Consider the following 72,089-nt stretch of genomic DNA (forward strand, 5'->3'; position numbering starts at 1 on the left):
GAATCCTACCAATGCCTCCTTACCACATGATGATGAAGATGGTGCATTTGTATACTCCAAATTTCCATATCTCTACTTGGGAATCATAATTTCTTATTTTATTCCTCCACGATTTCCAATTGGCTAGCCAACATGTGTCGCTCCGAATATCTCTTCCCTCTTTTGTCAAATGTTTCTCTTTGTTGTACTAGATCGAATTCTTAGAATTATGGAGGTCCTGGACAATAGCTTACATGCCCCCTATAACTTTCGATAGTGGATTTGTAGAAGAGAAGAGGGACTTGCAATAGAGATAAACCTGCTTCCACTCAAAAAATCCCATGCTACTATTTAGCTCCATAGTTCAAAAAATCACATTAGGCTTCAATTCCTCATAGAGGCACTTGATACATTGGAATTTCAATCCTCGAGAGGGCATTCCAACCCTTCTATAGGGATTGTAGAACCTGGACTTGTTAATTACTAAAAAAAATACACCCATAAAGAATTTGTTCATCCTCCCTCTATTATCGGGAACACACACAATTTTTAGAACTAGACATCCAATTTTCCATTCACATTCAATAGATACATGATCAACTATAGGGTTTATTCTCAACACTTAATCCTAGGATTTGATTCAACATTGGATCCAAACTATTTACACAACAATTTTGAGCTAGTGCAAGAAAAGGGACATAATCCTCGTTAGATATTATATATAGACAAAGATTAATCATAAGCACATGAACATGTAGATCATATTTCAAAAGTAAAATTTAAATACACAAGTTTTACTAGCTTGATGATACATATGGGTGTTCTCTTCCCTAACCCTCTGTTTTTCTCTACCTCTCACTCTCTACTATTTCATCTTTCTAAAAAAATCCTTATGTTAATTTTCTATTGTTCGATGCTCTTACAATCACTTTAGCCCAATTCTTATCTTCAATTAACAATCTTTAAACACAATTCGATATTTCAGTTATCAAAAGAAATTGTAGATAGAACAATAAATGCAATGAGCAATGAGAGACAAATAAGAGACACTGTTGGCTTCATGGGCCCTGACCCAGGTTCAATGTTAGTCAGCCAAACAAATACATACACTACTGGCCCTTTTGGCATCAACCCGTGGAGCATGGACCTAAGTCTCACACAAAGCAGTATGGGAGGATGCTGTAACCAGGTTTCCGCACCCTGAGATAGTAGTGATGTCAGTTTATACCTCCTACTCTTTCCTTTGTGTAGGTGGCTAAGCCTTAGGGCTTATCATTCTACCTTTTATCCCATCCTTCAGTATCTCCACGAAGGTGTACGATTGACCTTCACGCAACCCTAACCAGTGGTTCAGGTACTTTTGTGATACTATGGCAATGTATTGTATAGGTTCCCAAGTTATTTCAAGTGTTTTACTTATCTTACCAATCAACTACAATTAGCATCGCGTAAACTGATATTATTTCTTGCGTTCAATTAACATATATAATCACATACATTCATGCATCAAATAAACACTGTAAAATAAACCCATATTGCAATATAATCAGATGCATTAACAAAGACTAAATAAACAATAATTGTAGAATACTTCTCTTTATTGATATCTTCCAGTTTAATATAGACTCTATTCGCCCTGCGCACATAGTTGCAGGGGTCCGCACACTTAGCTGTGGACTTTCACCCTAGGTCTCTGCGCACTTAGCTACAGATCCTCTACCTACATTAAGACCCGAAAACACTTATACTTTTTTTACCAAAATCTTTCCCATCTTAATTGATTCTAACTGCCTAGAACTTACTTACTTAGCTCCTTTTTATACAATCCCATGGTCTGCAGACCATGGGTAGATCTTTACAGCCAACTTGAAACTTTACAAAATAAGGGTGGACAACCCTTTATGCCTCTTGACACCTTTGTGCTCCGCGACCACAAAATGTGGAGACTTTACAACTTTATTACAAAATTGTCCCAAAACATGTGCTTTTACCCCTAAAACTGCTCTTGGGGGAACCCGTTCCCAACAGGCCCCCAACACAAACATGGTGGCTCGCCCTTGAGTCACTCTGTGGGCATGAAGATCTTGGTGTGAAGAACTCCCAACTTGACCTGTATGATGGCAACCTCGGCGGTGAAATGCACGGCCACCTGCTTCACTTCTTCAACCAACTACTCTGTCGCTGGTCCTGAACTGTCAACCTGAAGCTTCTGCTGCGTCACCTATAGACTAGCAAGCTTACCTTCAATGGAGTCCGTGACCGAATAAGCTTCATCCAACCACCTCTTCAAGCGAGCCTTCAACACTGCCTCTTTGTGTTGCGCTACATCTACCTATTCCTTTAGTGTTTTGGCCTCCTGCAGCTTCACAAGTCTCTATGTGAGGGCGACGATGCATGTTGTTCCTTTTACCTCATCATAGCGTTGCTACAGTTCTCGCACCTCTATTTCCAGCCTCTGTACATTAGGATCTTCTTGTAGATTGGTCAAGACCTCAAACGACTGTTCAAACAACTATGTGGAGTCTGTTACTACATTGTCTATTGTCGCTATTGCCTCTGTGATAGTGGTTGTATGTTTCTCCTTTACTTCTGGTGGAGTTGAACGCTGCGCCTTCAAATGCAAATCTGCAATCTGTAGGTTTAGCTCTAGCTGAACCTTAGCCAACTCTGTGTGAGCATCATGTACCCCTGTAGCTAGTTTATAGACCTATTCATCTGCCTCCGCATCCTCAGGAATGGCGAATTCAGGGACCATTTAGTAGGCTTCCTTCATGACCTTAATCATGCGCTGATTTGTGTTAGTAAGTTACACCATGGAAGTGAGGGAAGTGTCTCGCTGTAGGGCCATCTACACATTATTGATCTTCTACTCATTGATCACCTGCAAAGCACGCTATTTGTGGATCCTCAGCTCCACGATTACCCCATTCTGTAGTAGGTGGAGCACCTCGCTAGGAAGCACTACCAAGTTCAGCACCACTCCCTTGAGGGCACTGAAAGTGGGCTTGTCAGCTTTATTTTCTATGGTCAGTGCTCCCTCCGGTAGCACTATCGCTTGGGAGTCATTAGCATGCAGCATCGCGACGATTCTAAAGTACCGATGGAGAGGCTGGTGGACACCGCACCAGTCTATGATGCGTAGATCTGCAACTCATCCAAACCCATCTAGATGGCTCCCAATAGTTATTGTTGCTATTACTCAAACTACTATAGTACCTTCGCAGTGACATCCTGCACCGTATCTCCAATGTAATTCAAATATCCCTCTGTTAGGGTGATTGGGTCTAGCGACGTCTTACTGGCCTTGGATTTCTTCCGCAACACCACTTTTTCCTGTTGTCTTGGACGTTTGATGCGGTGTGACACTGTTTGCAGGTTCTCTCCATGTTGGTATGTTTGCTCGTCAGTTTCTTCCTCTGTTTCAGGCAAGGGCGACCTCGCGCCTTTGTTAGAGCCACGCTCTACTCCACCTGTCTGTTCTTCCACCTGTTGTGTAGTGTTGTGCTCTACCTGGGCCTTGGACTCGACCTCCTTCCTCCACTTCTTAGATAGCTGTGCCATCTTGAGCTTGGCCTCCTTTTTGCGCTGCGCAATGTAATTTCTTGATCCCACCACCGAGTCTAAGGCAGTGCACCACTCTACCGGCTAGCAATAAAGAACTGCATCAATCACGTCGTTAGTTTCCAAGTAAGGCAAGCCATGCCACTTCCGCTCAGGGTCCTTCTGTGCCCTGATCAATACGTGTTTAAAGTCTGCCTTGAACTCCACGTACGCTAGTAGTTTGGAAAACATAGTAGGTGATAATTGTGGCTTGTGATTGATAGCCGTGCGTATATTCATTTCCATCAAGATCCAGAAGATATTGCTATCCTTGATGCACTGAGCATCCTTGGTCGCCCCCAGCGAAGCATACTTCGCTGTTTCTGGCAGGTCTGGCACAATCGTGGGGGATTGACTGTCTTCAAGCAGCTCCCAGGCTACCAGCACAATAAATAGCAAGAGCCACGCATAGTGGAAGGTCTTGCTGAGCTCCTATGCCTTGCGGCAGTTCGGAAGGAACTCACTGCAGAGATAACACGCCAAATTAATATGAACTCCTTCGGTGCATTGGGCCGCTAGAGCGATGACAGGTGCTGGGACTTCATCGGCATGAAAATTTCGCATAAATTTTCCTACCAAAATCTGTGTGGCCACCTTGACCGCAGGATTGTAGATACTCGAAATGGCATAGCCTCACGATTTCTTCACGAGCTTGAATTTCTCCTTCATAGCCTCTGCGAGGGCCTGCTCACCAGCTTTTCCGCCAAACATCATGGCTAGATTTTCCCTTATATAGGGTAGCCGTGTGATCCTATGGATCAACCTATTAGTAATGGGTATCAGCTCCTCTAGCCACAGACACCCATCGTGCACCAAGAATGGTAGCTGTTTGATGACCAATACTATAATGGGTGTGCAATTGTAGTGCGACACCCATAACAGGTTGAGCAGACCTACCTTATCTACACCTATGAGCCACTTCCGTAGTTCCAATGCAGTCATCCCGGTAGGTTGTATGAACAACGTGGTGCATTAGCTGTTCTTTCGCCAAGTGAGGGAACTTCTCAGTGTCAGCTAAGTCCCAATCTTCCAATTTCAACAGAAGAACCTACCCCAAGCACAATCCTTCAAAGATAATATCATTCGACAGCAGAGGTATGTGCAAGGCAACCTTGCTTTCATCAATGTCCTTCAGCACCTTCGTCTTGCCCTTGTGCGGAGGGACGTATTCTGGAAACTTAGTGATAGTGTCAGAACCCTCGACTTCAATATCCTCCAGTTCCACCCCCAAATCCTCATCATCCATCTGGATGTCCTCAATCTCTTTCTCCTCCGACTGCAAGTTAATAGTTTTTCCCTTCTCCTGTGCGGTGGGCTTGTCCTTCTGTGAGTTTCTCCTAGGTGACACACACATTGATATCGCATCCTACTTGCCCTTCTTATCCTTTTCACTCTACTTGGTTAGGGTAGGCTTAGGTCTAGGTGTCTGTGGTGACTTGGGGACTTCGACTAGTACCTTTGCAACCTCCAGAGCAACTCCCTCTGCCACCATAACAACCTCTGGCATAGCCCCCTCCGTTGTCACTGCTTCGACGGCCATAGCTTCTGATCTTGGGATAATGTCACGGATGAAATTGCGGTTGGACTTTGGAAATTGATCAAACACTGGGAAGTCAACCAATTATTCGAAAAATGCGTGGTTCATGCACGTCTGAGAGCTCACCAACTCAATGCTTAAAATGGCAAGTGTTTTTTGTTGGGTAGCCACATGTAATTTATAGGCCATTTTGAATTAAAATCCAACCATTCCCCCCAAAGTTGGTTCATTAATGCCGGATTGGCAGTAGATTCTCAAGGATCTTACCCATAAATTTTGTCTTAAATGCTGGGCGCCCGCTCCATTTGGCCGCATTCTCATCGTCAAATCATGAACAATGCTTTTAACGTCACTTTCTAGCTGACCTGCACAACTTCTCCTCAGGTAGTGCAAATCTCTCCACATTGTCACGAACCCTGTGACATGTCCTCGTTCCACACAATCCTCCAATCGCGCAGTTCCCCAACCCGGTTAGTGTAGTTTATAATCTCGCACCTCCTTTTAGCTACCTGGAGCACTAAGACTATGCTACCTTCATATAGTCACTTGGCCAGATCACAGGTGTATGGCTTCAATCAACTTCCATTCACCTTTCTTGGGAAGGGATCTCCATTAAATTTAACTAACTTAACTGCTCCACCGTCAGTAATCTCCTTAATGACATAGGGCCCTAGCCAGTGCACCCTGAATTTCCCTAGAAATTTATCAAACTTGCTGTCATATAAAAAACCAGATCATTTACCTTAAAGATGCGTAGTTTAATGTGCCAATCATGGCATGCTTTTTTGTGTTTCTTTTGGACTTGTTGTTGAAATCCAACCAGAAACCTTTCTTCCTCAAGCTCAGCAAGCTACGTGAGCCTCTCTTCTAGGTCTCCGCGATCCGTCATACCCGTGAGTGCCGCTATGCACAAACTAGGAACAATATATTCCATGGGCATCATTGCTTCAACACCATATACAAGCCTAAAGGGTGTTTGTCCAGTCAACTTTTTGCACGTCGTTCAATAGGCCCATAGTACTGTGGATATGTGTGGGTCCCAATAACTTTGCTGAGGGTTGCAAACCTTGTTCAGCGCATTCTCTAGTACCTTATTGAATGCTTCCACCATCCCATTAGCCAGTGGGTGTTAAGGCTTGCTTTTCTGGTGATATGCCTGAAATTCCTCTGTCAACACGTTGATTGTTTCATTCAGAAAGTGCGTACTGTGATCACTCATCAAAATCTTTGGACACCCAAATCACTACATACTCAAAGAGGAACTTCATAGCGGTCTCACCTGTGCAGTCCTTCACAAGTTGTGCCTCCGCCCATCGAGTCAAGTACTCAATCGTGTTGATAATGTACCGCGCACCCATCTTCTTTCCTTGAGGCTGAATGGGTCCCACAAAATCTATTACCCATTTCTCGAAAGGTTTTAACATCATCTGTGGGTTCAGAGGTAGCTTATCTCTCCACGATGGCCTGCCAATCCTTTAACACATGTCACACACCCTGAAGTAGACTTTTGAATCATGATGGAGGGTTGGCCACCACAACCCTGCACGTAGAATCTTTTATTCGGTTGCCCTTCTTGCGTAATGCCCTCCTGTTGCACCCCCATGAGCATCCACGAGGATACTACTCCTTTAAAACTTCGGTACATATCTTCGTAATACTTCATCAGACCCCATTTTGTACAGATATCCGACAATGATAGAAAAGTCTACCACACGCAGCACTAACTCCTTTTTCTGCTGGATGGTGTAGCCTTTCGGGGTAGTTCCTGTTGTTAGGAAGTGTATGATGTATTCAAAGTAACCATCGCGACATGCATTACAAATAGCTATGCGTTAGGTAATCCCTCTTCCAAATTAGTGGGCTCTTCCCCTGTTTCGATGCGTGACAGATGATCTGGTCCTGCATTTAGTCGTCCAGGCTTCACAATAACTTCAAAATCATACTCCTAGAACAATAACACACCTGCAGTTTCTCCCCCCCAACGCAGGCTTATTGACCAGGTATTTCAACACAAAATGATCCGTATACATCTTAAAATGTCCACCCAACAAATAGTGTCTAAACTTCTGGAGTGCGTATACCATGGCTAATCCTTGGTGCTCAGTGGTGGAATAGTTATTCTTAGCCTTGGATAACCTTCTACTTGTGAATGCTATCGGATGGACCAATTCTCCTGCGCCAGCTTGTGTCAGTACTACTCCTAGTGCTATACATGACACATCTACATGTACATGAAACTCCTTCTTCCAATTTGGGAAGACTAAAATCGACGCGGTGACCATTTTTCCCTTCAGCACATCCAAGCTTTTTTGACAATACTCGTTCCAATAGAATGTGACATCCTTTTTTAGCAACTTCTCCATAGGCACGATGATCTTGGCATAGCCCTTAATAAACTTTCTGTAGTACCCAGTATGTCCCAAGGTTGTGCACAATTGTTTCACACTCCTCATTGCCTTTAGGTTAATTATCACTACGATCTTTGCAAGATCTACCATCAATCCCTGTCTGCATACCACATGACCCAGGAAAGTCCCAAAAGGGATACAAAATAGACATTTCTTCAGATTGAGCGTAATCTGATACCTTCGGCAAGTATCTAGCATTAAGCACAAACTAGCCACATGGCGTTTTACCAACCCAAACACAACTCAATCATCAAAGTACACCTCCAAAGACTTATGAATGAAGTCTTTGAATGTAGCAATGACTACGCACAAAAAAATTTCATGCACATTCTTTAATCCGAAAGGCATCACGGTGTACTGAAAATATCCCCATTCAGTCGCGAAGGTCATCTTGATTCTATCTTCAGGCACGATTTTGATCTGATGGTACCCATAGAACCCATCAGTGAAGGAGTACGCTTCCTGGCCACCTACATTATCCAATACCTCATCAGTGAACGGAGTCAGGAAAAAATCATGCACGCAAGCATCATTCAACTTCTTAAGATTTGCGCATATCCTTATTTCATCCTTCTGCTTCTTTTCCTATACCACCATTGGGCTCACCCAATCAGATTCTTCTATGGGCTCAATGATGCCTATCATGAGCATCTTATCTAACTCTAAGCGAACCTTCTCCTTATACTTCGGATTGAGGTGGTAAGGTCTTTGCTTAACCGGCTTCGCATCAGGTTTTAATGTGATATTCATAATGCCTAGGTCTCATATTATCCCTTTTAACTCTGTAAACTTGGTAGGGAAAAAATCCATCACGTCATCCCAGTAATCTCCAATATTCACGAATTTAGGCTGTGTCTCCGTGCCAATATTTACCTGTTTAGTTTTCAGCGACGCAGTTATATCAAGATTCTTAATCTGTGGTCCCTTGACCTCACAGTGACCCTCGATTTTAGGGATAATAATATTTCGTGGGTCCTCATCTTCTTCTACATTAGTGACATTATATCATTTCAGTGCATGGTTCAGCTAAGTAGTCCAATTGGGTTGAGCCAGATCCAAAGGATCCTGCGGTATCCTACAGATTGCTGCTTTAACTTCTTGTAGCACTTCGTTAATACAGTCAAACCCATCTTCGAAGTTGAACGTCATTATGAATCCTTCGTGTAGAGTATCCCATTCTCCTGTGCCATGGTGGAGCTCTATCTTCAAGTACCAGTTCATCTGGATGACGTCCAGGGTGTGACACAACAAGTGCACCCATTTAGGTTGGGGCTTTGCTCCATAGGCCTTAGCCCATTTGGCCAAGTGAGCACACAGATCATCCTTCCCATCATACTTGTCTATCACTCATACCTTCAGCTTCCTAAAGCGTGTTCTCATCATCCTCCTACACTCGCACCAATCATCAAAACTACCCTTGTGCGTACCCCACCATCTCGCAGGCGTAGCGCACAGGGCCCAGTGAAAATCCTGGAAGTGCCGCTTCTCTGGTACTTCCCTCTCAAACGCATCCAAAAACACATCCACATCATTCAAGCCATCATAAGTGGGTATATTTCTTACCTTTGGCGACACACATCGCAACGACCGGGTCATCATGTTACAACTCAATGTGGTTACTTCATGTAGCCAATTCTGCTAGCGCTCTAATTCTTCGTCCGAGTCTGAGTTGCAGGAACTCTCGTGATCCCATATAATTTATCCATTCATTATAAAATTCGCCCAATCTTGGTCTCCCGCTGCTATCTTACATATGCAGTCCAAATCGTCATCGCTTTCTTAATCGCGGATTGCTTTAGTATAGCGCAATCCTTCTGCAGGATCTAGGGGTACTATTATGCGAAGAAATTTCTTTTCAAATATCATTTTTCTCTTCTTTAGGTTGATTTCCCCGATTTTTAGTAGTTCAATCAATGCCAAGGAGCACAGGGTAGGGGTTGTTGTCATTCAAAATTAGCCAATGCGCTCACGCCTTCAATATCTACAATTACGCCTTGCAGCCGTCCCATGGGGAAGATCTTCTGCTAATGTTCCATCCCTAAATGAATCGGAGACCACTGCAGTGAGGGTCTCCCCATCCACTCCCAAGTCTGCTTTGGAAAAATGTTCGTGTCTGACCCCAGATCCAGAATAACTTGATCCATTTCGTATTCTCCTATCTGCGCGATGTGTCTCATCTCACACCCTATCCTTGCCTTATGCTTACCAATCTTCCGTACCACACACGGTTCACTTGGAGTATTTCTGACGCATCTATTTATAAGTTCTTGTAACCCCTTCAATGCCTTGCTATCACGAAAAAACTTCATGTAGGTCTCTAGAAAGGTCGTAAGCATAGAAGGGTCCATTTCCTGAACAGGTTTATCTCGGCTCCCTAAGGTAGAGGCCTTAGTGAAGCTCTTCTTTGCTTCCATGAATGTTTTGCATACGCACTCCAAATAAAATTCAACCTCCTTCTCTGGAGATTTGCGAACCCATGCATTATCTTTAGGCTGTTTCCCCTTATCGATGCCTATTGCAATTCCACTTTGAGCAAGACATTCACATTCAGATCCTCTTCATGGGGCTCAAACCTCATCATCTACAAGTTCTGAGTCACCTGTGGTGGTAGCACCCCTTTTTTCACGTATAATTTCTATCAGTGTAGGAGAGTCCTCAGTCTCATGATCAAACTGAGTAAAATGTTTGGATGACAGATGCGTTGGGTTAGTGCTTTCGTGGGCATAGTGTCCTAGTCTTCCATAATTGTAATAGATCAGTTGTCCTTGACCTCTTCCAGGTCCTCCTTAGCCTCGGCCTCGTCCGCACCCCTCAAAGCCTATGCACGCCATCCCAACGCCTTGGTCAGGAGACCGTGTTTCTCCCTGAACTCTATAGGCAGGTGTTCTATCTATCATCAATTCATAACTTCAGCAATTTCACTCATCATGTCCTACCGACCTACAAAAGTTGTAGAACAATTGTTGCAATGTTTGTACAAACTTCTACAACAAATGAAAATTATCAGTCGTATGTCTCCTTGCTACTTGACATATAGCGCACCACAACACAGGCATTGCGCTCGACCCTAATTGGGCTTATAGCCTCAGAGGCATCAGTCCTCCCCCTGTAATATAGTTTGCAAAGACTGGGCAATGGTCTTTGTCATGCCCTGACCTTTACATTTCAGGCACCATATCTCTTCGCATGCCTCTAGCCGAACTATTCTGTCCTGCTTCAGATTTTTCATTTTGAGGCAAAGCTTTTGCAACTGCGCATGGATCTGTTGAACCCCCAGATTCAGATATTGCATTGATGTTTCATGCAGTCTTATTGAAATCTCCAGGGCTTCTTCCTGAGTTGTAATCTTCTGTTGTGACAATGCAACCCTTAGGTGAGGCAGGAGTGAAGTCACGAACCACTCATGGTCCTACCCATCTGTTAAATTCATATTAGCTTCACGGATTTTACACTTCAATCTCTGATCCAACTCCCAAGGTGTCTCACCTGGTTTCATCGTGATTTCCTTGAACCCCACAATCGACTGCGCCTCAGATTTAGGCCTACTGAACTCTTTATTCAGCGTAGTCTGGATCTCTGCCAACCCAGCATTTGGGTTATCATTAGAGTACTTGATGTACCAAGTTAGTGCGTGATCCTGCAAAGCACTAACCAACGTCGCCTTCTTCATGTGATCGTCTGTGACACCTTGAGATTCCCATACAACTTTTATGACGAACAAAACTGGTCTGGGTCCTCATTTCCCAAGCACTTAAACAAAGGAAAATTCACTAAATTCACCATGTTGAACTGTGGTGGAGGTGGTGGTGGTGTGGAAAAAGTTGCAGGTGACGGTGGTGAAGGTGGAGGTGGTGTAGGTGGAGGTGGTAGTTGCGAGAACCCTTGTTTTATCAACTGAACTGCACTTCGCAGAGAATCCTGCGCTACTCCTTCTTCATCACTCAATGAAGGTGAAATCAATGGGCTATATTAAGGACCCTTTCTTCCTTCATTCCTATAAGTATTTCCACTTCGCGTAGCTTTGAACATCAAGGTAGCTGCATAACCCACTTTTCACACAATAACATCTTAATTCAAGTATTTAAAGACTTCAAGTACTTACCTCGCGGACCTTTGAAAAAGCACCGCTCCACCTCACCGTAACTGACTGAGGTATCGACCATGAATTCTGTCACAAACCTTCCCATGATAAGATCAAGCCAATGATTGACAGCGTGGGCGATATTATCCTCAGAGGCTTCTAGTCTCTGCACTAACTCTGGGGTGCAGATAATAGGATCGTCAAGTCCCCACCTTCCTTGGCTATCTGCTAGCTTTGCGATCCACTCGTATAACTCAACCAGAAAGGAATAGAAAAATATCTTGTGGATTTCTGTATACATGTACCTATCTAGCCATTATTCCTTTGTCAGCCACAGATTTCTGTTCTCCTGTGCCATGAATTCGTGGATCTTCCTTTCCAACCAGTCTTCGATCTCTTTCTTAGTTGGATTCTAGGGATACGACATCACACATCTCTCATGCAGATTCTAGTCCCGACAATGGAACCATTTTTTGGCTTCGTGGGCCTTTATCCACGTTTAGCGTTAGTCAACCAAACAAATCCCTACACTACTGGCCCTTTCGGTATCAGCCCACGGAACATGGACCGAAGTCTCACCCGAAGCACTATGGGGGGATGCTAGAACCAAGTTTCTGCACCCTGAGATAGTCGTGATGTTGGTTTATACCTCCTACTCTTTCCTTCACACATGTGGCTAATCCTTAGGGCTTATCGTTCTACATTTTATGCCATCCTTTAGTACCTTCGCGAAGGTGTATGATTGACCTTTGTGCAACCCTAACTAGCGATTCAGGTACTTTCGTTTTGATATGGCAATGTATTGTATAGGTTCCCAAGTTATTTCAAGAGTTTTACTTATCTTACCAATCAATTACAGTTAGCGTTGTGTAAACTGATATCATTTCTTGCGTTCAATTAACAAATATAACCACATACATTCACACATCAAATAAACATTGTAAAATAAACCCAGATCACAATATAATCAGATGCATTAGCAGAGACTAAATACACAGTAATTGCAGAATACTTCTCTTTATTGATATCCAATTCAATACAAACTTTATCCTTCTTGCGCACATAACTGCAGGGGTCTGCGCACTCAGCTGCGGACTTCCACCCTAGGCCTCTCCGCACTCAGCTGTAGAGCCTCTATGTACACTAAGACCTGAAAACACTTAGACTTTTTTTTACCAAAAACTTTCCTAAGTTAGTTAATTCTAACTACCTAGAGCTTACTTACTTAGCTCCTTTTTATACAATCCCATGGTCCATGGAGCATGGGTAGATCTTTACAACCAACTTGACACTTTACAAAATAAGGGCGGACAACCCTTTATGCCTCTTGACACCTTCATGCTCCGCGACCACAAAATGTGGAGACTCTACAACTTTATTACAAAATTGTCCCAAAACATGGGCTTTTAGCCCCAAAACTACTCTTGGGGGAACCCGTTCCCAAGAGACACCATATTTGGTTAAAGACTAGGGAAAAACCCTACAAGGGGGAAAACACTTTCAAGTAATTCTTCTTATTATATTGTCATAAAATTTTCAACAAAGAGAGATTACAATGTTCCAATTCATCAATTACAAGACTATCTAGTGAAACCAACTAAAAAATATCCAAGGTATGAGCCCAAAAACAACACTGATCAGAATCAATGTTACCAAGCCTGTGGTCAACAGTCAAAGTTTTTAGTCAACTGTCAAAATGTCGTAAGTCCCAACCACACAGAGCTAGTGACCATGTGTGCAATTGAAACACTCCAGCGCAGTGAGCATGCTATATGCATGTGTCTACAATAGAAATTTCCCTGTTCTAACCCTATGACTACAGACCATAGCCCTAATCCACATGTGTGAGCTCAAACCCTGCGATTTTGGACATGTACAAACCAATCTCCACAAATAAACTTCAAACCCATGCGAACCAAATCAAAGAAGAGAGAAGAAGAATATGATTGATGATTATGTCCAAATGAGGTTCACTTGACTTGTATTTATAGGCTTATAAGGGTGTCTAATTTTTATTTTGGACCGACCTGTCCTTTTGTGGACATGTGGGTTTCCATATTAAAAATATATTTTTCCTCAACAAAATTAAATTCTTCCAAGGGCTAGGAGGGTCTGTTCTTGATGAGGAAGGTTTTCTAAAGGAGGGAATTTGTCCTTGAGTTGCCAAATTAACATCCCTTTTCATAAAGGGAGAAATTACATACTGCAACATGTGTCCCATAAAATCAAATGTCATCTCTACTCATATGTTGAATACTCTTGAATCTAAAAGAAGAAGAATTTGACATCACAGGGGAGCTCAAGATACAACCCTCTATCCAATTATCATTTTAGGGGAGTTACAACTCAACCCATCATAGGGGAGCCCATCTCAACCCACTATTCAAGGACGATAGGAAGGTAAGGATCAAATACAACCCAAGGTACATGGGGGAGATACACACTTACCTTGTAAGGTAAGGATCAGACATGCCCAAGTCATCATCTCAACCCATTGGCCATATGGGGAGGAACAATCCCAATAAGCCCAACTTGTGGGTAGAATGCATATTAGGGTATACTCGGTAGGGGGATATACACACTTACCATGAGGTAAGGATCAAACATTCCCTGAGATGACAATATGGGAGATACATAATTACTTTAAGATAAGGATCAAGCACACCTATTGTCCACAAGTTCCTTTAACCCCAAGAGCTCTTTGACTCAATTCTTCACCTTGGGAGCTCAAATAGGGGGGAAGAGCATAACTTAGTGTCTTTTATTAGTGAGAACCCTTACCTGGGAGGGTCACAACCATCAGTCCAAGATTCTCTTTGAAGACTAAGAACTTCCCTTTCGGAAAAGCCTTGGAGAGTATCTCATCAATATAATAATCAATTAAAATATGAAGAAGTCTCACAGCTTCTCTTTGCACCATGTCACGTATGAAAATATATCTGACCTCAATATTCTTGGAATTATCATGAAATACATGATTATTTTCCTATTAGATCCCACTCTTATTGTCACAATATATCATTGTCATATCCGAGACCTACTCAAACAACTCTCCAAAGAGCTTCCTCAACTAGACCACCTCATAACTATCCATGCTAGCAGCAATATATTCCACCTATGTCGTTCTCAATTCCACTAACTTTTGTTTCCTTCTCATCCAAGATATCATGGAATATCACTAGTTAAAACAACACCTAGACGTGTGCTTCTTATCAATAACATTTCCAGCCCAGTCAACATTGGTGTATTCATTTAGGCTCACATCTTCGAAATTGTATCTTAGACCAATATTATTCATCCCGTGGAGATATCTCATAATGTGTTTGGTAGCAACCTAATGTGCATGGAGGGATTGATCATGAATTGACTCAATGTGTTCACTGTAAAGAACATATATGTATTGGTGTTCATAAGGAACATCAATGCCCTAATCAATTGACGATACTTAGAAGGGTTGGCCAGTTTGGGTCCAACAATATCTCTGCATAAATTCTTGAAATTCATCTTCATTTGTGTGGTACATGATTTGCATTCTGTCATTTCAAATATTTTTAATAACTTCAGGACATATTTTCCTTGATAAAGGAAAACATCTCTAGGTCTTTGCCAAATTTATAATGCCAATAAGTAATGCATCATGCCAAGATCCTTCATCTCAAACTTATAGGCCAACTCCCTCTTACACTCGATCATCAAAGGCTCACTACTTATCAAGAGTAGGTCATCAACATATAAAAAAAATCAAAGGAATACCTTGAATGAGCTTAAAGAAGAGATTGGGATCGACGTTGCTTCTTGTGAATCCAAGCTTCATTAGGTAACTATCAATACGGGTATACCATGCTCTTGGGGCTTGCTTCAAGCCATTAAATTCCTTCTTCAACTTACAAACATGTGTCTTTTGGTCCTTTACTTCAAATCCTTGAGGCTGTTCAATGTAAATTTCTTCTTGTAGCATACCATGAAGAAATGTCTTCTTTACATCCATCTGGTGAAGGGTCCATCCTTGACTATAAATAAGGGAAAAAATCGATCCAATAGTGGTATAGATGGCAATTGGTGCAAATATTTCATCACTCTCCCTCTTTTTGGGAGCATCCTCTATCCATGAACCTTTCTTTATACTTTTCAATGCTACCATCAGCTCCATGTTTGATCTTGCACAACCATTTTGAGGTTATGATGAACTTTCATTTAGGTCTTGGAACAATATCCCATACATCATTCTTCATAATAGATTCATATTCTTTGGCCATAACATCATTCCAAACTTGTTCTTTCACTGCTTCCTCAAATGTGGTGGGATCAACCTGGATCATAGTGCTCATTGCTACAACATATCCCTGATATCAACACAACTTCTTACTCTCTCTAAAGGTCCTTTTGGCAGGAAAAAATATCTCGACATCCTGTAAAGTGTCATGAGTCTATAATGGTGTCTTCTTGGTAGGGGTATCACTTAAAGGAAAATCCAAGGGGTCCATAGGCTCCATGAGATATCAATAATGTCATTCTCAAATTATGACATAGAAGGATCTTCTAATATGTCCATAGCATCATATTTCTTTGGAGGACGCAGATCTATTACTTTTCTAAGAGCAACATCTTCATCAAATGTCACATCCCTACTAAAATTGATCTTCCTTTGGATAGATATATAGATTCTAAATTCTTTATAATTTTCACTATATCCAACAAACATACCTTTCTTTCTGGTGGCTTCCATCTTATTCCTCTTATCCTTCGGCACATGAAAGTATATGGGGCAACCAAATATCTTGAGATGACCAATGTTGGGATTCACACATATGAACATTTCTTCGGGAGTCTTGTTGTCCAAGGCTTGATGAGGAACCCTATTTTGTACATAGACCGTTGTATTTTTTGCTTCTCCCCAAAGGAACTTTGGTAACCTTTGATCATGTAGCATGGCTTGGGAAGCTTCCATAATAGAGATGTTCTTTCTTTTAAGCACTCCATTTTTCTCGGGATTGTAGGGTACAATTGTCTTCTTCTTGATACCTTCCTTCTGGCAAAACTAAATGAACTCATTTGAAATATACTCTCCATGATTTTTGGACCTGAAGACCTTAATTTTCTCGCTTGTTTGATTCTCTATCAGAGTCTTAAAGTCTTTGAACATATAAAAAAACATCATCCTTGTGCTTCAAATAGTAGACCCATGTCTTCCTGGAGAAATAATCAATGAATATGATATAATAGAGATGGACACCAAGAGAATGCACTAGCATAGGTCCACAAAGATCATAATATATGAGTTGAAGAATATCATCCATCTTATTTCTGCTAGAGGGGAATGGTCCTCTTGTCTTCTTTACACTGGTGCATCACGAAAAAAATTCCATCATGACTTTCTTGAACATCAGGCATCCCAGAGAATAAATTCTTCAAATTTGAGAGGGAATCATAATGTAGATGTGCCAACCTGTGGTGCCATAGATCACTTTGGTGATTGGTGTTGTGGACCATTACAACATTACTTAGGCCAAGTGAGGAATTTTCCCTTTATGAAAGCTACTCTCACGCCCTTATCTTCTAAACCAGAAATAGATACCATTTTTTATTTAGTTATGGAACATACAATACATTATGAAGAAGGATGGATTCCATAGAGTACAAATCAATTTCGACCATAGCCCTTCACTTGAATGCATATTTATCCCCAAGAATGATCTTCAAACCTGTCTCCCTCTCATATAGATTTTAGAGGACTTTCTTGTATCCTTAGAAGTGTCTAGAAGCCCCACTATCTACCAACCAACTATCGTGCAAACCTAGAGGAGAATAACTAGAAGGAGAAAAAATAAGAATATATTCAAATTGACTAACAACTTCATTATTTTTGTACGTGGAATTTCTCATTTTCTTTTGAGGATGATGATCTTATTCATATTCATCAGAGTGTCCCTTCTTCTTCTACCATCTCTTCTTCTTCCATCATCTCCTCTTCTTATATCATCATTCCTTCTCCTATCATTGTACTTGTTTTTCTTGCCTCAATTGGATCTTGGATCATCTCTCTTTATTAGACAGTCTCATGCATAGTGACCATACTTGTGATAATTGTAGAATTTAATTTGAGGCATTTGTTTTCTAAATCTTCTCTTGGATTCTTTTAATTCTGGAGAGAAATTCATTTGATTGGATGGTCTCCCTTTGCCTTTCTTTTTCTTATCTCGAGTGACAAATGTGGATGGCTCTTCTTCTTCACGCTTTTGAATTTTACCTCTGATAATATCCTCTTGAGTAGATTTTCCAACGATCTCATCAAATTTTGGGAATACATCGTTGTTGATTAGTGTGGTAATGAAGGTTTCCCAAATAGGAGGAAGACCTCGAAGAGTGACCAATACCAACTCCCTATCATATACTTGTTCACTTGTATCTTGTAATTGATCCCTTAAATTGGATACCCTCATAATATAGGATTGCACAGATTCTCCCTTGTTCATCTTTATCTCTTTGAGGCGATCCTTCAAAGAGAGGATGTGATTAAAGTTGTTGACCTCATACATCCCAACCAACTTGTCATACATATCCTTAGATGCCTTCAAGTTACCAACATAAACAACCAAATTATCTTGTAAACCATTAATGATAATCTTCATAGCTTTAAGATCACCTTTCTTGTATTTGGATTCTATAGCAGCAAAATCATTCACTAGAGGCTCAGGTACCTTCCCTTGCACATAATCTAAAACATCATTGTCATCCAATGTAGAAATTAGGCTGCAAATTTGCAACCCCTCAGGAAGTTGTAATCAAAATCACAAGACATAAACCTACACTACTACTCTGTGGACATTAATTCACAATTTATAAAAAAATATCAGACATGCAAGAAGAAATAACACACATGCAACAAGTATTTTTATCTGGGGAAAGAAATATGCTAAAACCCTAATGCCTCTTGCATTAATCAAATGAAACAGAGATATTTTACAATTGCTTTGCTCAACTAATCTCACCCTGCAATTGCACAACCTATCTCTCTGCTCACTGAAGGCCTCTGACCCAGGCATAGTCAAATTTTGGTTGGGATTGAGCTCTTATTTCCTTGTAATATTTCTTGAGGAATCATCCCCTATTATTTAGGAAATTCCCTTGATTTAATTGTGCAATTCCTTCAGGCTAATCATCTGACTACATGCAACACCTGTACACTTAATACTAGTATATAACTGATGTTACATTGCCTTGGAATCTCCACCTCAACTAGGTAACTTGAATTCTCTGCATGCACTAGCTATTTTGTGCTAATTGATCAGTTAAATAGATGATCACTGAGTTTGAATGAAGCCCCACTGCTTAACTAACCTTACACTAGTTCCTTGAGAAGTTAGAACTAGTTTAACTGAAAAGAACTTGAAATAACTGACCTTGATTGCTACCAATTAGAAATCACACATGCAAAACTAAACTCTAACTCCTCCAAGTCAAATTTACTAAGTAAACTAGGTGACACAAGCCATTTCACACAAGTTAACATCATCCAAGTTATTTGATGATGTGGAAATTCGAATTTTCTCAATTTAATCAAAGGAAAAATCGAATTGATAATTTCTTGTTGCATTTTTTAACACTCCCTCTCAGAAAGAAAGGGATTACCAACCACCCCTATCTTTCACCTATGGAACTTGAACTTCCCTTTTGAAAAGGCATTTGTCAAAATGTCAACATATTGTTCCTATACCAGAATGTATTGCAACAACATTATCCTCCTATGCACATAGTTCCGTAAATGGTGATACTAGATATTTATATGCTAGGATTGATTGTGAAAAATACTATTTTCAGAGAGATTGATGCAACTATGATTATCATAGTAGATCACAGTTGGATCCATCATCTGACCAAATAATCCAATAAGTATCTTTGTCATATTGATTTCCTCACATGCTGCTTGACTTGCAACCATGTATTCTGCTTCTGCCACGATGAGTGCCACAGATATTTGCTTCCTGCTATACTAGGAAACAAGTGAGGGCCCAACACTAAAAAATCCACCTGACATACTCATTTGGTCTGATGGACTCCCCATCCAATATACATCTATGAAGCCACATAGATTCCCTCCCTCTGTCTATTTGTACCATAGTCAAAACTGGGTAGTGCCTCTGAGGTACCATAGAACATTCTTAGCTGCCATCCAAAATAATTTGGTTGGCCTAACCATAGATTGGATCATATGGTTGACTACATAGCACATATCTTATTGTGTGTTCACAAGATACATTAGTGAACCCACCAACTGTTAGTAAATAGTAGCATCCACTTCCTCACTTGAAGTGGCATCCTCTTTCCTCTAGTTGGTCGTTAGAAGTGTCTCCATCAGCTTGCAACTATCCATGTAGAACCGTTGAAATATCTCGTTGGCATACTTTCCCCGAGATAAAAATAGTTCCCCATCACCTTGACATACTTTTAATCCAAGGAAGTAGTGAATGAGACCCATGTCCTTCATTTCAAACTCTCTTTCTAGTTCCTCCTTGCAAGATCTGATCAACTACTCATCACCAGTTAAAATCAAGTCATCAACATATAAGACTAATAAAATTTTTACCTTCTACCAAGGTATGATAGGGGTTTGCATATGTTTCACTTTTGGTGAAGCCTAAATTGGTGATATATCTATTGACCTTGGTGTACCAAGCAAAGGTGCTTACTTGAGACCGTACACTTCTTGCTTGATTTTGCACACATGAGAATCCCAATAAAAATTCTTAAAGCCATTTGGTTGCTTGATATAAACCTCCCGCTCAATAACTCCATTGAGGAATGCTATTTTTACATCCATTTGGTGGATCTTCCACCCCATCTGTGAATCCAGAGCAAGAATTGATCTGATGGATGAGTACCTTGCTACAGGAGAAAAGGTCTCCTCATAGTCAATCCCATGAACTTGCGAGTACCCCTTGGCCACAAATCTGACCTTGTAATTTTCTATTCTTCTATCTATTTCATGATTTACCTTGAATATCCATCTCAAACCCACAATTGATTTGTCTGTTGGTATTTGGACCACTTCCCAAATATTGTTCTTTACAATGGATTTGTATTCCTCAACCATTGCATCAACCTTTATAGTTTTCTCTATTGCTTCCTTAAAAGAGGATGGCTTAGTCTCTACGAGCTCAATAATTAGATCCATGTAGCCAGTGTACTAATTTGGTGACCTTCATTGCTTGCGATGATTTGAAGGAGCACCCACATTCTCCCTCGCATCCTGCACAAATGTATAAGATTCCTTGGTCCTTTTCCTACCTTCTTTGGATGGTTCTTCTTGAGTGGGTGTATCCACTCTCTTCTCCTCAACTTGTGGCTACTCCAAAACTTCCCAAGGATCCTCCTTTGAAGCCAAAATATCCTCTTCTAGTGGGATTTGAAGCTCCCTCTCAAGAGAGAACCACATGGATTTGTATTCATCAATTTTTATATCCCTTTGGACAAATGTCATTATAAGGGATGGAAAGTACACACGATAGTTGTTGGTAGTTCCTTTGTAAACCTCAAATTCCCCCAATTTTGATGTCGACTCTAGTTTCTTCCTTGATTCTTTGGAGACATGGAAATAAACAAAGGCTCCAAAAATATTGAAGTGCAACACATCCAAATTCCTCCCCTAAAAGCCTCCTCTGTTGTAATCATCCCAAGATTCAGATTAGGACTCCGGCTTTGCAAAGAGAATACCATGTTGCATGCCTTGGACCACAAATGTAGAGGTAGGCCTTGATCATGCAACATTTCCCTCACTGCTCTCACAATGCTACAATTATTTCTCTCAACCACCCCATTTTTCTGTGGGTTGTGGGGTGATTTCAACTCTTGTCGAATGCCTTATTTTTCACATAAAGTTTTAAATTAATTCAACACATACTCACCTCCATTATTGGTCTTGAGAGCCTTCACCTTCTTGCCCATTTATTTCTCAACCAATGCCTTGAATTGTACAAACTTGGGGAATGTCTCATCCTTCTTCCGCATGAATAAGATATGACACTTTTGTGAGAAGTCATCAATAAAAGTGACATTGCTCACACTTTGTATGCAACACCTACAAATCACTACCCCATCCTCACATCTTCGAGCTAGTAGGCATGCCAAAACCAATGCAACACATATTCCATGTATAAGCCACCTGTAACCAAACATTCATGTGCTAACCAACTCACCTCCAACCCAAGCTACCAGGTTGACATCAATGCCAACCAATCAACACATCCACAACACTGCAACACACATAAATTCCAATATGATTGGTTGAAAGAGAGATTTGGGTTAGCTCAATCTATGGTTGGGTGGTATATGGAAGCCCCTAACTTGGTTGGATTTTTCATATGTTAATAAGAGATATTTTCCTATGGTATTCTATGAATACTTGTCCTTGTTATTATGTGGCTTTGATGACTATTCTATCATGGTTATTATTCTGGTTATATGTTGGTTGTAAGCATGGTTTCATAACAGGTTCTAACTATGACTCTTGATATGTTTGATTAGTTGATGAATGGTTATTGAATGCATGAGATAATAAGGGTTATTGCATCTATTATGAGACGTAATTATACCTTCTTGACGATTCTCAGATAAGTATCATACCCCTATCTTGACGAAATTAATATCATGGTTAGGCCTAGCTAGGTTAAGTCTTTGATCAAGTTTTGTATGAATGACTTTGTCCTAATGTTTTTTACCATTCTGGAAAGTCTCATTGAGTTCTGAGTAGTGGTCTAGAGATTGTATTGGAATTTAGGCTCAGAATATGGGACCACACCCTCTAAACTAGAAGTTTTGGGCCATAACCACACCCTTACAGGCTTATGCATGTGGTTTGAGGCCTATAATTGCATGGAGGCCTTTCAATGCATGCATATGTGGTCCCATGTCACTAAAGAGGCAAACGTTATACCTCTCTCAAGTTAACCTACCATGTTGACAACCATAGTATGAGAGGATGACACATCACCCCTTGTTACTCACACATATGGGGCTAGAAATATGTGCGCTTTCAAGAATATTCTAGAAGGATTAAAATCTTATCACAATTGAGGATTACAGATGTAGCGACACTAGCCCCCTCAAGATCTAAGGGAATGATCTATCTAGACCTAACGTCCAATGTTTCTTTATGGAGACAGAGTGATCAAAATTCCTCCTCACTCAATGACCTTAGAAATAATTTATGATATCACCATCATCTTCTTATCATCAATAGATTTCTAACAATATACATTTCATCAAAATATGAGCTATCGATGTAAAGTTATTTCCATTTGAAGATTTTCCCTACCAAGTGCCTTGCCAATATGTAACATGCCCATCCCATTAATTCTTGATTAAGGTTATGGGGTACCTAGACCTAACTTGTTTAGTCACCTTAAGGAAGTGTGTTTATTAAAATCCTCTCTTTAATCACCTGAAAAATGATTTTTGAGACTACCACCATATTCTACTTTTTGAGAGCTTCATAACAATATAATTTTTCCCTAAAACCAAGCTCTGGACACAAATTTATGCCCATTGAAATATTTTTCCTTCAAGGGCCACATCATCCTTTGTATTACCATGTGTCACCACCTTAGTGGTCCACATGAGCCAAATAACCAAATTAGGCATACGACGACCATTAGGACCCCAACCAAACCTTTATTAGTATAAACCTTCTTGCTTCGTTCTGCTTGAACCTACAACAAGTCACCATATCATGGATCCTGGCTCCTATCAACAACCATTTATTTATAAAGTTCCTAAGTTGGTAGTCATAGGGCGTACCTTGTTATTATAGTTCTTGAATTTTCTAATATCTAACATTGACATGTTCATAATTTGATATCCCATTGAGTTGATCGTTGAGCCATGAGAAATGTAACCACTCACTTATGATTTGGTTGACCCCACAAAAGGGTTGTTAATGGATGGAATTACATTCTCATGTTTTCTCTTATCTTTCAATAAGTTCACCACCCCCTTGGACCCCTAAAACACTTACATACATTCAATAAATTCATCTTTACAAATGATGAGTTGACATCCCAATAAGAAACTAATATCCCATAACACATATTTCATTAAATTTGGAATTAAATGATGAATCTAGAATTTCAAAATAACCAAAAAACTCAATTCTATTGATATCATTGTAATAAAAAATTCTAAATTTAATGAAATATGTGTTCCATCTATCATTGTAGCTATACTTCTCCATCATTTGGCATCCTGAATCATTAGTGTACTAGCCCACTAGAAACACATGGGAACTCTACTCATTGTAACTTCCCCAACCTACTCAATAGAATTCCACCAACTAGTATAATTTTGTCAATTAATGGACATATTGAAATCTATTAATATATGGAATACATGAGCATCCAACAATATTAACACCTGACACTTGACATCGTATCATATGTCTAGGTCAAATGCACCTTAGTTGCCACCTCATCATCACTACAAAATATGATCTATGTTATCTTGCCACATCATTCTACCACATTTATGTGCCATATTAGCACCACACGATCACGCCATGTCATCACCACATTCACACCATGTCAACACCACATTCATGCCACATATTATCCACATTAGTTTCATATCATCCTCGAGCCAATGGCATGTCAGGGTCTTTATTAGGTCTAGTAGTGTTAGGAGAATAGTCCAATAGTGATGTTTCCTAAACTCCTGATACCTAAAATCAAATAGACCAATAAATCAATACACCCTTGTCATATGATGATGATCCAACTTTGGATATATGAAAATTTTTCCGAGTCTTACAGTTATATCAAGGGTTTATGCTAGTAATCTCTCCATGAATCATTTTTAACCCTGATTCGTAATCTCTCAATAGCCAACATTGTAAGTGTTGTGGCTATTTCTTGCACCATGCAACACAAGTGCAAAATGAGACAAGAAAGCTCCCTAGAGACAACCTATGGGTTTATGTAGACCAGTGCCTAGGACATCTTAAATAGAGGAGTGCTTGTAAGGTTGTATGTGAGGGGTTGCAACACTCCAATTGTCATGTAAAAAGGTATGGGGGGCTTGGTTCAATAAGCTTTCCATGAGGAATATTTAGGCCAACTCATGGATCCAAATGCTCAGGGGTATTTGGGAAACATCAAAGAGAAATGACTTCTCCTTCTGGTGGCCAGCACACGAAAATGAGATAGTTTAAACTGAGGTTGTATTGATGGTGGAGAGGATGAAAGGAGGGAGAGAAATAGATGTACAGGGTTGTAACAAACAGAATCCTGGGCAACAATGTTCTAGCAGAAAGGGGAATTCTTTACCCCTTGACACTTGCGATTGCTAATTTCTGATAACCTAATGATGTCATCACTGCCACATGTCACCTTGTGGGTGGTGCCATGTGGCACCTCTAAACAGCCCCATAGGACCCCTGAAAATACCAAAAATGAGTGCCGTGTTCGCCTACCACGTCATATTCCATACCTGCTACATCATCACTGATGCCAGTTTCCATGTCAGCTTAGCAGACCAATCAGAGGCTACCACGTGGTCTCCTATAGGAGAGAGAAAAGGGCTTGCCTGGCCATATTTTTCATGCCTTTCATGTGTCAACCTTCATTGGCCCTCCCTTGATGAAACAATGAGAAATTGAAAATCACAATCGGCTAATCGAACCACTGATATCTCTTTAATTGCTTGGACCCTCCAACACCAATATGCAATTGTGATGAACCTCCCAGGCCCATCGATGCTGATATGCGATTTTTCCCTCAAACTTAGCCATTTCTCTTATTTTCTGAGTCTTTCAAAGGGATTCTTCAACATGCTTTAATTTTGGCTCTAGGATTCCATTTCTGGACTTCCATATACCACCAGAAAGATTTTTCCGAGCACTAAACAATAAACAGGGTCCCATCTAGCTTTGATAGCTTATGTGGCCCAAAATTTGGCATCAAACATTACTACTATTAGGCGTTTGAAGCAACTAGTGACTGATGAAGCAGTGAGTGACAACATTGGATCCTACTGGGGACAATGCCTTGCTTGCAAGGTTATAAGAACCTGTAGACCAGTATCCTTCACCATTGGGCATGGATTCAATAATAAATGCATCTTTATAATCAACAAAATATCCATGTGACTTTCCTCCTTACTTTAAACTGCAAAAATAAAATTCTAACAACTGAAAAATAAATGCTCAACTGGTGATCTTATTTATGTACAATCCTAATTATGCACAATACTTAATTCCGTTAAGTATGTTCAACTCTCCAATAGAGCCAAGCCAAGATAAGAGGACTGGACCACATGCCTTCATACCGTTGAAACAAAAAAATTAGTGCAGGCATGCAACATGAAAAATCTGCAAATATGGAACCTACTACATTCTCATGAAATGACCTCTAGTGTTGACTAAAGAATATGATTATGTACTCTCCCACAGGGTCCTCGAATATAAAATGAATGTTTGCAGCAACCTCTTCTTCACATACAGTCTGTTGACATATGTCTTTTTGGTCGTGGCAACCAAAAACACCACTTGGATCTTTTGCTTCTTCACAGATGAGCCAGGAAGGGGAGAGTGACTTCTCTTCTTTGAGGGCTTCAAGTTTAAAGCCATTTGTATCTAGAAGTCCCTTTCCCTTGTCAATTGGACTAGGAAGCTCCTCAGAGAAAGTATCTTCATTTTGGTCATGTCCCATTGATGTCTCTCTAGATAACCAAGGAGCACTTATCTTTTGGAGCCGAGCCATAATGAAATTGATGAAATGCCTATAGCAATCATCCATCTCATCATCATCTAGATCGTCCTCCTCTTCTTCATGCGTCCCGGCTTCTTGTTATTTTTAAGAGAAAGAGGAATACTGTCATCGAAGGCTTCTATTTTCTAACTCTAGTTTCATCAGTCTATATAAGGAGTTCTTTATTAAACTAACCTTATCTTCCATCATCTCCTCCATTTCTTAACAAAGGTAGTTTCTAGTGTGTTTAAAATTGATATTTGGACAATGGAGTCACCAAGATATGTTTACCATAATTTGACAATGGAGTCGCCAAGGTGAGAGATCTTCAACCCACACTTCCTATGCTCACCTAATAGAGGAAATGAAATTTTTTGTCATACCCAGGGAAAAATATTCTAATCTGTTCCCCGACAATGACGCCATAAATATCCTGTGGATATTTATTGCACCATGTAGCACAAGTGCAAAATGAGACAAGAAAGCTCCCTAGAGACAACCTATGGGTTGATTGTAGACCAATGCCTAGGATATCTTAAATAGAGGAGTGCTTGTAAGGTTGTATGTGAGGGATTTAAACACTCCAATTTTCACGTAAAAAGGTATGAGGGGCTTGGTTCAATAATCTTTCGAAGAGGAAGATTTAGGCCAACTCATGGATCCAAATGCTGGGGGATATTTGGGAAATATCAAAGAGAAATGAATTCTCCTTCTGGTGGCAAACACCAGAAAATGAGACATTTTAAACTGAGATTGTATTGATGGTGGAGAGGAGGAAAGGAGGGAGAGAAATAGATGCACAGGGATGTAAAAAACAAAATCATGGGCAACAATGTTCTAGCAGAAAGGGGAATTCAATGGATAGGGCTATAGGCAAGAAAAAATCCTAAACCATGGTTTTCCAATGAGATGATAGAAATAGAGGAGAAAAAGAAGGTTTCAAATCAAACATAACATGGGTATCGTTCTCTGCCAACGCAACTAAGATAAATCCATAGATTGAAGAGGAACCAATTGTATTCATTACACTATTTCAAAGAAATAAAAAGATAGGTGCAATGAGATTACCAAGAGGAATTTTCTGCACATTAATCGTGCTTTGAATCAATAGGGAAACACCATTTATCCTAAAGGGTCCAATACTTAGTCCATACACTCAGCCATGATATTAGAGAAGTCCCATAAAAACATATTGAACCAAAATGGCAACACAGAGTTCAACCCTCACTGGTCTGAGAATCTAGAACCTTTATATGATGTTTCATCCCCTATTTATAAGAAGAGGTGGAGAGATTTAAATTAAAATTAAAATATCTGAGCCTAAGCCCCAGCTGTCTTGCTAGACTAGCTGTTTCGGCTCTGTAAGGCTTTGCTACCACCTACCTAAGATTACAACAGGGACCGAATCTGTTTCTTGGAAAAATACAGAAATCTATTCTCAGAGAAATAAAGTTGAGAGAGGAAGGAGGAGGTGTCCCCTTGCTATTTGAGTGGAGGCCTTGGATAGAGCCATGTCCCTACTATCGTTCTACTCTTTTAAGCTGCTTGAGGCGGTTCACTACTACTTGGCTAGTTTCTATCAATTTTGCCTTAACTGCCTGAGTGACTTGTTTAGTGGAGTAGGGAGCGGAGTGGGAAAGGCATGTGCCCAAGTGGTCCTTCTCTGTGTAGAGGGATGGGGCACCATGTTGTGCCATTAAGTCCTCCTGAGTTCCCCCCATACTTCTCTGCACCTGTGCCATGCTTCATTAACTATTGCAGCTGCTGGCCCATCTTCCCATTTAAAATATTTGTAATGGAACTCTCGCTACACCATGTCCAAGAATATTTTAATCATTTAAAACAAGCGAAACAGGTGGCACTTTTGATTTCCCCCTTTAGCCCCCTTATTACAACCCCTTTTGTGGCTTTCCTCATATGACCTGGTGTTGAGACTGGGTGCTAAGCCCTTAGGTGCTAAGTTCATCGACCATGTGTCTTAGTGACCTTTTCCTTTGTATTACCTTTTTCCCGCATATCAGCACTTCAACTGCACTTTTCCCTTTTCCATTGGAGCAGGCCCATAGTCCGGATGTGGGGTATTTATAAACCCGACTTTAAATCTTTTATCACGTCTGGGGGGGAAACCTGCAAATCACAATCGGCGGTGCAAATGCGGCGTTGTTCTTAGGTGAAGGTCGATAGTTTGAATGCGCGTCCCTAATACATCGAACTGTGACACTTATCGCTTTTGGGAGAAATCCCGCATATTGCAATCGGCGCCTCTCTATGGCCTTAGTTATTTACCCCTTGACACTTGCGATCACCAATTGCCGATAACCTGTTGACGTCATTGCTGACGTTATCACTGCCACATGTCACGCTATGGGTGGTGCCACGTGGCACTTGGAAACATCACCATAGGACCCCTAAAAATGCCAAAAATGAGTGCCACATGTCTGCTTTCCATGTCATCTTCCTTACATGCCACATCATCAATGACGCCAGATTCCATGTCAGCTCAGTGGACCAATCAGAGGCTGCCACGTGGTCTCTTGGAGGAGAGAGAAAAGGGCCCACCTGACCCTATTTTTTCATGCCTTTCCTGTGTCAGCCTTAATCAGCCATCCCCTGAAAAACAATGAGAAATTGCAAATCACAAATGTTTGATGGAACCGACAATATCTCTTTACCCACCTGGACCTGCCAATGCCGATATGTAATTGCGATGAACCTCCCAGGCCCACCAACACTGATATGTGATTTTTCCCTCAGACTTGGCCATTTCTCTCGCTTTCTGAGTCTTTCAAAGGGATTCTTCAAAATGCTTTAATTTCAGCTCCAGGAGTCCATTTATGGACCTCCATATACCAGCGAAAAGATTTTTCCGAGCACTAAGAAATGGAGAGGGTCCCATATAGCTTTGATAGCTTCTGTGGCCTAAAATATGGAATCAAACATCACTTCTATTAGGCGTTTGAAGCAACTAGTGACTGATGAAGTAGTGAGTGACAACAACAAGCTCCAAAATACCTCTGGTATGCTCAAGGGTTAATACATATTTTCCTAGTTACTATCTTACATAGTGATTTACACCAACACTTACTCTTTCTCATGTCTCTTATTCAATCTAATATATATGTTAACTAATGAGGATAGTCTCATCATCTGATGAAGTTGTTTGGTCTATCGATATCAATATTTGAATTTGCATACATGTAGAGAATTGGTTGATACCTGGTATCCGAATACTCTGGTATCCGCAACTTTGGAAATACAAAATCCATCGCTAAATAGTCCTAAGGGAAAACCGGTTAAACCCCAAATTATAATACACGATCTATTAATTTCTGATGAATAGAAATTTGTCAATTTAAGGGAAAATTTCCTAGCACCTACTAATAAATGATACCATCAATATTAGGGAAATATTATAGCATTTTCATATATTCCTAATGCCCCAAGTCTTGATAGCTTAATAGTGCTATTGGAAGCATTGAACAATACTTAGAGGGGGGTTTACTTAATATTGTTCCCTATGATCAATCTTACCAAAATTTTCCTCTCTTTTCAGAAACCATGATTCATTCATTCATTATCAGCATAATATATGAGCACATCTAAACATATAAAACATGTGAGTGGCTAAATATAAATAGATAACCATAAGCAGAAACACACGAGACACAAGATATAAGGTGGAAACCCAAATGGTAAAAACCACCATTGGAAGATAGTCTTTGTATCCGTCTTTCTATTAATGATCAAATCTTCTTTTACATATGATAGCCAGCCACCACCAATGTCCAAGCTACAACTTGTGGTTCATGAGAGCCACTACTCGCTGCAAGCCACTAACTGTTGAAATTTTTAGGCCACCACCTGTTGGAAGCCACCATTCCCTCAACTTTGTAAGACACTACTTGTTGGAAGCCACCACTCCCAATAAGTATCACCCAACCACCACTGGACTATCTAGCCACCACTCCCGACTTCTAATGCCTCTACCTGAAGGATGTCACTACACCCTGAATACATAAGATACCACTTTCCCATTTAAGGCCCCAACATTCAATCTCATTACATGGACCTCATCTATTTTCAAACTATGGCCCATTACAACTTAATACTCATAAATAAAAACATAAATCCTTCTCAACTCAACACATATTCTTTTCTCTCAATACATGCACTCCACTCATACAAACTATCTTAGCAAACATTCTCATCAATCCTAACTCACCATATAATATGCAACAACAACAATAAACTCTATAACCTCTATGGAAATACATAAAATCTACAACAACAAAATCTCCAATAGAACCCTTGCAACAATACTTTGATCAGCAGTACAATTTGTCATAAACATTAGCAACCACTAGCAACAATATAAGTTGCAACATAAACATTTTAGACATATATATATACTACGGTTCCATCGTCCTTTGACATATGCTCCAAATCTAATCTCTGATGTGCACTCTATCTTTGCATTCTTGTAGCTTCATTTCTCATACTCTCTAGCATTCTATCTTTTTCTAACCCCTACTACTTCACACTCTTGCATCTTATCAATGAATAAAGATGCAATCAATACACAACACTAATCCTCATTATATTTGACTTGATCACCTTCTAAAGTGTGGAGCGACCTTCCTCCAATTATTTGACCAAATACTATGTGCAAAAACCATATAAAATGCCCATGGAATTAATTTGAGAGTGCAAACAATTTAGGAGATCCACCTACAGGAAGTAACACACCCTCTACTCTCTAGAACTGCATTATAATGTAGGAAACAATCTCTCTAGGGTGCGTTATAACGTTTCTTGTCTACTTATTCACTTATGCTACCAGGATCCTCTGCTTAGACCTCTGTCAAAATTCTTTATCACTTCCTTAACCTGTCCATATTCCTTTGCAAGCATCCCCAGAACCTGTAGAGCTTTCACAAAAATAAAAAACACCTTAGTAACATGTCATCAAACCTATAATCATCATGAAAAATCCTCCAATCTTGTTGAAATCAAATCTGACACAATTGAATCCATAGTTGACTCCTAAGGTAGACATCCTAGGTTGACATTAATGCCAACACAATGAGGCCAACATGCTCCCTCTTTGGCATTGATGTCAACCTAAAACCAAAAAACTAAGTTGATATTCATACATATCCAACTAATTGGTCTTAATCTTGCTCAAGTGATTGTGTCACTCTCCCCCTTTGAAATCAATGGAAAAGGGTGGAAAAGTATGGTTGAAACACATGTTGAACATTACTGATGAAAGCTGATCATCTCCTCATATCATCAAGCCAACACCATGCCACCAAAGTAACAAGTCAACACCATCCCTTCCTCCTAATGCTAGGTTTAACATGGTCCCTCTAAACATGCAATGGGGCTACAAACATCTCTCCATTTTTTTGTGAAACACTTCTACTGCATTGCAATAAGAATCCTTACCACTTGCAAGAGACTACTCCTCATGGACCAATACTTCAACCAACTTTGACCCAATGATATACAATGAATTACATGGATTTATAAGCATATTACATGGCTACTAGAATGATATAGCATGGTTGAAAAATTATCCAAACAATATATATATGTTTGAAACATGACTCCTCTCTCATGCATGAACACCACTGATATGGCTCAACTAATTTCCCATAAGAAAACCATGTTAGTTATGGCTATAATAATGACTCCAAACTCATACATGGCTAAAGAACATGACATCTACCAACCCAAACATGGCTATAATAGTGACTCTAAAGGTCCATACATGTATGCCACAATACTCAAGACTCTCTCTAATTCCTGGTGAAGACTCATAACTCTCTCTCTATATGCATAATAGTTACATCAATGCACTCAAAGGTGCTTTACATGACTCAAGAACATAAAAAAGTTTCTGAACTAATGTACCAAATAAAATGTATGTACATGGTCCATTTCAACCATAAGATCAATAGAACATATAGAAACATATGTCTGAAAGTATCACCTTCCTCTACACATGGTTGGATCAATGATCATCTTCTATGCATGGTTTGTGCATACGTTTTTCAACGAAATTGTCAAAATGAACCAAGAACATATATATGGTAGAATAATACACTCTTTGAATCATGGAAACATATAATAAGGCACTACAAATGAATTAGTGAAAGTAATATGGAAATTAAAAATAAATAAATAAAATCTCAAACCATGCATAGCTTCCCCTGAGCTCGTTATACCTCCAATAGGAAGGTTGATTCTGCAGACTTGAATGTGCATGAGGCTCATGAACATACAAGTTTATGCTACTCATCTCCATCAAATCATAAAGTTTCCATTTCCTCCCCTTGAGGCTATGCACCTCTCGTAGTTATTTTATTGTCTTGTATGAATATGCATAGATCAACAAACTGTAGTGCAACGAGCTCATCTATTTAGAATCCGAAGAGGAAGAATATGTTCTCAATTCCTTGTTTCTTCTCACTCTCTCCTTCAACACATACACATTGTCCAGTGTCCAAGTTCCTTTCGAAATCACTCCCTTAGAATTCTCCTTCCTGACACAACACTCTTTTGAGTTGAACATCACTTCCTTTCCTCCATCTACCATATGAATCACACTTGAATATTTTGCTTCAACCCCTTAACTAGTAGCATATTAGCTGCATTGAACACCTCATCAAAAATACTATCCTTTCCTTTTCCCAACACCTTAGTAGGTGTATTGTCTCCAAGAATAACATGACCATCTTTGGTCTTCCTCAAATTGAGAAAAACACTCCCATCCCCTCACATGTGATGGTAACATATACTATCTATATACCATCGAACATCATGATCAAACATGAATAGAGTGATTCCACACTTTACCTACTACTCCTTCTTCCGCATGGTCCTAGGCTGCTTCTTTGCTTGGGTACTCTCCTTTGTCTTTCTTCTAGGTTTATTATGATCTGTTGATCCTTTTGAATCAATGGCCTAAAGAATCTAAAAAACGTATAGTTTTTGGCCATGTTTCGAAGCTTGTGGCAACCATAACACCTCATATGATCATGACATGAGGCCAAGGGATTTGATCTTATGTTGCTCATGATAGATCTCCACCTTGGATTACTTTTTCCTTGACTCCATGTACTATATTTTCAATCAATTTCCTTATAGCCAAATAGGTTGCATGAGTAACAATAACCATTAAAAGCATAAATATACCTAATGCTTGGTACTCTTCTTGGTTGTCCAAATTGCTTCACATTCTTCCAGTAAGAGGCGAACATTATGCTTATGCAATTAGCTACGACATGTCCAAAATTGTGACAAATGTAGCACTCTACATAATTCATCAAAGGATCAAATGGATTATTGCTTCTCCTTTGAAAAATATCATATCTTCCACAATCTCTAACCCTAAGAGCGAATGTTCTTCTAAATGTATGTGCTCCTTGAGGTCTTCCTCTCTGCTGTTGTAGGTGTTGGTGTGTGTTTCCTCAATTACTGCTCTTAATGTTGCCATTGTTTGTTATAGGAATTTTGGGTTCTACATTGTTGTTCTTGCCTACATGAGAGCTAGACTTTCCCTTGTGAAAACCAAGAGATAAGATCATGGGAGATATTAGGTTCTAAAGAAAACTGTCTAAGCCTACAATGCTCTTCTCCAACTTCAGACTATTCCTCAACAATATAACTTTATCTTCAATATTTCCAACTTGGCCCTATTTTTATTTTAGTTAATTTCCCATAACATCCTCAGTCCTTTCGTCTTCTTGAAGATGGATCTTTAGGATAAAACATCTTCTAACTGTGTCTTAAGGCTGATAACTTATTCCTTTAGCTTAGCCTCCTTGTCATCACATATCTGCAAGATCTTTTCTTCATCTTTGCATGAAGCTATTAGTCTACTAACTTCAACATATAACTTTTCAATAACATGTAAGGCTAACTCATATTCCGCTTGAAGTAGAATTATTTTATCATAGTCACCATCACCATCTTCAATAGACAACTCAATGTGATTGTCTTTAGACCTATCTAATGTAAAACTCAAAAGAAATTCATATGTATTTATACCTTTATATCTATTGTGTGGGATCACACTCTATTCTATTGAATCTTCATCTTCTAATTTGTCAACTACACCATTCGTAATAGGGGATGAGGCTTTTCTAGCTAAGATTTTTGCTTCTAAGAAGCCTACTTCTTTTTCTTCTTCTTACTCTTCTTCCCAACCTCTCCATTACTGCCACTATCACCTCTAAATAGCAATTGTAGTCTGCCCCAAATCTCCTTGTTATATTTCAAATATGTCATTTTCTCCAAATATACATTATGGAGATTCTCACAAATAATGCAAATCGCTTGAGCATTTTATTGCATCACTTTAGGTGAAAGTTGATCCTTACCACATCCCTCACATACCAACTTCCAAATGTTAGATACACAAGCTAATAATTAAGACTTAAAATTTTTATACCATACCTTGAAATTTGGAACAACGAGGACAAATACTCTTGGAGGATTAATTCTATGAAAATTTCCAAAATTTTCACCAACACTACCTAGATCTGCTCTCCAGCAATTAAGTTGCAACCCAGAGCCCTGCTCTAATACAACTTATTGGAATCATTGAACAATAATAAGAGGGGAGTGGGTGAATTAATATTGTGCCATAAGATCAATTTTACCGAATTTTTCCTTTATTTTCACAAATCTTGATTCATTCACTCACCAAAAGCATAATATATGATTAGATGTAAACCTATAAAACACGTGAGAAACTAAATACAAACAGATAACCATGAACATGAACACATCAATCACCACATGAGACACAAGATATAAGGTGGTGAACCAAAGGCTATGTTGTTGCTGTGACAAACACCCTCCAAAATTTCTCCTACACTTGAATTTTGGAGCCTACTACGGATCTTGAAATCGTTCTTTGTGTTGTCACTTCTTGGTCGGTTGATGCCTTGTTAAGTCTTTGAGCTTCCTCTTGTATTATAAGTGTCGAAGCCACCAGCTCGCACATGCCCAGTCTATAACAAGTTCATGAGCGCATTATTTTATGTAAGCTCGTATAAGCATAACACAAGTCATCAAGACTGTCCCTGTGCAATGATTAACCCATGTCAACAACCATTTCATGCTTTAATTGACAATCTCTAACTTTTTCCTATGATTGTACTTTTGTTTCAGTGAGTTTTCCAAACTATCGCTTTTGAGTGCCTTCAATTTTGTGAGTGCCGCTTTCATGTTTTCGACCATCGCATTCACTTGCTTTCACCTTAATTAGTGTTGTTTTCATGTTATCTTGGCTCTTGCATGTGTTGTTTTCATTATCATTTGGATACCACATGTGTCGTTCATACTTTTCTTTTTATATAGAAAATGTCGTCTTTGGCATGGGAAATGTTACTTATCATGTAAAGTGAAGTTTTCTCTTGTTTCAAGGGGCAAATTTGGTGTTGATGAGTCCTACTAGTACTATAGATATGTTTTACACTCATTCCAAAATTTTCATACACCGTCGCACAAATGTAATCACTTTTGTCGCAAAGTGTATATTTTGTGTTTAACTTGGATAGGTATGTTGCATTGTTGTCGCGTTGAGGGAATCATGTTTTTCTTGTTTTTGAGTGATCAATGTTGTGTCGTCCACTGCTCTGAGTGTATGATCATGATTTAGTTTTTTCTTTGCTCACTTGAGCTTCACTGATCCCACACTTAGCCTTATCTAGAAAATTTTGTTCCCGGGAAACTTGACTTCACTCAGCGTTCCTGAACTACGCATTGCGTAGTCTCAACCTCTTAGTGTAAAATTTCTTAAAAGGTGTACCAAAAACACTTTAATTAAGTCACTAGGTGATAAATGACCCTAACAAAAATTTGTGGTTTCTTACACTTCAGATCTGCAATAAAAGTGGAAAAAACTTGCAGCACAAATAACATATATGATCCAAAACAACAAACAACAGTATAAATATCCAATGCAATAACCCAAATGGAAAGACTTTAAGATGAATAAATTATTTTATTGATAAAACTTGGTGAGGTATATCTACAAAAGGGTCTACAAATCCCCGCTCCATGGGATGGTTTTTTTGATGTCCTTGATCCTTCAGTAATCGATCTTCTCTCTCAATGTGTGAAAAAACCCAAAACAATGTGGAGAATTCAAATGGGAGCTCAAAATAAAAAGAGACGACAATGGTGATGATGATAATGATCATGGTCAAGAATGAATGGAAAACCCTCCTATTTATAACAAATTATTGAGTTAATCTCGAAAATGGAGAATAATAAATAATATTGATCAAATCAAGATTTAACCGTTATAAAAACTTTATTATATTTTTTGGAGAGGGAATAGATATTCAAAATAATCAAATATCTTTATTTATAAATAATCAACAATTAAATGATTTATTAATTATTTCATGAGATTAAGAATGGAGTGAAATTGAAATAATTATTAAATAATGATTTAACAATTATTCCAATAATGAAAATAAGGAATAATAAATAAATAGTGATTTATTTAATTATTCCTAGGAGATTTAGTCAAATGTGACAAGGAATAATGATCAAACAATGATTTAATAATTATTCCTGGAGAAGATTAAATAAATAATGATTTACACAACTATTCTCATGGGTTATTTTTATCTTTATTTTAATCAGAAAATAAATTAATAAAAAAGGTTTACTAAATTTTTTCCCATGGTGAAAGTGATTTTACTATGGTAAAATTAATTCTACATTGTGTATTTCAATCCACCAAGTTAGAAATGGCTAGGTGATCATTTTTTAGTGATAACACAACCCACAAGGCCCGACCTTGCCTCTTGTAACTACACACTGCACAATATTAGTGCTCAGTCCCAGTCCTTGAGCTCTAGAACTACATAATCCTTGCATCCAATGAGCCTTCTCTATTCATTTCACAGTCTCAAGCATAAATCCTAAGCCTTCATCTCTTGAACTACACAAATGCGCAATTAGTTAGCCTCTTTCCCTCAAAAAATATGCATTAGGAAACTTTAAGACTTAGGCCTCAAGCTTGTGGCCTTGAACCCCTCAACTGTGCAATATCCCAGTCTGTTCTCCTATCTGAATTGTGCATTGGGAAATTTCAAGACTCAAGCTTGACCTCTCGAGTTCCTAAACTGCACAATCACTCAGCCTAGGCCTTCAGAACTATCCATTATGCAATATCAAGCCTCAAGCCTCTAAATTTACCCCTTGATTCCCTCAACTACGTAGTCCCTCTGCCCAGGCATCCATAATAGTGCACTATGTAGTCTCAAGGCTTAAGCCTCCATCCCAAGATCTTGAGTCCGTCAAAATGCCCAATCCTCTGACCCTGACCATCCTAAATTGTGCATTGCACAGTCTCAAGCCTTAGTCCCCGACCTTGGCCTCTGGAACTACGCAATCCCTGAGTCAGAAACTCAACCAGTCACTAGTTCCAACCTTGAAAAGTGATTGCATGAAGCATCTTAGACTAGGGGTTTATCAGACTGATGTCATCTTATCATGAGTGGACTGTAGTCATAGGTATTCTATTATGTCACGATAGGATGATGATGAAGGAGATGGAGAAGGAGACTATGCTAGAAGAAACCTAAGGAGTCGAGGAGATAAGATGATCGTCAGGAAAGAAGACGAAGGAACACTAGATTACAATAGAAGACCAAAGATCAGGACTGCATGAAGACTCCACTTGATTCAAAACCCTTTGGAGGGAAGATATGAAGAATAAATCATATCTCTTTGGAATACAGGGTGTTGGATACATATTTAATGAAGACAAAGCAACAAAAAGGACAACCTGGCATTGCCACATCATCATAGAGTCTATGTCATCGATGTCATGTCATGTCTAGTCAGGAGTCATTATTTTCCACATCATTTGTGGATTATGTAAATTCAATATTGGAGAAATGTAATGTAAGGTGGAAGTCCAAGAGTCATTGATGTAATACAAAATGTTATGTAGGAAGTTTAAAGGTCAATGAGAAGTTAAACAATCGTGAGGGTTGTCCAAGAGTTACAAGGGAGGTGAATGGTCATCCCATTTGTTATATATACACTCTCATTGCTCATGTAAGGGAATTTTCACCTTGGCTCCTCCTACCAATTATTGGAGTGGAAGATAGTTGTTTTGGAGGAGCGAGTGACTGTTCTAATTCTCCACTATTGGGGCTAGTGGTGTTCATTGTCTTGATATATCTTGGAACTTTTACTTAATTCACAAGCTCATTGAGCCAACATGGTTTCATGCATATGTCTTGAATATTTTGGGACTATTCATTGAATGTTTGTGATGTAAATTGAACTATTTTGGTGGCTTTTGTACTTATCTTGTTGAAGGTGTGTTGTATTTGCTTTAATAATCATTGCTTGTGAACTATTTCGTTGGTTGATAGATGATTCATTCATATGTATATGCTCATGTGCCTTTTCTAGATTAGTAATATTGCTTGTCTTTAAAGGGCCCACTTTTCTCAACCTTTTGGTAGAAGGACTTTGATACTTTCCGCAGCTAAACATTTCACAAGGCATGCTCACTTACTGATATGAAAATACCCATGTATTACTCCCTTGTGCTAAACTTTGTAGCTAAGACAAATCTATAAGAATATATGGCAATCAGGCTGATACTGCAGATGGGGCTCCTATTACAAACAGTGTGAGGTCTAATTGGGACTTCACATTGGGGAGACCCCCTTCTATGACGGATTTACAACACTGTTAACAAATGGCACTAGAAAGAGGGCCAGATGACAAGTTGTTCCCATTGAGTCAGTTTTGAATCTCTTATCTTAAATGGCTCATCCTAAAATCATACTCTCAGGGTATTTTTCTAACGTATCTCTTGGTAAAATTTCAATCCTAGATGAGGCTATTTATGACTTGTCCCAATTGAAGTTTGATGGTGAGGATGGAACATCCATAACCAAGCACATTTATGATTTTCTTAAGTTTTGTGAGTACTACAAAATTGATGATGAAGATTTTTCATGTGTGACTTTCTTCCTTACCCTTGAAGGTCATGTTAATCGATGGTGTCATACCTTACCAACTTCTTCCATCCTATTAATGGTGATGGATCCACCAACATTTAGGGGATCTCCCCAGTATGAAGTCCCAACTAGACCTCACACCATTTAGTGTAGGAGTCCCATCTGGTACGATGGCCCGGTTTCAATTATCTTAAAGATATGCCTTATCTCTTGCTTGTCAACACGTGAAAGTGGTCTTGTTTGTCTTTGAACATTGAGGTTCGTGTGCTTGGTGAGTTCTAGTGTTACTTGTGTCAAGTTTCTTTCACCGCAGAAGGAGAGGGTGGAGGTGAGTCTCCAATCGAAAGGGAAAAGTACCAACTCTGTTAGAGACACACAACACAACAAGACATTCTTAGCTTTCGGAGGAGCAATCCACATGGATGCAACAGTTAGAACACACAAGAGAAGATAGCATGTACAACACCCAGTGGAGCAGTCCATGTGAGTGTGACGGTCATTATAACAAGTTTATGGGAAAGTTTATGTCCGATATCCGGCGAGGCAACCAACACGACAGGATATTGTTAACAACTCATACAACACATTTTCATAAATATATGTATTGGAGCAACTAAAAGAGTTCAATTGTTTAACACAGGTTAAAGCAACATGCATTACAAGTGTTCAAGATTATTCTTACAAACATTTACAATACATGTGTGAAAACGTTCTCGCCTATTATTAGGCTTCTGAATTAAGCAAAAGTTCCAAGACACATTGGTACACCATACATCACTAACTCCATAGGCAGAGCGTTGGAGCCACTGCTCACTCCTAAAAGAAAATATTACAGACTCTCAAGGCTATGTGGGAGGATATAAGGTGAAAAAGTCATTTTCATGTACAGATGAGGGGGTATTTATAGCCAAGGGAAAAACTAGCCCTTTTGATTGTTTGAATTCCCTCATGACTGTTTGACTTATTTGACTCTTCAACTTTACATGACTCTTCATATGACGTGGGACTCTTGGACTTCCACATTATATTACATTGATTTACACAGTATGGCCCACAGTAGTGATGTGGCCGACATGACTCATGACATGATTTGACATCACAATGTTGACATGTCCATGCTAGTGGTGGTGTCCATGTCGAGCTACAGTGATGCTGAGTGATGGATGTTCTCTTGGTGTATCACAGCTTCACCTCCACGTGGTAAGGTTTGTAGAGTCTTTGATGGTCTTGGTGTTTACTTGATGTTTCTTGTGCATGTTTCTCCTTTGCTTGTACTTTGGCATGCTTGACATGTTCGTCTGTTCGTGAAAAATTCTCCTCGCATGTTCATCCATTCGTGAAAAATTCTCCTTGCATGCATCATTCGTTCATCCATTTGTGAACACATCTCCTTGCATGTACTCTCCTTATTCATCACATCTGACGTCGCGTCATGTCTTATCCATATACATGTATTTGGAATCACTCATGATGAGAAAACATCAAATCCATAAACCTCCTAGTCTACCATGATGCATTGCTATTCGATTCCGGATGCATGTGACCGAGAGAGGACAAGGCTATGAAACTGCGCAAGGAAAGTTTCAAGCTAGGATGTGGGCTTCGAGCATTGTTGGTAAAAATTGCGCAAAAGTCACTGGGAGACTGAGATGGACTATTCGGATAAGCAGTGACTATCCGTGGGATATAGCTCGGCTGGAGGGAAGATCTATGCAATTTTTGGAGGGAAGCAGTGCAGGTAGTAGAGGGGCTTGGCAGCAAAAGCTACACAATTCCTAGAGGGAGGAAGCAGTGGGTTGCAAGAGACTTGGCAACAAAAACTGCACAATTCCTAGAGGGAGCTAACAATGGGCTTCGAGATTGCTGGTGACAAAAAATATGCAATTACTTGGAGGTTGGCCTACTGAACACCTATGCGTAGCTTTTGAGTTGAGTGAGATGCTGGGTAGCTGAGGGGATTGCTCATGAAATCTGCATAGTTTTCTAGGTGAGCAGTCGGTCGGTTGACTGGGTGGCTGGCTGGAAAAACTACGTAATTTTTTGAGGGAGACACGGATAGTAACAAGGTGTCTTTCCGGCCGCAATTTCTTCAGTCATTGGATCAGGCAAGGTTTGAAGATTTTGTGCAAATTTTTGGGGGAGTGGTCCCAGGTTCACTACTTGGTCAAACTCTCCAGTTGATCAATTGGAGGGTTGACTGATTCACTTGCAGGTAGTGCAGATTGGGATGGATTGCTGAGAAACTTCTGCATTATTCTGGGTGATAGTCGGTTCAGTTGATTCCAGGATTGTGTAGTTTAGGCTACCTGGGAGAAATCCTTAATCTCTACACAATTTTGAGCAGTAGTACATGTTCACTTAGTGCTGACACTGCACAATGTAGCTCAGCGAGGGTCCCATCATTGAAGGGTGATCTGGTCGTCAAAACTTTAGAAAAATTACTAAGTGTGTGAGTGAGTGAACTTGTACATACATGATCTTGCGAACACACACTCAACATGACTGAACGACAAGGTGCCTCAAACCATCAAGACAACATATACTTAGTGTGACTGACTGACGGTGCGAGCGACAAGAGTGACGCTTGTGATAGATCATTGAATGAATGAGATGACACTTGCGCGACAGTCCAGAAAACTTTGTGTGTGAGCGCAATGGATGTTTACATAGCAAATACAACTTGTACACACAAAGTGGGACCTTGTGAATGACCGAAACATGGATGCAACCGTGACATTGTGACCAACATGTAAAATGATGTCCATTGAACGGTCAAGCAAGGAGTGTGCAAAGACTCAACATGTGCTCACAGGGTGAGCTTGAGTGCTTGCAAAAATCAAGTAAAAACCAAAGGGAGGCTCTGAAATTAGATGCAGGCCAAAATTTTAGAGGGTGTTGTAGCTGCTACAACACTTGGCGACACACTGGTTGAACTCCAACTTCTCTATTTTGGTCCATTGACAGCACAGGGCCTTGGTCTTTTAGGGAGTATTGAATCATTGTGTGGGTTACTTCAACCTCCCCATTTACACCATGGAAAAACATGGTTCAAATTTTGCAAACTCAGTCAAACACAACAACACGTTTTAGCTTGATCACAGTCTTTCGAAAGTGGGAAGGGCAGTTTGGCTCACAAGTTAAAAATTTTCAGAGTATAAGTTTTCATATATGGTGTTGCTCCACTGCCAGCAGGCCTGGACAGTACCCCGATCAAGTCAGGTAGGAATACATGCATTTCTCCACTTCTAGCGAGCCTGGTTAGTACCCTGGTGTAGTTGCATGCTTCACCTCTCTGCGCAAGAATCCTTTCTCTTCTTTCACCTTTGTATTTTTAAAGAGGACTATGCATAGACACTTATTTATTTTTGGGGTGGAAGAGAGATCTTGACTTATTGAGAGAAGAAGAGGTTTTTACTTTAAAGAAGCATGTAAGACTTATGAAATAAGTTTGCTCATTTAGATTTCCCCTTCTCCGTTTCTACTATTTGGATGATCTTGAACACACAGAGCAGAAGGCCAAGTACAAGCATGGGGTGTCCTAGTGTGGACACAGGTTCATGGTTGGACCCAAGATTCCCTTGCAGACAGCTCGTATTTTCCATCAAGACTTCAACAGTCGGAAGTTATAACCAAGCAGAGAGAAGAGGGACACAGGACTGGCCAAGTGCTACAATGTCACAAGTCTCTTAGATCTCAGCCACATACTCATTCAAAAGCTAGAACTCAGTAGAGGGCAGAACTTATTGGAAAAACAAAAAATAACATGATATTAAGCAAACATAACAAAGCAAAGAAAAAATAGAAAAGCAAAGGGAAAATACAACAACCAGGTAAAGCAAGAAAAGAAAGCAAGCAAACAAACCAAACCAAGTTAGAAAGCAAGCAAACAAACCAAACCAGGCTAGAAAGCAAAAAAACAAGAAAACTAGAAAGCAAAGACAAGTGAGAAAGCAAACATTACTCCTACTCCTACGATAAATGAACGGGGTTACATGAAATGAAATTTCCAGTGAAGCCACCATAGGCGTATCGGACATGCAGCCAAAAATATACAAGTTATTAAAATAGATAAAAACTAGTGTGCAATAGAAAATATGAAAACTTGAAAAACTTGCACATGAGAGAGAAGGTCTTTCCTCTGGGTGGAAAGATGTGTCACAACCACCCAACACACATGCTTACCTCTTCGGTGACTACCATTTTTCAACAAACCTCGGAGGCCCCTTGCAAGTGTGTGTTATTCTGCACCAAGTTTCTTAGTGAGTGTCAGGAAGGGCTGAAGCTTGTTACCTGCAACACGACTCGCAAAGTAATATTGTTCCAACCATTCAGCAATTGGATCATAAAATTTGTGAAAAATGTTTTGAAAGACTCATGATCTCTAAGAAGATGGATTTTTAATTTGAGAGAGGGGATCACGATGGGAATCTGGTACGGATAGAGAGATTTGGTCATTCTTGTCGGTCATGTCATGACAATGAGGGCTTACCATAGCCATCAGCGTAGGCTGAAGTGCCCCACCTGCTTGACAGACATCTAAGGAGAAAGATGTTACACGGTGAAGATCATAATGTGCAAAGCGACTGTCATTGGATGTACTATTAGGAAAAATGATAAATTGCATGATAACCATCAAAGATAGAAGAATAATTAGACCAGTTGGTCAAGATGCCAGATTCCCAGTTTGACATGAACAAAGGAAATTTTTGAACAATCTTGTGAACACTCTAAATGAGGGAACCAAATTTGTCGTACGCTAGATATGACAAAACACCCACCTACAACTGGTGAAAAATTGTGTAGGCATCATGGTCATCACAGAAACGTAGAAAGGATTCCAACACTATGAATGTGTGAAACTGGTTGGGGTGTGGTGAAATGAGAGTAACTTGATTCACATGATAGGTTGTGTGCTCGTCATCACACATGAAGATTGCTAGTGTGATGAGCGGGCAGGATTTGATTTGAAAAATTTGTAAGAAGACCAAGGAGTTGATTACGAGAGATAACACCTGATAATTATGATTCTGGACAAAGATAGTATTTGACATGATCGAATTTGTTGTTCCATGATTACATGAGGGGCGGACACTCCCAACTCGAATTGGATGTAAGAGAGGTGCATGAATACATACATGCTATAACAGATTCGTGGATTCAGTTGTTAGTGAAAATTTGAAATTTTGAAATATCACACTCGGAATAATAAATATTTTTTTACATGAGGATACACATCGAATGCAACCATGTAGATAGATGGGTTGTGCTTGAGAAACGAGATCCGATTTGGTTCGAGGGTCTTACTAGAGTTGCAAGGTCTTGACATAACCATAAATAGATGTTGAAGTGCCTCGACTCCTTAGCACGTCCCAGAACTTTCAAGAATTGAAAATTTTCATTTTGATATGTGAACTAGATCATGCATGGCTTGAGGATGGCTGTTGTTTCTAATTTCAAAACTGCTCTTAGAATAACGATCATCTTTGTCACAGGCTTCATCAAATTTTCCAGCTTCAGCAAGTTGGCTTGACGAGTTGTCTTCATGTAACACACAAGATGATGACGAGTGGGAAGAGTCTTGTGTGTTGAGACTGTTTTCATCATGGACAGCCCCATTGCCTTATGTCGATCGAGGAGATAACTCATCAGATGAAGAAACCAAAGAACACAGAGTATCTCCAATGCATGTTGATGCGCAGTGAATGGTAGGACACATGGGAAAGTGAGGTGCAAATGAAGTTTCGATATCGATATCCGCTTTGACCAATGCACATTCTAGATCTGAGTTAGAGAGCACATGAGATGACAACACATCACATGATGTGCTTGGGTGTTCTTCACAACATATGGAAGCATGGGAGTGATGACAGCCCAATACTAGACCTTGATCGAAAGAATTAATTGTGCATGATGTTTCACCAAGATTCATGGATTAAGAATAGATCAAGAATGGAAGCTTAATGTTTTGATGTGAACCAATTTGAAACATAGAAGAGGATTTTATTGTGTCTTCACCTTCCTACTCCTTCTCCTATATAATGAGACTTCCTTGCACATGACCGCAATTTGAGCCAGTAGCTTGAGAATTAAGAGGGTGCGCGCAGCTAGTTTGTGAAGCGGATGGTTCAAGAAATTCATGGTACAAGGAGTCATGACTTGTAAATGGTATAGGACAGAAGAGATGCATATTAGACTCGAGACTTGGGTTACAAACAATGATGTTCTCTTGCGGAACAAAGGAATTAGTCTTTGCCATAGGATTTCTGAGCCATTCTGGAATTTCTTTCGTTGGAGCGAGAGACAGATGAGAAGATGGGTTGGGAACATGTTGCACAGATTTCTCATATTTGCAACCGCTGTGAGGGGGTACCTTCTACATAGATTTCTTAGCTTTACGGTTTCTATGAGGGGGCACCCTCTTCGAGACATGAGGGATATCATGATCCGCAAGAGTCGAGGATGAAGGAAAATAAGGAGGTTCATTGTGTCGAGAGACATGAACCAAGCATTTCAACTCTTGGCTCATGAATTCAAGGTCCACAAACCGTTCAAGAATTTCGTGACAGAGGTGAAGGAAGTGGGTAGAAATTTTTTCAACTGATTCGCCACACTTCATTCTAAAACGACAGATTCTTTCATAGACATCTTGGTGGTTACACTTATCAAAGGCTTGATGGAGATCCTTGAGGAGAGTGAGAAGGGAATGGAGAGAAGCAGGTGGGAGATTATGACACCACCAATTAGCATGACCTTCAAGGGTGAGGAATAAAAGTACGCAAACAAGCTCATCACTATCAATTTCATGAGATTCAAAGAAATGAAGAAAATAAAAAATGTGCTTGGTTACATATGTTCTATCCTCACCATCAAACTTTAACGAGGATAAGTGATCGAGAAGCTCATCAGGGATTGATAGTTGATCAAGGGAGAAATCAGAGAAACAAACCTGAGAGCATGAATTGTGTATGATTCATTTGGTAAGAGATTCAAACCAGATGTAATGAGATCATCTTATCATCTGGCCCTCCTTCTAGTGCCAAAATGTTGACGGTACTGGACCCGCCAACATTCAAGGGATCTCCCCGATATAAAGTCTCGACTAGACCTCACATTGTTTGGTGTAGGAGTCCCATCCGGTACAATGGCCCAATTGCCATTATCTTAAAGATATGCCTTAGCTCTTGCTTGTTAGCACGTGAGAGTGGTCTACTTCGTCTTTGAACAATGAAGTTCGTGTGCTTGGTGAGTTCTAGTGTTAATTGTGTCAAGGTTCTTTCACCGTAAAGGGAGAGGGTGGAGGTGAGTCTCCAGTTGAAAAGGAAAAAGTCCCAATCTATCAAAGACACACAACATAATAGGACATGCACAAATTCTGGAGGAGTAGTCCACATGGATGCAGTAGTCGCAACACACAAGAGAAGATAACACATACAACACCTAGTGGAGCAGTCCGTGCGAGGGCGACGATCGTTATAACAAGTTTATGGATTGGTTCTGTTTGATATCCAGTGAGGCAACCCACTCAAAAGGGGAATGTTAAAAAATCATACAACACATTTTAATAAATATATGTATTGGAGCAAACGAAAGAGTTCAATTGTTTAACACAGGTTAAAGAAACATGTATTACAAGTGTTCAAGATTAGTCTTACAAATAGTTACAATACATGTGTGAAAATGTGCTGGCCTGTTATTAGAATTCTGAATTAAGAGAAAATTCCAAGACACATTGGCACATCATACATCACTGACCCCGTAGGTGGGGTGTTGGAGCCCCTGCTCGCTCCTCAAAGAAAATATTATAGACTCTCAAGGCTATGTGGGAGGAGCCAAGGTGAAAATGTCCTTTTCATGTACAAATGAGGGGGCATTTATAGCCAAGGGAAACACTGGCTCTTGTGACTGTTTGACTTGCCTAATGATTATTTGACTTATTTGACTCTTCATCTTTACTGGAGTCTTCGTATGACATGTGGGTCTCTTGGAATTCCATGTTACATTACATTGATATAAACAATATGGCCGACAGTAGTGATGTGATTGACATGACTCAACATGACAGTGCTGGTATGTCCATGTTGGTGGTGGTGTCCATGTCGAATTGTAGTGCTACTGAGTGATGGATGTGCTCTTGGTGTATCATAGCTTCACCTCCGCATGGCAAGGTGTGTGGAGTCTTCGATGGTCATGGTGTTCGCTTGATGTTTTATGTGCACGTTGCTCCTTTGCTTGTACATGTTTGTTTGTTCGCGAAAATTTTTCCTCGCATAATCGTCTATTTGTGAAAAATTATCCTCACATGCATTGTTCGTACGTCCATTTGCGAACACATATCCTTGCATGTACTCTCCTTTTTCATCCCATCTGTCATCGTGTCATGACTTATCCATATACCTGTATCTGTAATCACTCATGACGAGATGACATAAAATCCATAAACCTCCTATTCTACCATGATGCATTGTTATTCGCTTTCAGTTGTAGGTGACCAGGAGAGAGGACAAGGCTATGAAACTACACAAGCCAAGTTTCAAGTTGGGATACAGGCTCAGGGCACTACTGGTGAAAATTGCGTAGAAGTCATTGGGACACTAAGATGCACTATCTGGATCAACAGTGACTGTTCGCAGGATCTAGCTCGACTGGAGGGAAGATCTGTACAATTTTTGAAGGGAAGCAATGTGGGCAGTTGAGGGGATTGGTAGAAAAAACTACCCAATTCGTGGAGAGAGGAAGCAATGGGCTACAGGAGGCTTGGTAGCAAAGACTGCGCAATTCCTAGAGGGAGTTGGCAGTGGTCTACAGGAGGTTTGGCAGCAAAAACTATGCAATTCCAGAGGGAGATGGTAGTGGGCTATGGGATTGCGAGATTTTGGGCAGCTGAGTGGCTTGCTCATGAAACCTGCGTAGTTTTCTGGGTGAGCAGCCGGTCAGTTGATTGGGTAGCTGCCTAGAAAAACTGTGCAATTTTTTGAGGGAGACAAGGATGGATACAAGGTGTCTGGCCAACATGTTAGCACAATTTCTTCAGTCAGTGGAGCGGGCAAGGTTTGAAAATTTTGTGCAAATTTTTGGGGGAGTGAGCCCCGAGGTCACTGCCTGGTCAAACTCTCTAGTTGACCAACTGGAGGGTTGGTTGATTTGCTTACGCCTAACGTAGATTGAGATGGATTGCTGAGAAATGTATGTGTTGTTCTGGGTGACAGTCGGTTCGGTCGATTCCAGGATTGTGCAATGCAGGCTGCCTGTGAGATAGCCTCAATCTCTACACAATTCTGGGAAACAATACATGTTCACTGAGTGCTGACACTATGCAATGAATCTTAGTGAGGGCCCGACTATTGGAGGGTGATCCTGTCATTAGAACTTTAGCAAAATGACTAAGTGTGTGAGTGAGTGAACTTGTGCATGCGTCATGTTGCGAACACACACTCAACTTGAGTCATCAACAAACACCTCAAACCATCAAGACAACATATACTCAGTGTGATTGACTGATGGTGCGAGCAATAAGTGTGACGCTTATGATAGATCGTTGAGTGACCACAACGATGCTTGCTCGATAGTGCAAACAACTTTGTGTGTGAGCACAACAGATGTTTCCATAGCGAATACAACTGGTACACACAAAGTAGGACCTTGTACATGACCAGAACATGGATGGAAGTGTGACATTGTCACCAACATGTAAAAGGATGTCCGTTAAACGATCAATCCAGGAGGGTGCAAAGACTCAACACGAGTTCACGGGGTGAGCCCGAGTGCTTGCAAACATCAAGTAAAGACCCAAGGGAGGCTTCAAAATTGGATGCAGGCCAAAATTTTGGAGGGTGTTGCAACCACTACAACAAATCCATTCTTTTCATCATTTCCTCTAGGAGCTTTATCAATCCTTTGATATGTATGATTACCGAGATGTTCTTAAAATAATTAATCAGTTAAGAATGAAGCCAAATGAATCAGTTGAGGATTTCTTTAATCAATTCCTTCATTTTTGTTGTGAATTTCCCGAAGAAGATATAGATTGGGATTTCTTGAAACAAAATTTTTCAGTGTTTGGTTTATATCTCTTTTCACGATGAACCTGAACACCCTAATGTTTCTACTCTTGTAATTCTAATTTCATATCTAATATTGTATGAGAAACATCTAATTTTAGAGGAGGAATTTACTACTCCTTTTGTTCCTTGTCCTCCTTTTCCAGTTCCAATGAGGGTGCCTTCATGCAATGATAATAAAGTTGGGAAATCTGCACATCAAATTCCTAATCCATCTTCTCATCCTCCTTCCATTTTTAATGATTCAAATTCAATAGAGGAAATTCCAATGATCCAGGTGGATCTCTAGACACCAAGGGCATGAAAAAGGATCAAAATTCAAAGTGGCAGAAAGTCGATTAACTTGACATCAGATCGAATTGCTTGTCGCCCTGATTCCAATGGTGTGAACGACACTCCAATCTGAGTCCGTATGAAGAAGATAGAAGCAGTCAAAGTTGTGGGTTGACTTACCCATGTGGCAGGCTTAAGGAGGGCACAATTTGGCAAGAATTTGGCACCGGAATCTGGCTAGTTTTCTAAGCGAATTTGTGGGTCCATTAATTTGTCTCTTAATGCCTAGGTTTTGGAAAATCCCCAAAGGGGCGGTGGTTATAAAAAATTAATAAAAATGGGGTGGGCGGCCATGGCCCCACCGCCCTCGAACCTATCATATAACAACATTATTTAAATAGTGGGGTGGGTGGCCATGACCCCACCGCCTTCAGTACCCACGGGAACCACATGTTAATTCAAGTGGGGTGGGCAGCCATGACCCCGCCACCCCGGAACCACACAACAGACAATGTTCAAAATAGTGGGGGGCACAGGTTGTCAGCCCCGCTGTCCCTCCACCTCACTCAAACACAATGATGCCAGTGGGAAATGGGGGAAGCGGGCCACCGAGACTGGTGGACCTGCCCCCAAAATAAATTATGTAACATGTTATGATTAAAAGGGGAGGGGCGGGATTTGATCCCCCGACCACTCCTCAACAACTTTTCTATGAATACCGTTGTGCCAAACCACCTTCTTGGTGAATCCACCCTTGAAACATCAAAATGAACCTTTTTACACAGTGCACCAGGGGGGGGTGCACACATAGTTTGAGGCAGACCAATTTTGCAAGTGGCAGAACCATGAGCAGTGCAGAGAGGGGGGGCAGAACCATGATCTGAGCAATTTCTCTAGGGGGCCAAATTTTCACTTTGTCAGATTTAGAGAAATTTTATATGGTTTTAGCATTTCTCGACACCATGAACTCAATGGTGTTGTCCATTTCTCCAACAGATTTATGAATTTTTCGGCCATTTTTCAGAGTGGATGTATAAGACTCGTTTTGTAAATGATGATTGTTCTCTTCTTTCTCTTGTCACTTAATGAATGAAGGCCTCCCAATTGATTGAGTAGGGCCCTGAGATGTAGTCCAAATTGGACGAACTCCATTATCAAGTCTCTTGTATTTTTTCATGCTCTTATGTGTTTCTCCTCTTCTCTCATGTGCACATTAAATTTCTATGTTTAGGCTACAATTTATGCATCAAAAGATCTTGGATCAAGTGGTATCAGAGCAGGTCTTTGTAGATTTGAATTGCATGTTTGTATGCTAACAATAAATAGGCTCCGAAGAGGCGAAGGGAAACTAAAGTCTTTCGATCCCGAAGCGGGGTGCACACATCGAAGGAGAAACATGGCAGATGAAGAGGCTCACTATGAAGAGGAGTTCAATTTCCACAAAACCTTCTATACAATGGTAAAAAATGTCAGTTAGTTGCTTTCAAGGCTGGAGAAAGTAGAAGAACAAGGTTCAGTGCATGGAAATGGTGAAGAAGAACCCCCTCCTTCTCCTTCCACGAGTGAAAGTTCTTCTTACTCTCATCACCATCATCATAGAAATTCAAGGGATGTATCTAAGAAACCTTTCTTTAAATTAGATGTCAAATTTGATCTTCCCATGTTTAACGACAAAAGTAATGTAGAAAATCTTAGTCACTAGATTAAGCAGATTGAAATCTACTGCAGGATTCAGCAGATCGAAGAGGACGAGGAAAAGATTCAGCTGGCCTCTCTTCAGCTAAGTAGCACCGCTCTCGTCTGGTGGGAGAACAAATTTCAAAGCAGTAAGAGTGTGGGTAATATTCTTTCCTCATGGCCTAGTTTTATTTATGCATTAAAGGAACAATTTTATCCCTTGGGTTATAAGCAAAAATCCTTAATGGATTGGCAATACTTAAGGCAAGGCAGAGGTCAGGATGTTCAAAGCTTTACAGAGGAGTTAAGAAAACAAGAACTTAATTTGGGCATTACACTTGACTCACCTGAAGTAGTAACTAAGTATATTGTATCATTACATAGTTACATTAGACATTCATTATTGTTGTTTGAACCAATTACTATTGACTCGGCCAGTGTAAAGGCCATTCATCTTGAGAATAGGGGCAAAAATGAAAGAGATGATCATTTCAAGAAACCACCTTTCAAACCTCCAAATAGAAAAACTGAAGTGAAAGGAAAGGGAAAGGAGAAGAGGATGACATTAACCAAGAAAGATGAAGGAGAAAGGGCTTATTGCACTCACTAAAAAAAGGAAGGTCATGACGACGATCATTGTTGGAAACTGTACCCAGAAAAGAGACCAAAGAAGTATGGAGGAAAAGGCACGCAAAAGACAGTGGCAACTTTGCAGCAAGACCTTGGATCCGATTCTAGAGATGAAGCATTGATCACAGCAATAGGAACAAAAGGTACTCTTACAACTCATGTTGATTCTGAATCACATGAAGGCACTAGTTCAATAGATGAGTCTCTTCCTAATGAACGAAAGAGAATTAAGCTATTTTATATTAGGTTTATCATAAATCATACAAAAGTGGAAACTCTATTTGATACCAGATCCCAAGAAAATCTAATTTCAGAGTCCTTGGTAAAGAAGCTAGGCTTAGAAACCAAACCACATCCAAAACCTTACCCACTTGGATGGATAAATGGTAAAGAAAAATTGAATGTAACTAAGCAATGTAAGGTTAAATTTGTGATCGCTTCTAAGTTAGTGGATGAGGTAGAACTTGATGTGATACCATTGGATATTTGTGGCATGGTGTTAGGGAGTCCATATCTATATGGTAGAAAGGCAATCTTCTTCCTTCATGAAAAAAATACCAAATCAAAAAAGATGGGGTAGAATATATTGTAAGGGCTCATCAAACTAAAACCAATGCCAGCCTTGTAAGTGTAGGACAAATGAAGAGGTTGGTGAATTCCAGTAAGGGTTGCATGCTTATGGTTGTAAGGCGGAAAGATGCAGAATTATCCGATGCTTTCCAGAATTGTGATCATGTGCATGAAAAGGAATTATGTGAATTAATTTCTAACTATGATGAGATGTTTCAGGAACCAAAGGGATTACCTCCAAAGAGGGAAATCCAACATGAGATCCATTTGCAGCATGATGCTCCTTTACCAAATATTGGCATGTACAGGATGCCGATCATTGAGATGGAGGAGATCAAAAAACAGGTGCAGGAACTATTGAACCAAGGGGTCATCAGATCGAGCACTTCTTCATGTGGCTCACTGATCGTCTTAGTGTCGAATAAATATGCCACATGGAGGAATTGCATGGATTACCAAGCACTAAACAAAATCATAGTGAAAAATCGTAACCCTCTTCTGCGCATTGATGATTTACTAGATCAGTTAAAGAATTCTATCTATTTCACCAAATTGGATTTGCGTAGTGGTTATCACCAGGTTCAAATTGCAGAGTAAGATGTGTGGAAAACCACCTTCAAGACCAAATAGGGGTTGTTCAAATGGATGGTGATGCCATTCAGACTTTGCAATGCTCTAGCCACTTTCATGAGGGTCATGAATGATCTCTTTAGGCCTTTCATTGGTGAATTTGTTCTTGTATATCTAGATGATATTCTTGTCTTTAGTAAAAGTTGGAATGAACATGTATGTCATGTGAAGAAAGTGCTTGATGTATTGAAAAAAGAAAAAATCTATGTAAAATTGTGAAAGTGTGAGTTTGTGAAAACCTTTTGGTTTACCTAGGTCATATTGTTGGTCATAGTCAGTTAAAAAATAATCCTTCTAAAGTTGAAGCAATTGTAAATTTTCCTAAGCCTACTAGTGTAACTGAGGTTTGCAGATTTTTGGCTACAGTACAGTATTGGAGGAGATTTATTGCCAATTTCTATATTATTGCAAAACCTTTACACACATTGACAAGTGTAAAGCAAGTCTTTCAATGGGGAGGAAAGCAGCAGAAGTCCTTCGAAGCATTGAAAGAAAATATCAGCACTGCACCGGTCTTGGTCTTACCAGATCTCCAGTAGCCATTCGAGATCAAGACAGACGCCAACAGATATGCCATGGGAGCTGTACTGGTGCAACAAAAGAAGATGATATGTTACCATTTAGAGAAGTTCTCTTAAGTTGTGATAAACTATCCCACTTATGACAAGGAGTTATATGCCTTGGTCCAGAGTGTGAAAAAGTGGAAACTCTACTTGATCGGAAAGGAGACCATCATCCATACAGATCATTAGCCCTTGTAGTATCTTCAATCACAAACCAAGTTGCAGCAATCTCGTCATTTTAGGTGAATGGGTTTTCTTCAACAATTTAATCTTGTAACAAAATATAAGAAGGGCACTAGCAACAAAGTGGCTGATATGCTATCTCGCCCTCTATTTCTGCTTCTGTTATTTTGTATAATACTTTGTTATCTTTTGAAAGTTATACTGAACAATATGCTAACGATAATGAATTTAAGGAGATTTATGCAAAACTAACCCATGGTTCACAGGTGGAAAACTATTACTTGTAGGGGAAACTGTTGTATCACCTTGGCAAATTGTGCATACCCATAGGGGAAAGTGTACATGTAATTCGGGAGGCCCACACCTCCCTTGTGTCTGGTCATTTTGGTGTTGAAAAAACTTTGTGTCATGTACAATTTTTTTTTTTTTTTTGGCCTCATATGAAGAACATTGTGACTCACTATGTAAAGGGATGTGTGATTTGTTCTTTTTCAAAGCCCTCTAATAGAAAACTTGGGCTCTATACACCACTCCCTATTCTGAGTCGTCCATGGGAAAGTGTGTTGATGGATTTTGTAGGAGGTTTTCCTTTGTCTAGAAAAAGTCACGACTATTTGTATGTCGTTGTTGACCGTTTTAGTAAGATGTGTATTTTAATGCCTTGTAAAAAGAAGATCACTGCAGAGCAGACTGCTTATCTTTTATTTCAGCATGTTTGGGTCCATTTTTGGTTGCCCACATTGACTGTGTCAGATCGAGACTCTTGCTTTCTCGGAGAGCTTTAGACCAGCTTGTGGAAGATGATGGACACCAAGTTGAAAAGAAGAACGACATTTCATCCATAGACTGACAAACAAATAGAGGTTGTCAACCGCACCATGGTACACTTGTTGCAAAAATATTGTCGGAAACATCCTAAGTTATGGGATGAGCATCTTCCATATGTGAAACATTCCTACAATTAAGCAGTGCACTCATATACACATCATTCACCATTTGAGACATGTTTTGGCTACCTACCAAAATATCCTTTTGATATGGTCTTTGGAAGGGAAGATGACTCCAGTGGACGTGATGACAGGGAAAAAGCGCAATGGTTCATTCAGCAGATCCAGTGGATTCACCAAGTAGTACAAGAGTAGTTGGAGAAAATTCAATCCCAGTACAACGCTTGACTCTTTATCCTTTATTATCTACATGCTATGACTCTTTGTACCATGATCCGCTTGATCAATCTGCTCCGCTAGCTAGTTTTTCACACTCTCTTGATTTTCAAGTTGCTTGTCCAAATTGTGATCAAGTTCAAGGTAGTCACATTTCATAGGTAGAGGAGAAGAAAGGTGAATATTCTTTCAATTTTTCCTCTTTTTCAAAATCCTTCATGTGAAGATGGTGTTTCCTCATTCTTGGTTGATATTGAAACTGGTAATCTTGGTAGTCAATCAAATGCGATCAGTTTGCTAAATAATATGAAGTCTTGGGAAACAATCATTTTGATGACGATGAATTCATTGATACATATGATGATGAATGCCCAAGCGCACCAACTAATATTTCAGTTTCTCCAGAAGATTTTGTTTCGAAAGATTTAGACCTTAAATCTATTTCAGTCGAAGAAAAATCGCTTATGATTACTTCTTCCTCTTCACCTCCCTATCCTTTGTGCTCTACTCTTTACAATACATCAACTTGTGATGGAGACTCTCAACGCTCTTCAAGTTTGTTATCTGATGATTTGAATCTTGAAATGACATAGGATAGTGAGAATATCCATGATGAAGAAGAAAGCAATGAAACTATAGAGCATCCATTCCATCCCTTATCATCTCTTGTTTTGTATGGGGAAAACTCTTTGAATCGAAGTGATCATGAGATTTCTTTGATTCATACATATTTAGATTTTTTATCAGAATAGTATTATGACTTGAGTAATCTATTTGTTGAAGTTGAAAAATCTGATCAAACCAGTGATGTAGATAACTATGATCCAGATAATGGTGATCCTGTTAACTTAATCGATAGCAGTTGTCCACATGCAATTTTTGATATGACTTAGTTTATAAAATGTTCTTATCTATCTTTTCAAAGTTCTAGAACTTGTTAGGAAGTCAAGGCACTTCAACTCTCATTGATGGTTATGTCAGGTTCTCGCAATCCTGGTAAAATTCCTGAAGCATGTCAAATATGGATTTTCTCGTACAATTCTTTCATTCGTATTGTTTTACTAGATGCAAAATCGTTCTTGATGGGTTTTGGGATTTCTCGCTACAATTTTCTTATTTCTTGAGATTGACTTTATGATCATACTGTTGTAGTGAATTCATCCTCATGCAAATATCTTGTATATAATTTGGGTTTAGAGTCTATACCTTTCATGAATCTGCAAAATTGTGAAGTAGATCAATTTGAAGATTACCTTTGGCCAAAGCTTCATATCTGTTGAGTGCTATGGTGAATAATCAACTCCTAGTTTTTCTTGTGAATGTCTCCACGACACCATAAATCCTCTTGAATATTAGCAAGTGCTTGAGTTATTTGTTGAATCAAATTCCTCTTTTCCATCCATTATATCCTGACTGGTTTCATATGTTTTCTATACTTTAATTCCTTTTCAATTCTTTCTATGATTGCAATGTGTATACTTTGTTAGCAGCTACAAGAAAATGGTTTGTCATATTTGATATGCGAGGAAGATGGTTATATTATTTAGATAATTTTTGAAACTGTTCAAACTGATCTATTTGTTGTGCAAGTTGTTAGTGTCAGTCTTTGAAAGCTTCCACCAGTGATCAAACATGCTCTTACAAAGTGGTCTTAGGGTGTCAATGTCAAATTTTGTCATTTCAGTGAGTCTTCAAGTAAAATTTGGTCTCTAGGTATTAGGTCTAGGATTTGTTTTCACTCCTTTCAAGGTTTTCCAAATTTTGGTCCATGTCACCATTCAGCTGAGTGTACCATCATTCAGAGAGTTGTCATCATCATTTCAGGTTCCAATGGATCATTTTACACCTTGTTCGTGCTTCAGTTGTACTAGGTAAGGCTCATTTCCCTCTCCTAGGGTTTTGAAGGTAATTTCTTTGGGATGGTAAAATCATAAAAAAAACTTGTATCCTGATTCTCATTCACCTTCTCCTATCCTTAATGTACCTTCTTAAGCACTTCCCATCACTGATATCCCTCAAATTCATCATTTTCCCACAAACCCTAGCTTCTTGCTACAATTTGACAATTTTCTAGGCTAGGCCTATGTCTTTCCCTTTTGAACCCCTTTCCCTCACTCAAAATTTGAAATTTCACCTTCCCCTACTTCCTAACATCCCTCCCTACTTCCAAAAACATTCTCAAGAATTTACAAGCCCCTTATCCCCTTCATTTCACTTCATTTCGACAAATCCCCTCTTCCACACATCAGGATAGGTTTTACTCAAATGATGTTTCTAAGCAAGAAAAAATTAATTTGGAAAACATGAGAGAGGTTTTTGTCCATAATAGGCCAAGGAAGAAAAAATTCCTTCACTTCTTACACAGGTGTCATGTTTTTAGAGAAATGTCAAAAATAAAGTTGCATCAGGAGGGTTGTTGCACCTCAGGAGTGGCCTTGGGAAAATCAAGATTTCTCCTAGCTTGGTTGGCCCAATGATTTGATTGATGAGTGAAATGATAACTACACACAAAGAGATTTCCAATGAGCTACCATGAGATCAACTTGGATTTGAGGAAGACTTTCAAAAGTTGACTGCAACAACACTCTGCGTTTAGGCAGCATCATTTTGCTCATTTTGACCAGTCTTGGGAGATTTGACTTTTGACAGGGAAAATGAACTCTAAATTGAGAAATGCAGGATGTTTTAGAAAGTAGACTCAATAAGCGTTCCAATGAGCTATCCTAAAACCAATTTGGACACTAGGAAGACCTCCAAAATCAGTTTGCAAAAGGGTGTTGTGCATTAAATCAGTGGCGCTGCGCATTAAATTTTGCAACACAGGAAAACCCAATAGGTGTGTAGCGCCATTGGCGCTATGCTTTTGTTGGGGACCTCTATTTTCAAAATTTCCTACACATTTGGAATTAGCATGGAAAAATAAGTAAACCCTGAAATATTGAGAAGATTTGGACAAGGTCTTGGTCACCAAAAGGGCATAAAACACCCAAAAAGTGCCCTCTCTACCACTTTTTTGCCATATAGGAAGAAGTCTTGGGAGAATCAACTCTTGGAGGGGCAAATGAGCTCCAAATTAGAAAAATAAAATTGTTCCAAAAACCAAACAGGCAGGGCTTTCCAACAAGCCAACTTGCACCTAATTTGGACACCGGGAAGGCCTCCAAAACTAGCCCTAAAATGGTGCTACGCATTAAAATTTGGCGTTGCGCATTAAACTGATTTTGCCAGTTTTGCTTAAATTTCCGGATTTTTCCTAGTTTTCTTGGAAATTGACTTTTTCCTCATTCCTTGGTAAATGTATACATCATAAATGATGTATTTGATGTAAATATGGATGAAAAACACCTCATAGGGTAGATACATCAAGTTTCAAGTGGTTTTGATGATGAATGAATTGGTTTCCTAAGTTTTAGAGGCAAGTTGTTCCATTGCCTACTTTTGTGTTCCTAGTTTAGATATGGTTGAAACCACCCCTCTTCTCATGGATTCGACCCCTGATAGCTAGCATGAATGGTTTGATTCCTATATTATGTACTTTCTTAGTCATTTGTAAAGGTTGGACTCTTGTGGAAGCTCTGAACTCTATTGTATATCTCTATAGTAGTTTGGCAAGGAATAAAACCAGGTTTCACAACTATTTTTGTGGGATTCTTGTGACAGTGAGTTTATGTATTTTTTCTTCTTTGTAATGAGTTTTATATGTATCCAAACATATCTTTCTCTTCTAAAACTAAATGAATCAAGGTGAATAGACAAAATACACTGCTGTGCTTTGTCTTGGGAATGCATTTGGTTTTCAATGTTTTCAACTGTTTGAAGAGGACTCATAGTTTCTTTATGCCCTCCTCAACTCCTCAGCTGTCTTAAACTACCATCTCAATCCATTTCCAGTACATAAAACCTTGTCTACCTCACCCCACCGAGCATTACTGTATCCCTGAGTTGATTTCCCGGACCCAATCTGCCTTCTCCAATTGATCCAACAACCCAAACCTAAAAATCAAATCAGAAACCTTAGTCTACTATACCTAGCCTAAAATCAGCATTCATTTCAGTCATCTCAAGACATAATTGCAACCATCCTCACTGAGATTGACAAGGAGAGAGCCCTCTCCTGACCTGGTAGGGCTAGCTACCAGGTTAAGCGTGGTTTGTAGTTATCCTAGGATTGCCTCCCTTCAGCCTGAGGTCAATCTAGGCTCTAACATAGTGGCGACCATACTGGGGAATGTAGTTTTATGTTCCTCAATAAAATGTATCTAGTTTAGATCTGATTGTTGATGGTGGACAATGATCAGAAACCAGAAGGCTGAAATCATTCACCTAGCGATTCCAAACTAGTTTCGAGATTAGATCCAAGGACTCCACTGGAGGATGAACCTGACCAGCAGAAACATGAAAGGACAATCTGCAAACATTAGGTATTCAAGTTGGCATTTCATCCAAGACATTATTTTCTTTGTTATAAATTATTTCTTCTCTTTTCTCGAGAATGTCAAGAAGGCTTTACAAAGTATACTGTGTTTGAGAAAAGATCCAAGACCTGCAATTGATTCTTTCCCTTTGAAGATTGTGAATACCAAATATTCGCATGCCTTTGATCTTGATCAAGACCCTTTTTCTGAATCTTGTGATGACCATCTTCAAATTGATCAGCCTCAAGAGACCAAGACTGATTCTACACCCTCTGTACATACTCCTACACTGTGTAAAATTCCAGATAGATACAAGCCTTTGATTTTACCTCCTATATCCCATGCTTTCCCTAAAAATCATTACCTATATCTACCAAGATTTGATGGTGACTGTGACAACATCACTGCTGAGAGACATGTACTGAATTTTAAGTCTTGACCTTTTTGAAGTTGATGAAGAGGATGTCAGTATTAGGATTTTTGCTCTTTCTTTACAATGCAAAGTCAAGAGTTGGTTCAAAACCCTGCCTGATGCAAGCATCTTAGATTTCCAGCAGTTCATCAAAGTTTTCCTCGACAGGTGGGTGGTCAGCCAGAACCATTTCTTGATTCTAGAAGAGTATAACCAGCTGAAAAGAGAGCCATGGGAGATGGTGCAACAGTTTTCTGCCAGGTTTAACCAAGTCTATTTTTCGATGCCGGTTAATATATGGCCTCCTCCTGGATCCACTCTCTTGCACTACCCATAAGCCTTTGATCCAGAAATGGAGTTTCAGCTGAGAGAAAGGAACCTTGCAACACTTGAGGAGATGAGAAATAGTGCAGTATATGTAGAGGCTAATTTGCTAATCAGAAGGGAAAAGTTGAAGGAAGAAGAGATGAAGAACATAGACTCAGAGGAATCGACATCTTTAGAGGTAAAGCTTGACATTTTGGTAAGTGCAGTGGAAGAGATGATGCAAAAGATCACCACAAGGAATGAGTATGATGTTCAAGATCATGGCTTGCTAATTGAAAAAGAACAAGTTTCTGATCCAAAACATCTTCTTTCTTATCCTGGTTGTCATAGATCTAATAATGATTGTTTTATAGATCATCTTGGAGAAGAGAGATCTGTTGATATGAAATGTATGCTTGATGATGTGTTTTATACTAATGAATTCCCTAAGTTTGATCAGTATGATGATGATTATGTTCTCCAAATAGAAGCTAGTCTTGCAGACAAATCAGTAGCTAGTTTGTGGAAGGAGGAAGTTCATTTTCAGCAGCTCGAGTACAGTGATCAGTTGTTGCATCTCAGCTATGGAAGTGAGGAGGAAAGTGCAGAAAATGTTGAAGTAAGTGAAGGATCTTTGAATTTTTGTTTTACTTCATTTCAGTTCATCAGAGACAAGTTTCATGCAATCAGAAATCAACCGCCAATAATTTTTGATCTGGACCATCTTAAGGGGAAGGAAATCCTTGTTCAAGACTTCTCATATCTAGATTTGCAACCACCAAATTCCATTTATTGTCAAGTTGTAGATAAAGATTTGGAAGCTTGAACATATGATCAAATGATGCAAGATGATTCCGTACCATTCTGTTTTGAATCATTTCAGTTTTTGAAGGGAAATTTACATAGTATATCTTCAAATGAGCAGCCTGTAGAAAATCACGCGATCTCATTGGAACCAATAGAACATGGGTTGCAACAGTCCTTTCAAGTTTTTCACGATCCAATAGCTGATGTGTTGGATTATGTTTGTAGTCATAGTCCTCCATTAGCTAATTGTGAGCTTGAAACAAGTATTGATACAAACTGGATCCGACAGTCGGTATCTTTGTCATTTTCAGCAGGAGTCTTGTCACAAAGCTTAGATGAATTCATGGTATAAGGAGAAGCAAAGTGATCCATTGGATGAGCTAAGCCCCAGTGCACATGAATTTCATGATCCTGATGCTCATTCACCTTCCCCTATCCTTAATGTACCTTCTTAAGCACTTCCCATTACTGATATCCCTCAAATTCATCATTTTCCCACAAACCCTAGCTTCTTGCTACAGTTTGACAATTTTCTAGGCTAGGATTGTGCTTTTCCCTTTTGAACCCCTTCCCTTCACTCAAAATTTGAACTTTCACTTTCCCCTACTTCCTAACATCCCTCCCTACTTCCCAAAACTTTCTCAAGAATTTAGAAGCCCCTTATCCCCTTCATTTCACTTCATTTTGACAAATCCCCTATTCCACACATCAGAATAGGTTTTACTCAAATGATGTTTATGAGAAAGAAAAAAAGAATTTGGAAAGTGTAAGAGAGATTTTTGTCCATAATATGCCAAGGAAGAAAAACCTCCTTCACTTTTTACACAGGTGTCATGGTTTTAGAGAAATGTAGAAAATAAAGTTGCCTCAGGAGGGTTGCTGCACCTCTAGAGTGGCCTTGGGAAAATCAAGATTTCTCCTAGCTTTGTTGGCCAAATGATTTGTTTGATGAGTGAAATGATAACTAGACACAATTAGATTTCCAATGAGCTATCATGAGCTCAATTTGGAGTTGAGGAAGACTTTCAAAAGTTGACTGTAACAACACTCTACATTTAGGTAGCCTCATTTTTCTCATTTTGACCAGTCTTGGGAGATTTGACTTTTGACAACGCAAATGAACTCCAAATTGAGAAATTCAAGATGTTTTGGAAATTATACTAAATAAGATTTCTAACGAGCTATCTTTCACCCAATTTGGACACCGGGAAGGCCTCAAAAATCGGTCTTCAAAAGGGAAATGCACATTAAATTAGTGGCGCCGCGCATTAAATTTTGCAACACAGAAAAACACAATAGGTGCGTAGTTCCACTGGCGTTACACTTTTGTTGGGGAACTATATTTGAAAAATGGCCTACAAATTTGGAATCAGCATGGAAAAATAATTAAACCCTAAAATATTGAGAAGATTTGGACAAGTTCTTGGTCACCAAAAGGGCAAAAAACACCCAAAAAGTGCCCTCTTTGCCACTTTTTTGCCACATAGGAAGCAGTCTTGGGAGAACCAACTTTTGGAGGGGAAAATGAGCTCCAAATCAGAAAAATTAAATTGTTCCAGAAACTAGACAGGAATGGATTTCCAACAAGACAAATTTCATATTATTTGGACACCAGGAAGGCCTCCAAAGCTGGCCTTGAAATGGCACTACACTTTAAATTTTTAGCGCTGATTTTTCCTAGTTCTCTTGGAAATTGATTTTTTCCTCATTCCTTGGTAAATGTATGCATGGTAAACGATGTATTTGATGTAAATATGGATCAAAAACACTTCATAGGGTAGATACATTAAGTTTCAAGTGGTTTTGATGATGAATAAATTGGTTTCCTAAGTTTTAGACGCAAGTTGTTCCACTGCCTACTCTTGTGTTCCTAGTTTAGATATGGTTGAAACCACCCCTCTTCTCATGGATTCGACCCCTAATAGATAGCATGAATCGTTTTTTGCCTATATTATGTACTTTCTTAGTCATTTGTAAAGGTTGGACTCTTGTGGAAGATCTAAACTCTATTGTATATCTCTATAGCAGTTTGGCAAGGAATAAAACCAGGTTTCACAGCTATTTTTGTGGGATTCTTGTGACTGTGAATTTATGTGTTTTTTTCTTCTTTGTAATGAGTTTTTCTAATGTTTTATATGTATCCAAATCTATCTTTCTATTCTAAAAGTAAATAAATCAAGGTGATTACACAAAATACACTAGTGTGCTTTGTCTTGGGAATGCATTTGGTTTTCAATGTTTTCAACTGTTTGAAGAGGACTCATAGTTTCTTTATGCCCTCCTCAACTCCTCATCTGTCTTAAACTACCATCTCAATCCATTTATAGTACATAAACCCTTGTCTACCTCGCCCCACAGAACATGACTTTATCCCTGAGTTGATTTCTCGGACCCAATCTGCCTTCTCCAATTGATCCAGTAATCCAAACCTAAAAATCAAACTAGAAACCCTAATCTATTATACCTAGCCTAAAATCAGCATTCATTTTAGTCATCTCAAGACATAATTGCAACCATCCTCACTGAGATTAACAAGGAGAGAGTGCTCTCCCGACCTGGTAGGGCTAGCTACCAAGTTAAGCATGGTTTGTAGTTATCCTAGGATTGCCTCCCTTCAGCCTAAGGTCAATCTAGGCTCTAACACAAGTTATACAAGCTCTTATATTTTATGTTTCACATCACTTTATATTAGTTTTAATTGTTCATATCTTTGTGTATGTAGTTCAGGAGAAGCTACAATGGATTCATTGGAGATTTCATTATACTTGACCCTAGCCTACTAACTGTTTAGGATAGGAGTAGGTCTAGCTGCATTCTGGTTTCCCTTTCTTACACCCACCTTGCACTTATTCTCTGTTAGTGTTTCTTGTGCTTTCTTACTTTTATCTTGCATCATGTTTTGGTTTAGCCTCCTTTTTCTTGTGCTCTAAGTTTTCTTTCTTATTGCCTCACGTATTTTCTTTTCTTTTCTATTAATGAGACTTCACATGAAAAATGTTCCCTTTGGCATGAAAAAAATGTGGCCAAATAGAAAAGTACTTTGTGACACTACAAAATTTTTCTAAGTCTCCGTCCTTCTTCCTTTTCTCGGTTACGACTTTTGGTCAATGATGTTCTGACAGAAAATACAATCCTTGGATGAGGAAAGATTTGTATCAAACCATGATATCTGTGTCTACTCTGGAAACCTCATGCCTATACTTGATTCTTTTTGTTTTGGTGTTATCAACACTTATCCAGTTAGTAGATAAGGAAAAGGGAAAAAATCTAAATGAGAAAATTAATATCAGAGGCCTTATACATACTTCTATGAATGGACAACCTCTTATTCTATCAGTAAGCCAAGATCTGTCTTCTACCCATTAAATAAATAAGTGCCAATGCATAGTTCTTGTTATCACTTAGGTTGTTCCCAAAAGTTGTAAGAAAGGGAATACGGCCGAGGTAACCACAAAACAATCTTTTAGATACAGGTTTTAGCTAATCTGCATCCAGAGAGGGCTCTCTCTTTATAATTTAGCTTTGTTTTGAGATATATTAGACTAGTTATGAAGTACAAGGGTTTTGTTTTGGGTTTTGGTTGGAAGGATGGGGTATCGGTAGAACAGTGAGGTAAAGCTAAAACATTTTAGTCCACTGGGGATGATGGAGTCAAAGAAGGATGGATTCTTGGGTTAGGTTTCTTTATCAGAGGATTTATCACAGAGCAAGGTACTCAAATATGGGACAATTTATAAGCTAGAATTAGATGGAATGGAGTCAATGGGTGAAGGGTAATTAAGAATCCTTCATCATGTTGACAGAGGTAAAATGGATGATTACTGCTAAGGAGAAATTAAGAATTCCTTAGCTAATATTCAAGATGAAGAACCAGGGGAAACAGGAGCAATTAAGAATTCACTGTTTATGCCAATTCTGAAGAAAACATTAATAATAACAAAGATTGAACACAGAGTGCAGCCAAGCAAATTTTGAGTTATTATTTTTCTCTATTATTTAGATCATGAAACATAGATGATATAATAAACACAGAAACTGTAAAACACAAGTTAGAAGGGACTTATTGATCCATAAATGATTCAAGAATTCTGCAACATGATCCGTAGCATCAATTCTTCATTTAGTGAGCTAGACAAAATGGTTCCAACAACCTTTTTATTTTCAAAAATTGTTCAGTATTATAGTAAAAAATATGAACATCCACCACCAACCAACCCCAAATACTTCATCTGGGGGGTATTTATACAAAAATGTCAAGATATCATACAAAATATCTGATAGAAATAATATCTGCTGACAATTAATGCTTCTTTTACACAGATAGAGACAGACAGTCTCAAAAACAGGGAGATAATAAATTGATGTAATAAATTTTATGCTGCGCTGATTGATCCCTCTTTATGAGGCGTACTGGAGGTAGGTGCTGCATGTCGGTTCCCAACTGTCTTCTACTGATCCTTTGTGCTGATTTTTCTGCTTTGGCCGGATTTTCTTTAACTCTGATGTGATATGCTTTGACTCGCAGGACCGTGATTTATTTCTGTTCTCTGCATTATAACAGATGGTGCACAATTTTGCATTTGACCAAAGATAAATTTACAAGATTTCTAACATGCTTTGCCACCACTCTGGTCCTGGTATTTTATGTCTCTGCAGCTTCCTTAAAGTCTCATTAGTCTCTGTGTACCTGAAGAAATTAGGTGGGATGGTGAACAGATGCTTCACCTCATGCTCTATGTAGAATAGATTTTCCAAGCTGTCATAAAGGGACTGGCCAGATGGAAGTGCTTTTTCTCCTGAAGTACTTGAAGATGCATTAGCTTGATTGACAGCATATGTATTTAATTTATGTACATAGTCCTTGTGCTTCATCAGATGATCATTATCTCCCAAAGGACTTGGCAAACCTTTTTGATGCAGGACTGTAAATTTGTCTGTGAAAGAATCAATTTCTACCTACATGTCTTGGCATCTTCTGTCCAAGTTTTGCATTAGAGTTCTCATGATTAGAACTCTTTTGATGTCCAGAATGGTACTTGTTCTGTCTCTAATATCCAATGCTTCTAGTTCTTCACTGGTCTTGGTATTCAAAAAATGTATTAGCCTGTTAGCTTGCTTAGGCATCTGTCCCAATAAGGCTCTTGTTTTCTGAATTTCCACTTGGGCTACTCTTATCAAATCAATCTATTCATAAATGGTTTGAATATATCTCCACACATCACTAAGAGATTGAGTGATGTTGGTCAACAAAATTCCTCTGATTTCTGCCAGAGGCTTATGCAGAGAGAGATCCTTTTCTAAGGCTCTTACCTTGTTCTCCAATGCTTTGACCTCCCTTATTTTCTCTGTCACATTCATCTTGGATTTATCATATCTTTGGTCAACCTTTGCCAATTTTTCTTTGACTTGTTTTAGCTCTGATACTTGGAGCTTCAACTCCTCCATGGCTTTTATTAATTGTTCTGTAGTCATAGCTATACTGCTGCCTGGTGCTGTTGATATTGATGTCGCTCCTGTGATGATTTCTGCTGTTGATGCCGGGACTGTGGGAGGCACTGCTGTTATAACTGTGGAAGGGGCATTTGTGGCAGTTGGAGCTACTTCAGGTGGCTGGGAGGTCGACTCTCCCTGCTTTTCTTGTAGTGCTTTCTCCAATGCCTGCTCTGTCTCACTCAATCTCTCGTTCAACCTCATGAGCAGGTCCATCATATCTTCTTCAGACTTTTGCTGTACAACAACTGCTGTATGTGGATGCATAGAAGGAATCATTTTGAGCTGTTTTCTGAGGGCAACAATGTCCTCTTTCTTTTTCCTCATTAGTGCTTTTATGCCTTTGCATCTTTGGGATCATGTCCCAGTTCAATGATAATATCCTCCAAGGATTTAATCCTGTTATCCTTTGCTAGGAAAGAAGATTTCTCTAAATCTAGCTGAGCAGAGGTGTTCTCTAATGAGTTTTGCAATTTATGAGCCAACATTGCTTTATCAGCTAGTGTGGAATACACCATCTCTCTAGTCTGTTTGTGCAGCTCAATCTGGTCTGGGAAAAATGATCATGAGTTACACCTTGGGCTTGAAGTAACTCATGATCATTTTCCCTTCTTTTATGTCATATGTTGACATTAATTTTCGTTGTTTTGTGGGGGCCATTTTAAGATATTGGTTATAAATTTGCAGCCTCAATGGATAATTCCTAGCCTTTATCTCTGTGAATGTTCTTTTGATATCAGAGGTTTGCTTAATTGGTGGCCTAGTGGATGAAACTTCCACACTATGCTGCCTTTCTAGCTCTTGCTTGTGTGAGCTGGTTGACGTGTTTATCACTGGGGAGGTCTGTGGGCTGGTTGCCCTCTCACCTCTTAGGATTTCTATTGTTTCTTCAATGATTTCCTCTTCAGATAGAGGATTCAGTCTTTGCCTTTTTGCACCTGGCTGTTCTGCAGTTCCACTAATGGGTGTGGCTTCTTCTCTGTCCCTTTTCTTGCCTTTTTCCTCATTTAGAGGAGTTTGTAGTGCATGAATCTCTGCTACTTTGGTATGTATTGGAGTAATTTTCTCCTGCTAGTCAGTCATTTCTTGCTGCTCAATGCTTGGTACTTCCTTGCCCTTAGAAGAGCTTGAAACTGGTGTGCTGATTTCTTGTACAGGTTGCTGTGAAGTTCCAGCAAAAGATGTACCCACTCTGGTTTGCTGAGGCAGCTTGAAAGATACCTGTCCAAAAGAGTCTAGGTCAAGGGTATTTTCTAAATCTTTCATAGCTTGTTCTATCTTTTCTTGCTGAGTAAGTTCTTCTACTAATGTACCCTCTACCGACTCATCCTGATTAGCATATTGTTCTACTTCAGGGATCCTATGATGTGGGTAAGTTGGCAGCCGATTTCTTACTTTTCTGTCACTTATAAAGCTATTTGGATCATATGGCACCCACTAGAAGCTTTTCTTCAATTTAAGGTCTTCCCCTAATATCTTACCAGCATTTTCCCATGCTTCCATCTTGTTAATGATAAAAGGGCCTAACTGGTTTCTTATTCTCAGCTGAGCCTTTTTCTTTACATTGCAAAAGTGAGTTAAATCTGCATTGATAAGTTGCTTGAAATACTCCAGTGCAAATAGTCTCATGGGCACATATTTGGGCAACTTATAAGGGCACAGTTCACAGCCATATATCCTGATTTCAGTGTGATCCTGGTAGAAGTACTAGTCATCTATCCTGTAATTTTTGGAGAGTTGTAAAATCTTCTTTATGTCACCAGAAAGCCTAGGAGGAGGAGCTCCTATCAATAGAGTGGAGGCTGGATGTATAAATAAGTCAATGAATTCAAATTAGGTATAAGGGGATTCACCAATTTTGTGGAAGATCAAGGTCCAAAAGATCACAGACCTCCTCTCTCTTTTGGAATCCAATTTCCTGATGGGAAATATAAAACTGTTTGGGTGATAATACAACAGCAGATGGTATATGAAAGTTGTGTATTTAAACACTCTTTCTCTTTCCAAATTCATAATTTGAGCATGGATTTTGTCAGAAATGAAAGAGGCATAGTCATACTAAATAACAGGGGGCTGTCCTGGAGTAAAGGTGGATAACAGAACCAGGACAATCTCATCTACATATTCACTGGACCTAAATCCCAAGATCACTGATATCATGTCAAGAATAATTCTTCTAGTCTCATTAAACGAGACATATAAATAAGGAGGTGGGCCTTGGGGCTGGCAATCTGGTCTCATGAATATCTTAGCAATCCAGGTTATTTCTACACTGGACAGTTGAGAGCCTTGCTCAAGCAAAAATCCCATGGAAAGAGGAGCAAGAGGCTGAAATAGATGGAAATGAAGTATCTCATTGATAGATTCAGCAGTTATGTAAAAGAGAACAGATTGTGATGGAGTCATAACTGGTTTACTGACAGGGTCATAATTGGCACAACAGTGGCGAATAATATCTGAGAACACATTGACTGAGGGAAGGTAATACATGGGGAGATTGGATTGCCATATTCTATAGATATCACAGTTGTTCAGATGACTATTTCTGATTAGGCAGAAAGTATGAAGGTGATTTTGGCAAACATACGGGTCTTTTATTTGGAAATCTCTGTCGGCCAAGGGTAGTTGATTCTGGTATTTATGAGGTGCATTAAGGGGAGTTACACTGAGGGCCATAGGGGCTTCCATGTTCATTTCTCTATGTTTTTAAACGAAGGTCAAGTTTCTGTGGGAAAAAAGGCAAAAGAGTAGTTCTGAATGTCTTGGTATGGCAACTATGGACTGCTTCAGTTTGAATTTGGCTCCTATAGGTATAATTTGCAGAGGAAAAGCAAAAATACAGGTTCGGGATGTGGGACGGGGTAAATACCTGTGTTTTGGAGGCGAACCAGTGCAATTTGCAGGTTAACCGACGAGTTGCGGAGTAGGATGTTGGTCTTTGCTTGGTCGGGTGGCGGTCTGGAGCTTCTATAGCTGCTTGGACGTAGTTTGCATGCAACAGTCTTGCAGAAACAACCAATGAAAATTGGCGAAAATGACACTTTTACGAGTTTTTCACAAAAATTGGCTCCGCGAGGCTTTTTTGGCGCTTTTCGATCAGATGACGTCATTGGGATGTGACGTTTTGTCCCGACGCGGGGGTACGGGATGCTAACTCGGAAGTGATGTGGCGATGATGTCAACGGGAGGGCGATAAGTGGTATCGGCCCGCAATGCTTACGATCTTAGGCAGTTTTGGGAGGAGGGGCCGCGAGCATAGCAGGAGGGCGCCGTGTGTCCTAGGTACGGCGGCACTACTGCCGACTCCCCGGGCAGTAAAAATCGGCGGGGAAAGGCCTCGCGATATGATCGTGAGCTGTTCGATCGGTGGGCCCGGATCCAATGGTTGGCGCTTAATGGATCTGGCAGAGGGTTACGGCGCGGGGACGCATGTATAAAATCAAATATTTTAATGCGGTTTGGGCTTGATATGGTTGATGGCGAGGTGATTTGTTAATCGATTAACATGAGGTTAATTGATTTCAAACAATGCACGGGGGATGGTTATTATATGGTTCTTGATGAAGCTATAATCCCTGTTAAATAGAAATATGGTCGTAATCGACCGGGGCGGGATTATTACACATAGGGGGTTTAATTGTATAGATATATTAATACGGGGGAAGGGGAATTTGTAAGGGGTTTATATAATAATGTTAGTAGTTAATATTGGTTTATGAAAAAGGCGCCAAGCTATAAAGTTTGATAACTTAGGCTGAGGGAACAAGAGGATTTTTACACAAGAAATGTGGTTTCTTTTTTTAAAGCAAGAATGTTATACTTCTCAGGCTTTTTTATGAAATGAGGTGGAGTGATTTGGGACTATTTGAGCAGATCTCAATCTCCTTGGGGGGAGGTTAGTAAGTGATTTTGGGAGGAGTGTGAAGGGAAGTTAGACATGCCTCACTTGATTTGTAGCCAAATAATTCCCATTGTACTTATGATATCAATAAGATGAACATCTTTGAGAGACAAATTTAATCATAAGCCTGCTTCTACAACACCAAAACTGCCTACCCAGCCTATTATACCTAACATTTTTCTTCTTCTTCCATGGGTGCACTTGGACTAGCAAACCCTTACAAATTTTCTTTTCTTTCCATGGTAATCCTATGTAAGTCTGCACTTATCACATCCAAGGGCTTAGATTTAACAGTTGAGCTCCTTTGCTTCTCTACCTATCTACTTATCTGCCAAGATTGAACTGTTTGGACAGATTTTATTCTCTATTTCTAAAACAAGAAATTCAAACATGAACTGGCCAAGATTAAGCTGTTTGGCCATCCATCAACTGTGGGAAGAGTCAACCAACTGCACACAATGAGATTCTTTTGCAAAAATAGAATAGTAGTGGCATTTTGGACTAGCACACTTTCATGATCCTTTTCTTTGGGGTTCATTTCTTTCATTTTTCTTTCAACCATTTCATTCTTTTTACCCTTTGATCTTTATTTTAGGGTATACCCTCTTTTAATTTTTTAATTTTTTTATCTTTTCAAAATATGGAAAACCTTTGCAGCCGGGAAAGGATGAACATATTAGGGATTTTACCAGTCAATCATGAAATATGACACCTATTGGTATAGGAGAATAACACTGGCTCCACTTGGGGATGGCTTTTCCTGGTGAAATGTCAAGAAAAACAGGTCAGATGGCCTTATGTACAATTCTTGCTGCATCCAGAATCTTCTTTTGCTGTAAATAAACAAACTATACAGAGGACCATGTAAAATATACACATTTCTCATGAGATGATTCAAATAATCACACCTCTGTTTTGGATAGCTTGTCTGAATGTTTGTTCTCATACTTTCAGCTCCCAAGTCTTCTTTTTCAACTTCTGTTTAAACTAAAAAAAGGTAACACAAAAAGGTGGTAAAGTTCCTTGATTGTTCCTCAAAATTTCCTACATATTCCTTCCCATTTTTATTGTTGTAATAAACTGCAGAAACTAAGGATCGTTATGTACAAGTTAGAGTCCTGACATGTCAACAAACTGGATCAAAATAATGTTTCAGCATCCGACCATTAACTGGTCCATCTTCTTCTTCTGTAGCATCCAGGTTTTTCAAAAAGTAGGTATTGTTTCCCTGTGAGGCCTGAATAATAAAAGGTCCCTTCCATAGGAAGTAAAACTTCCCATGTTTTCCTCTATCTTCTCTTCTGGAATACCATTTTAGAACTTTGTCTCCTATGAAGAAATCCTCTCTGCCTTAGTCCTCTTATCAAATATCTTTTTGAGTTTTTCTTGTAGCACTTGAGATCTTTGATATACCTCTTCTCTAGTCCGCTGCAAATGTATAGTCTGATTTATTCTTCTTTGAATGTCATTGGGCTTTATTTGAAATTCTTGCAACAATTTCATTACAGGTATTCCCAAGGAGGAGGGAAATACATCCTCCATACCATATACAAGCTCATATGGGCTGGTTCGAATGGATCTCTTGGTAGTCTCTCTGTCTGCCCATAATGCATTTATGAGCTTCTTATGCAAATTTTTCTTGTTTTCTTCCAATACTT

Source organism: Pinus tabuliformis, chromosome 9, assembly GCF_031772625.1.
Source record: "Pinus tabuliformis cultivar Carrire ecotype Pingquan chromosome 9, CPIR1, whole genome shotgun sequence".
Lineage (NCBI taxonomy): Eukaryota > Viridiplantae > Streptophyta > Pinopsida > Pinales > Pinaceae > Pinus > Pinus tabuliformis.